The sequence below is a fragment of the Carya illinoinensis genome, chromosome 13 (assembly GCF_018687715.1).
Source record: "Carya illinoinensis cultivar Pawnee chromosome 13, C.illinoinensisPawnee_v1, whole genome shotgun sequence".
NCBI lineage: Eukaryota > Viridiplantae > Streptophyta > Magnoliopsida > Fagales > Juglandaceae > Carya > Carya illinoinensis.
In genome coordinates, this window is record NC_056764.1 from 17547002 (window position 1) to 17619090 (window position 72089).

Consider the following 72089-nt stretch of genomic DNA (forward strand, 5'->3'; position numbering starts at 1 on the left):
AACTCTTATGATCGGTGTATAGTTCACAAAATTCTCCATACAAAAAGTGACGCCAGATCTTAAGAGCAAACACAATCGCAACCAGTTCTAAATCGTGCATCGGATAATTCTTCTCATGATCCTTTAGCTAACGAGATGCATAAGCAACAGCCCGTCCCTCCTACATAAGGACACATCCCAATCCAAATTTAGACGCATCGCTGAAAACTACAAATGGCTTGTGCATTTTGGAAGTGCCAACATTGGTGCAGTTGTCAATCTGTTCTTCAATTCTTGGAAACTTCTCTCACACTTGTCTGACCAAATAAATTCTACATTCTTTCTAGTCAAAGTAGCGAGAGATCCGGATAAGCGAGAAAATCCCTCCACAAATCTTTGGTAATATCCGGCAAGTCCCAAGAAACTCCGAATCTCACGCACAATCGTCGAACGCTGCCATGACAAAATGGCTTCCACCTTACTAGGATCAACAGCCACCCCATCTCGGGAAATCACATGCCCAAGAAATCTGACTTCCTCCAACCAAAATTCACATTTGCTGAGCTTGGCATACAACTGGTGTTCTCTTAATTTTCCAAAAACTAGACGAAGATAATAAACATGCTCTTCAAAATCTCAGGAATAAATTAAAATATTATCAATGAAAACTACCACAAAGGAATCCAAATAAGGTCTAAATACTCGATTCATTAAATCCATAAAAGCGGCAGGGGCATTGGCTAACCCAAAAGGCATCACCTTAAATTCATAATGCCCACATCTCGATCTAAAAGCAGTTTTGGGTACATCCTTGTCTCTTATCCTCAACTGGTAGTATCCTAAGCTCAAATCAATCTTTGAGAACACAGCTGCTCCTAGAAGCTGATCAAACAAATCGTCGATCCGTGGAAGAGGATATTTATTCTTGATGGTCACCTTATTTAGTTTCCGATAATCAATGCACATTCTGAGAGTACCATCTTTCTTTTTAACAAACAGCACTAGCGCACCCCAGGGTGAAGTACTCGGCTGAATAAACCCCTTATCTACCAACTCTTGCAACTGAACCTTCAACTCTTTTAATTCAGCTGGTGCCATACGGTAAGAGGCTTCATGCACAGGAGCCGCTCCAGGTTCCAAGTCAATAACAAACTCCAATTCACGAACAGGGGGGTAGCCCAGGCAAGTCATCTACAAACACATCAGGAAATTCTTCCACAACTGGGATATCTACCAATGACTTCTTCTCAGACGGCATAGACACCATTTAGACTAAGAAAGCATCCGCTCCACAAGCAATCTCTCTTCTCGCTTGAATTGCCGATATAACTACCGGCTTTTCTTTTAGTTTACTCGCTGCAAATTCCAAATAATCATCATCTGGGAGCTGAAAGCGAATTACTCGACTTCTACAATTAATACTCGTAGAATATCGTTATAGCCAATCCATCCCAAGGATAATATCAAATCCCAGCAGCTTAAACACAACCAAATCTGCATCCAGAAACCTTCCACCAAAATTCAAAAGGCAACCCAATGCAACTTTGGAACACCACACCACTTCACCATTTCGTAGAGCCACTACCAATGACTTTGGCAAAGGTCTCGTAACCAGATTACATATCCGAGCGAAAGTGGAAGATACAAACTACTGAGATGCAGCCGAATCAAACAAAGTGCAAGCATAAAATTCATATAAACGGACTCTCCCTAAACCAATCACATTAACCAATGAAATCCAAATTCAAAGAAGAAACCAAAACACACCAGAAATTAAATCCAAAATTAAATTAGATCCATACCTGTAATCACTCCAGCATCATGGGTCACTGGTGCCTCATCATCAACATCTCCGGGTGTAATAGCATAAACCAGAGTTTGCACTGTTTGCCTCTGATTTATTCTTCCACCACGTCTACCTCTACGACTTCCTTGAACTGGCCTAGGACACTCACGAGCAAAGTGCCCCTGCTGGCCACAATTATAGCATCGAGCCCCACCCGAAGGGCACTCACCCACATGGGCTCTATTAGAACTTCTACAAACTGGCACCCGTCCTCCCATACGTACATCTAAGGCCGCTTGTGGTCGAGTCCTGGTCCGCTGAACAAATTTTTGAGGAGAACCAGAGCTACTTCCTTCGCTTGTAAAACTCTGCCTCTTTTGTCCTGGAGGGGAGCCTATACTCAAATTAATCTCTCGCTCTGCAAGAGTGGCTAAGTCCACTAAATCCTGAAAAGTGGAAATCCGGTGGCAGACTACCATTCTGCGTATATCAGGACGCAGACCCTCCTGGAAATGCTCGGCCTGCATCTCCTCCGTGGCGATGAGGTGTGGAGCAAATCGCCCAAACTCTATAAATCTTTGGGCGTACTGTTCCACGGTCATACTCTTTTGGACCAAGCTTGCGAACTCTCTTGTTTTTTGCCGCCTCACAGAAGCGGGAAAGAATCGATCATTAAATTCTTTCTTAAAGCGCTGCCAGGACATAGCGACAAAAGACTCCAATTCTGATTCCAACATTATTCTTTTTGTATCCCACCATTCAGAAACAGTGCCTTGCAACAGATAACTGGCATAAAGTACTTGTTGTGCCTTAGTGCAACCACATACTTAAAACGTTCTTTCTAAATCTCTAACCCACTTTTCCAGCCCGAAGTGGATCCTCTTCTCCCGTGAAGGATGGAGTTCTATGCGCTAGAAAGGGCTCATAGGTGCATCCAGCTTGCACCACTCCACTAGGCCATCCTTGTTGTGGTCAAGGCTCTCCTTGTTGTGCCCAAGGCCCTCCTTGTTGTGGCCTAAAATTTTGCTACATGAACTCAGTCATTTGCCTTAGCGCTTAGGCTATCGCATCATCTCTCGGCGTATCGTCCTGAGGCTCTTGAGTAGACTTTCTTGGCCTAACCATCTTCCTGCCACAACACAACCTTTGACCCCTTTAAGAAATGAATAAAACCAACAACATAAAACCAAAACCGAAACCGAAACCACATAACAAGAAAATAAAATATACTAGCATGCAATAACATAAATAAATAAATAAATACAAACAAATTAACTCAAATAAATTCAAATCAAATAAAACAAATCAAATGGAAAACTTTAATTAAAATAAATTTAAAATCACAACTTTAAAAACTTTCAAGTACTACACCTACGGGACATGTGGTTTTACCCAGAGTCAAACCGCTCTGATACGACCTATGACGCCCCCAAATCCCACGTACAAACACGGGGAAATCGAGACGTCAGGATGATGACAACACGGGTCACCACCCTATCGCCAAGTGCCAAGTGTGTGAACATGCAACAAAATAAAAAACACACGCAACCGAAAACAAAAGTCTTATAACTAAGTACTAGAATTTTTCTTTGTTTAATACAAACCCGATTAAAACATACATAATAAAATATTACAAGCCACAAATATTGTTTCAACACCAAACTACAAGGCATGACACTCCAAATCAATACTCCGGTGGAGCCAACTCCTCCTCCTCGACCTCTGCATCAAAATCTATGAGACCAAAATGGTGCCGCATGTAAGTAAAGATCCAAACGCCACAAGATAAAAACATATTAAACTCAACAAATATGCATGAAAGAATGCCAAATGCACATAATTTATAAAACCACATTTTTTATTCCCACACACGCCAAAAAAACCCATTTTGGCCCAAAACGTATCCTTTAAAACTAGTCCTAGCCATTATCCCAGATAATGGCCCAAAATCAAGAAAACCACCATTTTCCTGGAAAATGGATCACAAAGCTTCAAACATAACCTCGCCATTTTTCCCCGAAAATGGCCCGTATTCAATATCCAAAAACCTGATCCAATTATTGCATGCACCATGATCTCCCCTAGGGATCATCCGCACACTCTGGCTCATGTGCCACACCATAGGTAATGACTACGCGTGCGACACCTAAACGAGCGATGCCCAGTTCTCACGCCCAGCGCGTACCTAGACTAGGCAATCCTCTAGTCCTCGCCAGCCTAGGAACAACGGAGTCGACACGACAGCGTTACTGTATCGTGCGATCCGGTCGTCGCCCAGGGACAACCCAGGGTATGTCACTCAGTATTATCCACTCCCGAGTGACCAGAGGAGCTCCATCGAGATAATACCCCATCCCAACTTGGGGTCGTGATACACACGCACCCGAAAATCCATTTACACAAATAAAACCAGTTTTTGTCAATTTAAAACATGCACATGAATGCACCATGCAATGCACACCTCAAGGAAAAATTTAACCAACCAATCACAATATCATCAAAACTAAACAACTCCATCCTCAATCCAACCGACCCCCGACTCCTCGGACTCAGTTCGGAATTAACCAACCAGTCAAATAATTAATTGTAAGAGCAATAGTATATTTAAATCTAAAATTGAGTTTGGAAAAAATACTTATATCGCTATAAGATATTTTTTGAAGGATCACGACGTTGCAAACGGCAGAGAAAAAGCAGCGTAACAGTGTAAAATACACTGTGGTCGTGGGTTGTAAAATACCCACTTTCAAACGAGGACAAACCAAGACTTGAAATTGATAGGGAATGGCCTAGAGATGTTTATGAAGCTAATGGAAGTGAGTTTTCGTCGTGGGTGGCGATGGAAGCAGAAAAAGGGTAAATCAGAGTTGAGCTCATGGGAGTTGCTCCGGCAATGGATCGGGGCTGGAAATGGGTGGGTTAGGACGCCAAGAGGTAGGTGATGAAGTGGTAAAGAGATGTTGGCCGGAGGTGGAGAGACGGCGGCGGAAATGCACAAAAACCATGCAGCTTAGATGGGCTCTTGGCGGCAAATGGCGGCTCGGATGGAGGTGAGATTTGGTGGGGTGGTTCACCGGCCGGAGGGGGAAGTTTCTGGGTGGGTGATGCCAGCCACGTTGCCAGGGAGCGGCAGTTTTGGGCTGAGGAGCTGGACAGCGACAGAGGAGAGAGAGAGAGGTCGTGCGCGCAGGAGAGAAAGAAGAAAGAAGAAAGAAAAAGAAGAAAGAAAAAAAAAGGAAAGGAAAAGAAAAAGAAAAAGAGAAAAAGAAAAAGAAAAGATGACGAAAAGAAATGAGGTCCAATCCTCACCTCCGGAGTCCAAAAATTGATCTAACGAAAACAATTTTAAAAACTATAAAACGACTAAAATAAATTAAACACCACATCAAACTAAAATAAAACCAATTAAAATACACTAATTTAAAATTAAAGAACTAATATATTAATTAAATTAAAATACTCCTTCAGTGAAAATACACTTAAAAATGGGGTATCACAAGAAAGGTGAGGAATTTGTTGCACTCCTCAAGAGGGATATGGAATATTTGTATGAGGCATATGTAGAGTTTGGTGGTGGGTGCATAACTGGTACTAACAAAACTTAGAGCGGTGAAGCTAATGCATCAATGGGGAGTAGTAGTACTGTTACAGATTATGATCCCTTGAATTTTTTGATAGAGTTCCATAAAGAGCATACAGCATCCTTGATGGATTGTAAGTCGGACTTAGAGCGGTATTTGTTGGAGAACATTGAGATTCCTACTGGGAGTTTTGAAATTTTAATTTGGTGGAAAGTCAACTCCACCAAGTATCCGGTTCTTGCTCTAATGGCAAGAGATATCTTGGTCATTCCTATCACCACCACCGCATCTGAGTCAGCATTTAGCACAGGAAACCGTGTCCTGGATCCGTTTAGGAGTTCCAAGTAGTAATTATACGAGATCAAAGCTACCTCCGGAGGTGATCAGAGGAGATCAAATCCGACTCTGAAAAGTCGGTGCTCAGCCTTACGTATCATAGCTACCTCCATCTCCTTATGGTAATCCTCCACACTCCTAAAACCCTATGTAAGATTTTGTAATTTCTGATAGAGGTCCCTATAGTAGTGGCTAGGTACAAATCTCAGTTTTATAAGAGCTTTCAACTCTACATATGTCTCTATAGGCTCCTTCATAATTCCTCCGCCTATTGGTCACTAATTGATCCCACCAAATAATATCATGGTCGGTGAACTCAATTATCACCAACTTCACTTTTTTCTTCTCTGAATAATTATGACAATCAAAGATCAAGTCTATCTTCTTTTCCCACTCTAAATAAGCTTCAAGGTCAGTTCTACCTTGGAAAGATGGTATTTTAATTTTGATGCTCCCAAGGTTCCTATTCGCTCCATCCCGACCCCTTGGGTTTCCCCTAAGTCCTCTTTCACGCCTAACTCCTCAATGCCTACCCATCCCAACTTTAGATATTAAGTCTTCCTCATCCTCACCATCTCCTTCATCTTCATACTCATGTTCCCTTTTAGGCTCACGTCTCCTCCAATCTCTTTTGCCATACAAATTTCTAATTACTTCATCTTATTGATCCATCCTATCCCTCACTTCCCCCAACACCACGTTCAACTGTTTAAACTGTTGTTGCGTGGTCTACAACATAAAGAATGAGTTATCTGACAACCCCTTTGGTGAGACATCGTATGCACTACACAAAAAAGAATATTAGTGGAAAAAAAAACTCACACGCTCTCTTACGTATTTACACTCAAATAATGACACTCCATTCATGTTTAACTCTTAATTGGATTTTTTCCGATAATAGTCTCACACTCTCTTGCCTTTTACTTGAAGAGTTTTTTCACTCAAGTTCTTTAAGAACTAGTTAAACTAAATCAATACAATACAACCTTATTTTATTCCAAGTAGTAATTATACGAGAAACACGGAAGGAATTAAATGACACTAGAATCAAGGAAATTATATGAGGAAAAGAGTAATTACAAAACAAGATACCAACTATAATGATATCTTCAACCCCTTGATGATAAGGTTCAATCAACAACTTTTTTTCGATTTTTTTTCTTTTCTTTTCTTTTCCTTTTTCACTAATTCAATCACAAACAGAAATATTCAATTGTGTAAATCAAACAATTGAATTCAAACACACAATAATTAACAAAGAAGGAGAAGGAAACAATGAAATGACACTTCAAGCAGCTGTCAATTTAAGATGCAAGAAGCACTAGGATTTTGGAAATCCTAATGATCAATTTCAGCTAAACAAAAAACTAGGATTAGGGGTAATTCGGTCAGCCCTAGAAAGAACAATAGATTTTTGGTAGCCACACAAAACCATAAGAATTTTGGCCGCTCGCTTTCTTTCTGTTTTTTTTTTTTTTGGATAACTAATGCGAAAATTAAAATATTGAATCATAATTGATTGTAAACCTGGCTCTAATATCAAATGACATGAACCCGCAGGAATGGAATCCTTTTTTGATGCCCCCAAATCCCCACGCACGAACACGAGGAAATCGAGACGTCCGGATGATGACATCACGGGTCATCACCCTATCGACGTGTGCCAAGTGTGTGTATAAGCGACGAATGTGCATGAGAAATACGCAGCGAAAAGCAAGTCAATAACTAAGTATCAGAATTTTTCTTGTTTAATACAAAACTGTTCAAAACATACATAAATAAATATTACAAGACACAAATATTGTTTTAAACCAAATACGAAACATAACATCAGCATCCCGGCGGAGCCACATCGTCGGGCTCAACCTCCTCCTCCTCATCCTCGATCTCTGCACCAAAATCTACGGTACCAAAAATAGTGCCACAGGTAAGTAAACTCCGAACACCACTAGATAAAAACATATAAAACTCAAACAATATGCATGAAAGAAAAACCAAAGCACATGCGCCATAAAACCATAATTTTTCCACGCACGCCAAAAACCCATTTGGCCCACAAAAACATATCCTTAAAACCAAGCCTCGCTATTATCCCAGATAATGGCCCAAACCACCATTTTCCCAGAAAATGGATCAGAAACCTCAGTACATCCTCGCCATTATCCCAGATAATGGCTCAAACCACCATTTTCCCAGAAAATAGATCAGAAGTCTCGAAAACCAAACCTCGCCATTTTCCCAGAAAATGGTCCACATCCGAAAACTATAAAAACAATCCGGTTATGCATGCACCATGATCTCCCCTAGGGATCACCCGCACACCTTGGCTCTGTGCCACACCGCAGGTAACGACTACACATGTGACACCTAAACGAGTGATGCCCAGACTCGCACCCCGCGCGTACCTGGCCAGGCCATCCTCTAGTCCCCGCCACTCTAGGGACCACGGAGTCGACACGACAGCGTTACCGTATCGTGCGATCCGGTCGTCGCCCTACGACAACCCAGGGGATGTCACTCAGTATTATCCACTCCTGAGTGACCAGAGGAGCTCCACCGAGATAATAACCCATCCCGGCTTGGGCTCGTGAGACACACGCACCCAAAAACCATTTATGCCAATAAAACGGGATTTTCTCGATTAAAAACAAAATGCACATAAACACAATATGCAACTCATGCCTCATGGCTCAAATAATCAAGCAATCACAAACAACCAAAACAAAGCACTCTGTCCTCAATCCATTCGACCCCCGAACTCCTCTGACTCAATCCGGAATCAGCCAACTACCAACAATTAATTTATTGAATGAGTAAAATATATTTAAATCTAAAAGTAGGGTTTGAAAAATACTTACAGCGCTATATAGTATTTTTAGAAAATACGGGGCATTGCAAACGACGGAAGGAAAGCAACGTAACAGTGAAATTTCACTGTGGTCGTGGGTTGTAAAATACCCACTTTTGAATGGGGACAAACCAAGGCTCGGGATTGATAGGGAAGGGTCTAAGGAGGTTTATGAAGCTAGTGGAAGTGGAGTTTGGCCGTGGGTGGCGGCAGAAACAGCGGAGGAAGGGCCGAAATGCCCAAAACGGAAACTAGCTCGTGGGAACTGTTCCGGTGGCTGTTAGAGGCCGGAAATGGGTGGATTAGGACAGTAAGGAGTCGGTGATGAAGTGGTGAAGAGGTGGTGGCCGGAGGTGGAGCGACGGCGGCAGATCGGAGCAAAATCCGTGTAGCTTGATGGGCTTTTTCCGGCTAAATGGCGGCTCCGTTGGAAGTGAAAATTGGTGGGGTAGTTCACCGGAGGGAGGGGAAGATTTTGGTGGGGGTGGTGTGCCGCACGGTAGCCGGCAGCGGTGGGTCTGGGCTGATGAAGCTTCCAACCGTGAGGGAGAGAGGAGAGAGAGAGAGAGACGAACGGGGGGATATCGCGCGGGAGAGGGGAGGGAAAAGGAAGAAGAAAAAGAAAAAGAAAAAAGAAAAAAGAAAGAAAAGAGAAAAAGAGAAAAAGGAAAAAGGGAAAAGAAAAGATGGAGGGAAGAAATGAGGTCCAGTCCTCACTCCATAAACCAAAACAGATCTGCCGAAAATGACATTAAAAACCGTAAAACGACTAATTAAAATAAACACCGCATCAAATAAATAAAAAACCAATTAAAATACATTAATTTAAAATAAATACACCAATATATTAATTAAATTAAAAACAACCCTTCAGTGAAAATACACGTAAAAGCGGGTCATCACACCTTTAAATCCACAATCAATTTGAATACTCACCCAAGAAAGTCAAAATCAAGTCAATGGATGGAAAAATCTAGACCCATTGATAAACTCGTTTCAAGAACCTAAATTATATTAAAATCTAGACCCATTGAAGAACCTGTCTTAAAAACCCAGATTATAAGGAGGAATGTCACAATGGATGGAATCATGACTCGCTGAATACTCAACAATTCTTTTTATTTTTTTTTTGTTTTTTGTTTTTTTAATTTTATAAACTAACACAATTTCAATAGAAAACCCTCTCCCCAACTACATGTAACATTGTCCTTAATGTTTAGCAAATGAATGCTTGATGATGTATGCTATACAGGCATGAATTGAAACAAGATAAACATTGCAGAACATATATTAAAATGAAAATAATTAAACAGAGTGGAAAGAAGTCACCTAAGATACTCGAGTGCACACAAGGAGTAGATTTTTATCAAAGCTAGAAGACATAAAAGGTAAAAGAAAGAAAAACAAAATAAACAAATACGGTACATATAATGAGAAATCAGAAATTAATTCTGATAAGCAGGATCCTCTAGAATAGTGAACTCAACCTTTGGAGTAAAATCACCCAAAAATGGCTCCAAAATGATAAAAAAAAAAATTGTACAACAAAGGGACCTATCCATCAAGATCGAAACTTGCAAGGAAACAAATGGAGTCTTGAATTATACAATAAAACTTTTTGGAAAGGCTCAAAAGACTTTCGAAATGTATTTTTATCATGAAAAATCTTCATTCTCTCCTTGGAAACACGAGAATTTTCATAAGTTTCATTCCTGATTTCCTCTAACTCATTAACCTGAAACTTACGAAGAGAGTAAGCTTTATCCACATCAAAATTAAATTGCTTAATTACCCAATAAGCTTTGTGTTCCAATTCCATAGGCAAGTGACACGCCTTTCCAAAAATGAGTCTATATGGCGACATACCAATCAGGGTTTTAAAAGTAGTACGGTATGCCCAAAGTGCGTCGGTTAGTCATAAAGACCAATCTTTCTGACTCGGGTTAACTGTCTTTTCCAAAAAACAATTTGATCTCCTGATTGGATACGTCAACTTGGCCACTTGTTTGTAGGTGATAAGGGATAGTAACCTTATGAGTAATACCATATTTTTACATTAAGGCCTTGAAAGGCTTATTGCAAAAATGTTTACCCCCATCACTGATAGTGGCTCGAGGTGTTTCAAACCTTGATAAAATATTTTCTTTCAAAAATTCTAGTACAACTTTGTGATCATTTTTCTTGCATGGAACAACCTTGATCCATTTGGACACATAATCAACAGCTACCAAAATGTAGAGATTGCCAAAAGAAACTGGAAACGGTCCCATGAAATCAATGCCCCAATAATCAAATATTTCAACAACCAAAATTGCATTTAATGGCATCATATTTCAGCGGGTAATCCCTCCCAATCTTTGACAAAACTTACAAGTTTTACAAAATTCATGGGTGTCCTTGAAAATGGTAGGCCAATAAAAACCACATTACAAAATTTTAAAAGTTGTTTTCTTACCAGAAAAATGGCCACCACATGCCCCAGAGTGACAAAAAGACAATACACTTTGAAATTCACTTTTAGGCACACATTGTCTGATTATCTGATCCGGGAAATATTTAAACAAATATGGATTATCCTAAAAGAATTTTTTTTACCTCTATCTACAAAAAATTTCTTCTTGTCTTTTTGAGTCCAAATGTGAGGAATTTCACCTTTTAGCCTTATAAAAGCTAACTCACAATCCTCAATTTACACAAAAGAATTTTTCTTTGACAATAAATTACACAAAGGTCTAGTGTTGAACCAAAAGTTTCAAGTTTCGTGTAATTATATATCTACACATAGATTTTGATGATAACAAATGGGTTCAAAGAATACAGGAATCTTAAGCTCAAGTTGTCTACACAATGGAGTCAAGCACATCAAGGAACCAAACATGAGTAAGAAGAGAACAAGTTCTCATTAAAGTCATAGAGTAATATTGTAAATCTCTTAAAAATTTGAAATTAGTATTAAGGCTCAAAATTAATATTTTATTATAAAGCATTAAAATACATTTTCCATATGTACATGAATATTTTGAAAATTAAAATTGAAAATTTTGAAAGATAATTTATTGTCATCTTTCACATGTGCATGACATGATTAAAGGTTTGAATTTTGAAAATATTAAAGATGATTGATTATCATTTTTCACATGTACATGACATGATTAAAGTTTTGAATTTTAAAAATATTAAAGATGATTGATTGTCCTCTTTCACATGTACATTCTTTATTTGAACATTTTCAAAAGTGATTGATGCTCTTTTTGACTTATGCTAAAGGTAGATGATTTTGTTTGAAAATTTTGAAAATATTAAAGATGATTGATTGTTATCTTTCACATATGCATACTTTATTTGAATATTTTCAAAAGTGATCGGTACTCTTTTTGACTTATGCAAAAGGTAGATGATTTTGTTCAAAAAATTTGAAAACTAAAGTGTACTCCTTTTGTCATATTCGAAAAGTAAAAAGATTAGTTTTGAAATTTTTGAAAAGTGAATGATGTTGTCTTTGACAAATGAAAAAGAATAAACTTTTATTTGAATTTTTTAAAAGTTAATGATGTTTCTTTGACTTGAAAACATTCATTCAAAGTTTTCATTCTCTCTTCTCTAAGCATTGAGCTTTAAACCTTGTCCATTTTGAAATAGATATAGTTTGCGCTGTATTCTTCTTATTTCACTCATTGATGAGTGTTTTCTGATAACCTATCAACTATCAGCCTTGTATCAGTAAAAGGGTGTATATAACCCTTGTGCGTGTAGAAAGTGTTCTACATAGGGAAAAGTTGAATCATCGCGTGTAAGGTGATTGCAAGTGTAGAGGTGTTCTACATGGATTCTTTGCAGCGATGTTGTTCAAAGATGTAATAGGTTTCTATCTCCACCTGAAGGAGGTTGAATAGTGAATTTGGAGTTCTTCAAAGGATAGCTTGAGGCGAGGACGTTGGCAGTGGGGCTGAACCTCGTTAACATACTGAGTTTGTTTCTCTCATATCCTTTCTCTTTATATTTGTTATTTTTCGTATTTTATTTATATTTTATATTGTGTATTTGATTTATAATTGTTAATTTTTTAAATATAACCCAATTCACCCCCCTCTTGTGTTAGTCATCTGGGCAACATCTAGAAATTGTACTGAAGTCTTTAATGAACCTCCTGTAAAAACCTACATGACCTAGAAAAAGATTTGATATCCCTAATATTCTCTGGGATGGGAAAATTAGAAATTAATTCAATCTTGGCCTTGTCCACTTCAATACCTTGAGAAGAGACAATGTGACCAAGGACAATCCCTTGAGTGACCATAAAATGACATTTTTCCCAATTTAAAGTCAAATTCTTTTCTTTGCATCTAATCAGCATTTTTTCCAAATGAGTCAAACATTCATCAAATGAATCACCAAAAATAGAAAAATCATCCATGAATCAACAAAACGCTTTACCATATCATTGAATATGCTCATCATATATCTTTGAAATGTAGCAGGCACATTACAAAGTCTGAATGTCATCCTTCGATATACAAAGGTACCAAATGGACATGTAAAAGTGGTATTTTCTTGATCATTAGTAGCAATCTCAATTTGGTTATATCCAGAATAACCAATGAAGAAGTAATTAAATTTATGGTCTGCTACACGTTCAATGATTTAATCCATGAATGGTAGAGGAAAATGATCCTTCCTAGTGACAAAATTTAGTTTTCTATAGTTAATGCACATACGCCAACCAGTAGTAACTCTAGTTGGGATTAATTTATTATCAGCATTCTTAACTACAGTCATACCAGATTTCTTAGGTACCACCCGTGTAGGACTAACCCATTCGATGTTAGACATAGGGTAAATGATCCCTACATCCAGAAATTTTAACACCTCCACTCGAACAATCTCTTTCATTTTGGGATTTAATCTACGTTGCATCTCTCTAGAAGGCTTAGTATTATCCTCTAGATATATCATGTGAGTACAAATCAAATGACTAATACCTTTGGTATCAGTTATGGTCCACCTTATTGCCTTTTTTTGTTCAATGAGAACACCAATTAATTTTCTCTCCCGAATTTTATCCAGTTTTGATGAGATGACCACTGGTAATGTCTCTGCTTGGTTTAAAAAAACATATTTGAGATCAGCAGGTAAAGGTTTCAAGTCGAGTCTTGGTGTTTGCACACTTAAGAGGAGGGGCACGACATCACGAGGTAGCAATTCCTCAAAACATATCATCCATTTAAAAGTGTCCATTATAGGAGTAGATTCTAACAAAAAATTCATAGATGCAAGCATAGAATCATCATTAAAATTTTCATCTTGAACCAAACAAGTTTTAAGAGAGTAAAAAAAAATTGACAAATCAAATTTATATTGAACAAAAGTTTGGATCAAATTTACTTCATGAACATCATCATCATCACCAGGTTGTTTACAAATATTGAAAATATTCAACTCCAAATTCATGTTGCCAAAAGAAATTATCATCACAATACTCGTACAATTTATTAAAGCATTCGAGGCTGTAAGGAATGGCCTACCCAAAATTATAGGAATTTGAGTGCAAACATCGAAGATAGGTCTGTGTCCAAAACAATAAAATCCACTAGAAATAAAATTTGCCTACTTGTACTAACACATCCTCAACTATCCCTCTCAGTATTTTTATTGAGAGGTTAGCAAGTTGAGGTGTTACCTTGGTGGGTTTAAGTTCACCAACACCCAATTGCTCATATACCGAGTGAGGTTAACACTACCACCAAGGTGAAGTAGGGCTTTCTCAATTTTAAACTTTCCAATAACAAGAGAAATTGTTGGGCAACTTGGATATTTATACTTTGGAGGAGAATTATTTTGAAGGATGGTACTTACCTGTTCTGTGAGGAAAGCCTTCTTATGCACTTTCATCGTACGCTTCACTGTACACAAATCTTTAAAAAATTTAGCGTAACATGAAATCTATTTAATCGCATCCAACAAAGGACAATTGATTTTCACTTGTTTAAAAATCTCAAGAATATCAGCATTTTGAGCCAATTTATGATAAAGTTGCAACCTTTGGGGAAAAGGGACAGGTATTGGGGCTTTTACAAGTATATCCAACTCAACCTTGTCAAGTTCATCATCACTCTTGGAATTTGAAGAATTGTTGGTTTCATCAACTTTTATTGAAATAATCTTATCAATTGTTGTTCCATTACATAGAGTGGTGATGAACTTGGTATGTTCAAATTTTGAATCAGAAGAATTTGAATTTCTTACCTCAAGTTTTGCTTTGGGATTTCGCTAAGGTTGAGCACGAAACTTTCACTTTTCTTGAGCATGCAATGCAGAGGTCAAGTCGCTAATAGAAGTTCTAATCTCGTTAATGGCCAGCATTATCTGAGTGTTGGTTGATATTGGCTTGCCCTTGTATAAAAGTTTTTAATGTCTCCTCAAGGGTTTTCTTATGTGGAGGCATATAATGAGTAGAAGAAGAAGGCCCTTGAGGATTTTGATTTGAATTGGACTTGTTCCTCCAACTAAAGTTGGGGTGATTTCTCCATCCATGATTATATGTTTCTGAATAAGGGGAAAAAAATGATCTTCTATAAGAACTCATAGCATTTACTTGTTCATTCAACACCTCTTTAAAAGCAAGAATTGTGACGCCCCCAAATCCCACGTACGGACACGGGAAAATCGAAATGCCGGGATGATGACAACACAGGTCACCACCCTATCGTCAAGTGCCAAGTGTGTGTACATGCAACAAGTGTGCAAGAGAAAACACGCAGCGGATAAACAGAGTCATATAACTAAGTACCAGAATTTTTCTTTGTTTAATTCAAAGCCGTTCAAAATGTACATAATAAAATATTACAAACCACAAATATAGTTTCAAACCCAACAACAAGGTAAAAACTCCAACTCAATACTCCGGTGGAGCCTCCTCCTCCTCCTCGACCTCTGCATCAAAATCTAAGGTACCAAAAATGGTGCTGCAGGTAAGTAAAGATCCAAACGCCACAAGATAAAAATATATTAAACTCAACAATATGCATGAAAGAATGCAAATGCACAAGTCCCACAAAAACCACATTTTTCCACGCACGCCAAAATCTCATTTGGCCCAAAAACGTAACCTTTAAAACCAGTCCTTGTCATTATCCTAGATAATGGCCCAAAACAAGAAACCACTATTTTTCCAGAAAATGGATCACAAAGCCTCAACGTAACCTCGTCATTTTTCCTAGAAAATGGCCCGTATCTGAAATCTATAAAACCGATCCAATTATTGCATGCACCATGATCTCCCCTAGGGATCATCCGCACACTCTGGCTCCTGTGCCACACTGCAGGTAACGACTACACGTGTGACACCTAAACGAGCGATGCCCAATACTCGCGCCCAGCGCGTCCCTGGACCAAGCCATCCTCTAGTCCCTACCACTCTAGGGACCACAGAGTCGACACGACAGCGTTACCATATCGTGCGATCCAATCGTCGCCCAGCGACAACCCAGGGGATGTCACTCAGTATTATCCACTCCCGAGTGACCAGAAGAGCTCCACCGAGATAATACCTCATTCCAGCTTGGGGTCGTGATACACACGCACCCGAAAATCCATTTACACGATTAAAATTAGATTTTCTCAAATTAAATAAAATGCACAAGAATGCACCATGTAATGCACGCCTCAAGATGCAAAACATCCAACCAATCACAAAACAACAAACCAAGCAACTTCGTCCTCAATCCATCCGACCCCTGAACTCCTCAGATTCAGTCCGGAATCAACCAACCAGTCCAATAAATTATTGTAAGAGAAAAAAATATATTTAAATCTAAAATGAAGTTTGAAAAATACTTACAGCGCTATAAGGTAATTTTCAAAAGCTCACGATGTTGCAAACGGAGGAGAAAAAACAACGTAACAGTGTATTTCACACTGTGGCTGTGGGTAATAAATTACCCACTTTGGAACGGGGAAAAATCAAGACTCAACATTAATAGGGAATAGTCTAGAGATGTTTATGAAGTTAAAGGAAGTAAGTTTTGGCCGTAAGTGGCAGTGGAAATGGCGGTGGAAGTGCAAAAAGGGGTAGATCGGAGTTGAGCTAATGGGCGCTGCTCCGACAATGGATCGGGGCCGGAAATGGGTGGGCTAGGATGGGAAGAGGTAGGGGATGAAGTGGTAAAAGGATGGTGGCCGGAGGTGGAGCGACAGCGCCGGAAATGGCTCAAAACCGTGTGGAAAGGTGGGGCTCCAGGGGGTTAACAACGGCTCGGATGTGGCTGATTTTTGGTGGGGGAATTCACCGGCCGGAGGGGGGTTTTTCTGGGTGGGAGGTGTCGGCCACGCCGGCCGGCGGCGATGGTTCTGGGTGGAAGACAGATCGGCAACGGGAAGAAAGAAGAGAGAGTTGTAGCGTGCGGGAGGGGAGAAGGAAAAAGAAGAAGAAGAAAAGAAAGAAAAATAAAGAAAAAGGAAAAAGAGAAAAAGAAAAAGAGAAAAGAAAAGGAAAAGATGAGGGAAAATAAATGAGGTACAATTCTCACCTCTGGAGTCCAAAAACCGAACCGACGAAAATGATTTTAAAAACCATAAAACGACTAAAATAACTTAAACGCCACATCAAATAAAATAAAATCAATTTAAAATACAATAATTTAAAATAAAATAGCTAATATATTAATTAAATTAAAAAACTCCTTCAGTGAAAATACACATAAAAACGAGGTATCACAAGAATTATTGGACAATCCTGAGTTAGGTGTCCACTAATCTCACATTTACCACAATTCTTTTCTTCTTTTTCAATGGCCTTAGCTGAATTTATCTTCCTAAGTTCCATGGTCTCGACTTTTCTTGTCAAACTTGTTATTCTCGCATTCACATTATCATTTCCTTTAAGGACATACATATCCTCTTGAGACATGGTATTAGGCTTGGACTTATTTGACTGATCAGAACGATCTATGTTGTCCCAAGATTGAGCATTTTCAACCAATTGGTCAAAATAGTCCCTAGCATCATCAGGATATTTATTTAAAAATTCACCATTATACATTATTTTTACAGACCGATGCATTTGAGATGTTAATCTTTCATACAAAAAAAATTAATGGTATGCCAAGTCTCATAGCCATGATGTGGACAAGTTAGCAATAATTCTTTAAAATGCTCCCAACACGGAAAAAAATGTTTCATTTTCTTTTTGAGAAAAATTCATAATGTTTCTACGAAGAGTGTTGGTCTTGTGAGTAGGAAAAAACTTTTTCAAAAATTCTCTTTGCATTTTTTGCCATGTGCCAATAGATCTTGGTCTCAAGGAATTCAGCCAATTTTTAAATTTTTCTTTAAAAAATAATGGGAACAACTTTAATCTAACAACATAATCAGTGATAGTTTGGTTTTGTAAAGTTGTACAAACCTCTGCAAATTCTTTCAAATGCAAATAAGGACTATCTAAGTCTAAGCCATGAAACATGGGAAGTAATTGAATTACTCCCGGTTTTAAATCAAAACTTCCCATATTCGTAGGAAAAATCATGCAAGATGGAATACTTGTCCTTATTGGCTGCAAATACTCAGGCAAAGTTCTCATTGGTGGATTATTTTGTGTCTCCTCATTTTCGAGTTCATCTGATTGTTAGCCATGGCATTAGAATGAGAACTTTTTGAATCACCAGATAACCTATCAACCAATTCTTTTAAAACAATTTTAAATTTCCTCAATCTACCAGTTTGATCACGTTGCCACGAGATCATTCATCATATAGGCTCAAGTACATTCAAGAAGACTAAAAGATATGGACAAGTCTCAAAATTAGTTAATGCATGCACCACCTAAAGTCTTCTATTCTAAAAACTAAATGCAAAACAAGCAAGAAAATAAAAAGAATGGAACAAGATTACCAAATGATATGAATATGAAAGCAATGCTACTCGATCTCTTTCCCGACAAAATAACAAAAATCGTACTGCAAAAATAAAAAAATTAGCAAAAGATTACTATTAAATTTGTTTTTTCCTTTTCTTGAAAAAAATATCTTATCACACATTGTAATCTTTGACAACAGCGCCAAAAGCTTGTTGAGCCTAAACTTTGACTCAAACTAGTGAACTAAAAATTTAGTGCAGTTTTACCTGCAAGTATATAGGTGTTGTAGTATCTAGCAGGGTCGAATCCATGAGGATTAACTTATGTGATAAAGCAAATAAACTCAAACAATGAAAATAAATTACTAAAAGGAACGTGCAATCACATAGAAGAGAAAATTACCGAATTGAAGATTTTTAAAATAACAGAATAAAACTAAACTGATAAAATAAATTGATGTGGAAAATGATTAAGGTTTCTTGAATCCGTCTAATAATTTAGAATATTGTTTTCGATCAATTCATTTCAATTAAACTAGAATAATAATTTCATTTAATTAGAAGATTTAGCATCTAAGATTAAGAAAAATAGTCACTAATAATTAAGCATGAATGATTGATGATTAAAACATTCACAAACTCATTTGAATATAGGAACTTTTTTAAGCATGCATTCACTGTATTTGAAAATCACAATGAATCAAGATAAATATATAGATAATCAAAATATCCAATAATAAAATCATTCAATCGATCAAACTCACAAAATAGATTTCAATGTTGATCCGAAAACAATGTCTAAATCATTAAACTTTACCTCTAACCTCAGTACAAGAACTTAGCCAACCATGTTCATCACAAGAGCTATGAAAATTACAAGAATATTCTCCATCGAAAAAAAAAACTAAAATAAAAAAAAAACAAATAAACACTAGAAAAATAATCTAGACCATAGTTGAAAAGATAATATAGCTAAAAACTCCCTCTGTGAATGGTGTTCGTAAGTTCCCCCAACGTCCCTTACCAAACGAAAAATGAAAATCTTGCATCGGTCCAGTGTTATGCTTTTCTTCCCTTACGTGTAGCACCTTTTTTTTTTTTTTTCCTTTGGTTAAAGACCTTATTCTTTTCTTTCCTGTTGTTATAGCCAAAAAAAGTCCGCCTGAGAGCCTCTTTTTTTTTTTTTTTTTTCTCTTATGCTCTGCCCTAGACCGTACCTCTCCAGTATCCCTCCTGCGTTTTCATTTTGCTTTCAGCAAGGAAGAAAGCGTCCCTGTCTCCAAAAGCTCCGTTTCTCTCTCTCGTTTTCACCCCCCAACCGGTTGCCTGTGTCTCCCATCCCAGTGAGAATACTCTTCGTGCTTTGTTATTTTCTCTCACCAAAGCTGAGTTTCAGCCAACCCCTCTCTCTCTCAGGACCAGCTGCCATGATCCTGTAAGTCCTCACAAACCAAAAATCTCCTGAGTGATGCCCATTCCAGCTCTCCTGGTTTTCTCTCTAGATGTTCTCTCCTCAAGCCTCTTCCTCTAGTTCCAGTCCCCCAAAACGAAAATATGAAAACTCCCCTGGTGCTCTCTTCGTTCGGTCCCAACGTCTGAAAAAAACCCCTGGGATTTCGTCTAAGCTCCCCTTAAAAACCAGACTTCCAGTGTCTACTTTTCGTAAACCCCCCAAAAAACCAAAAAGAAAGCTCTCTCCCTTTTCCGTGAATCCCTCTTCTTTCTTTTCTTTTTTTATTTCTCTGCCCCGTAAACCCAAAAGAGCAAAACTACTCTTTACTTACGTGCCTTTGCCTCTCCATTTCTTCAATCAAAGCTTTCAGTCCCTTAATTGTCTAAGTGTAGTGTTCCTTTCTTTTCTCAAAACCCAAAGAGACCCAAAATAAGAAGTGGCGTGCGTATGTTTCATGGCTAAAAGGCTGAAAAGCCAACAAAAGGTACCATATGTTTCATGGCTTCATGCTTTCTTTTGTCTTTGTCTTGAATACCGATTCTTTAATATTTACAACATATCCATCCTTCTGCATGGATTTTGGGGAAAAAACATATCCAACAATCATTCTAAAAACACGAAAGTAAAGAACATACAAAACTAGAAATTAAAAAAAATAAAGAATAGAATATCACAATTGTACTGTGCGATGAGAAAATATTTGTGATGACCTATTTTTGTGTGTTTTTTTCACTGAGGAGTTGTTTCTAATTTAATTAATATAATAGTTCTTTTATTTTAAATTATTGTATTTTAAATTGATTTTTATTTTATTTGATGTAGTGTTTAATTTATTTTAATCGTTTTACAGTTTTTAAAATCGTTTTTGGCGAATCAGTTTTTAGATTCTGGAGTGAGGATTGGACCTCATTTCATTTCTTTTTTCTTTTCCCTTTTTCCTTTTTCCTTTTTCCTTTTTCCTTTTTCCTTCCTTCTTCTTTCTTTCTTTTTCTTCTTCTTTTCCTCCTCTCCCGTGCGCGCGCTGCTTCCTTTTCTCCCCTTCCCGTCGCTGCCTGTTGACCAGCCCAAACCGCCGCCATCCGGCCACCATGTAGTACACCACCCCCACCAAAATCTTCCCCTCCCACCAGTGATCACCCCCACCAATTTTCAGGGCCATCCGTCCAGCCGTTAGTCGCCACGCACGGCTGGAAGTCACGGCACCAGCTCTCCTTTCTCTCTTTGTCGCCGGTTGCCCAGCACCGCCACTCGCTGACAGTGTGGCCTACACCACCCACCTAGTTTTCTTCCCCTTCCACCGGTGAACATCTCCACCAAGTTTCACCTCCATCCGAGCCACCATTAGCCACCACGAGCTCCTCCAAGCCACACAATTTTTGAGCTTCTCTGGCGCAGTTGCTCCACCTCCAGCCACCACCTCTTCACAGCTTCTTCCCCTCCCTCTTGCCGACCTAACCCACCCATTTCCGGCCTCGATCCGTTGCCAGAGTAGCTCCCACGAGCTCAACTCCGATTTGACATTTTTCCGCTTCCACCGCCGTTTCCACCGCCACCCACGGCCAAAACTCACTTCCTTTAGATTCATAAACATCTCAAGACATTTCCTTATCAATTTCGTGTCTTGGTTTGTCCACATTCGAAAGTGGGTAATTTATTACCCATGACCACAGTGTAAAATACACTATTACGTTGCTTTTTCTCCGTCGTTTGTAACGCCGCAAGCTTTCAAAAAATACCGTATAGCACTGTAAGCATTTTCCAAACTCTAATTTTAGATTTAAATATATTTTGCTCTTACAATAAATATTTGCTGTTGGTTGGTTGATTCCGGACTGAGTCCGACGAGTTCGGGGGTCGGATGGATTGAGGACAGAGTTGCTTGATTTATTGATTTGTGACTGGTTGGTTGTTTTGTGCATTGAGGCATGCATTACATGTGCATTTTATTTTAATTGAGAAAAATCATGTTTTGTTGGCGTAAATGGAATTTCGAGTGCATGTGTCCCACGAGCCCAAGCCGGGATGGGTTATTATTTCGATGGAGCTCCTCAGGTCACTCAGGAGTGGATAATACTGAGTGACATCCCCTGGGTTGTTGCAGGGCGACGACCGGATCGCACGATACGGTAACACTGTCGTGTCGACTCCGTGATCCTAGAGTGGTAGGGACTAGAGGATGGCCTGGCCAGGAATGCACTGGGTGCGAGTACTGGGCATCGCTCGTTTAGGTGTCACACGCATAGACATTACCTGAGGTGTGGCACAGAGCCAGGGTGTGCGGATGATCCCTAGGGGACATTATGGTGCATGCATAATTGGATTGTTTTTATGGTTCTGGTTACGAGCCATTTTCTGGGAAAATTGCGAAGTTTGGTTTGAGGCTGTGTGATCTATTTTCTGGGAAAATGGTGGTTTGGGCCATTATCAGGGATAATGGCGAGGCATGATTTTAATGGTTTCTATTTTGGGCCATATGGGTTTTTGGCGTGCGTGGAAAAAAATATGGTTTTACGGGACATGTGCATTGGCTTTTCTTTCATGCATATTGTTTGAGTTTTATATATTTTTATCTAGTGGTGTTTGGATTTTACTTACTTGCGGCACCATTTTTTGTTCCGTAGATTTTGGTGTAGAGTTCGAGGAAGAGGAGAAGGCTAAGCCCGAGGATGCGGCTCCGCCGGAGTTTTGAATTGAAGTTTAAGCTTGTTGTTGGTTTGAACAATATTTGTAGTTTATAATATTTTAATATGTATGTTTTGAACAGCTTTGTATTAAACTAACAAAAATACTAGTACTTAGTTATATGACTTTTCTATCCGCTGCGTGTTTCTTCGTGCACATTTGTTGCTTATACACACATTTGGCACTCGTCGATAGGGTGGTGACCCGTGATGTCACCATCCGGACGACTCGATTTTTTCGTGTCCGTGCGTGGGGATTTGGGAGCGTCACAGGTGGTATCAGAGCGGTTTAGCTTTGGGTAAAACCACATGTCCCATAGGTAGTACCAGAATGTTTTTAAAGTTGTGTTTTAAAATTTATTTTAAGTAAAGTTACTATTTGACATGTTTGAGCTTGTTTGCTTGTTTTTATTTATTTAGTTATGTTATTGCATGCTGGTTTCTTTCATTTCTTGTTATGTGGGTTGGTTTTGGTTTTTGGTTGTATGTTGTTGGTTTTATTTGTTTTCTTAAAGGGGGTCAAAGGTTGTGTTGTGGCAGGAAGATGGTGAGACCAAGAAAATCTACTCAAGAGCCTCGGGACGATACGCCGAGGGATGATTCCATAGCCCAAGCGATAAGGCAGATGACTGAGTTCATGCAACAGAATTTTAGGCCACAACAAGGAGGGCCTTGGCCACAACAAGGAGGTCCTTGGCCACAACAAGGAGGGCCTTGGCAACAAGGAGGGCCTTGGCTACTACCTGGAGGGCCTAGTGGCATGGTGCAAGCTGGATGCACCTATGAGCGCTTTCTGGCGCATAGAACTCCACCCTTCACTGGAGAAGATGATCCACTTCAAGCTGGAAAGTGGGTCAGAGACTTGGAAAGAACTTTTGAGGTGTGTGGTTGCACTGAGGCGCAACAAGTACTCTATGCCAGCTATCTGTTGCAAGGCATCGCTTCTAAGTGGTGGGATACCAAGAGAGTAATGCTGGAATCAGAATTGGGGTCTTTTGCCACTGTGACCTGGCAGCTCTTCAAGAAAGAGTTTAATGATTGCTTCTTTCCCGCTTCCGTGAGGTGGTTAAAGTAAGAAAGTTCTCAAGCTTGGTCCAAGGGAGCATGACCGTGGAACAGTACGCCTGGAGACTTATAGAACTTGGGCGATTTGCTCCCCACCTCATCGCCTCGGAGGAGATGCAGGCTGAGCATTTTCAGGAGGGTCTACGTCCTGATATACACCTAACGGTGGTCAGCCACTGGATATCCACTTTTCAGGATTTAGTGGATATGGCCACTCTTGTGGAGCGAGAGAATAATTTGAGTATGGGCTCCCCTCCAGGACATAAGAGGCGCAGTTTTTCTGGTGAAGGAAGTAGTTCGGGTTCTCCTCAGAAATTTGTTCAGCGGACTGGAACTCGACCGCAAGCGGCCTCGAGTGTTCGTATGGGAGGATGAGTGCCAGTTTGTGGAGTTTGTAATAGAGCCCATGTGGGTGAGAGCCCATGTGGGTGGGTGCCCATCAGGTGGGGCTCGATGCTATAATTGTGGCCAGCATGGTCACTTTGCTTGTGAGTGTCCCAGGCTAGTTCAAGGAAGCCGTGGAGGTAGACGCGGTGGAAGAACAAATCCAAGCCAAACAGTGCAAGCTCGGGTTTATGCTATCACACCCAGAGACGTTGATGATGAGGCACCAGCGACCCATGATGCTGGAGTAATTACAAGTATGGATCTAATTTAATTTAATTTTAGATTTGATCTTTGGTGTGTTTTGGTTTCTTCTTTGGTTTTTGGATTTCATGGGTTAATGTGTTTGGTTCAGGGAGAATCCGTTTATATGAGTTTTATGCTTGCACTTTGTTTGATTCAGGTGCATCACAGTTGTTTGTATCTTCCACTTTCACTCGGATGTGTAATTTGGTTATGGAACCTTTGCCGAAGTCATTGTCAGTGGCTCTACCCAATGGTGAAATGGTATGGTGTTCCAAGGTTGCATTGGGTTGCCCATTAAATTTTGATGGAAGGTTCTTGGATGCTGATTTGGTGGTGTTTAAGCTGTTGGGTTTTGATATCATCCTCGGGATGGATTGGCTATACCGATATTCTGCGAGTATTAATTGCAGAAATCGGGTAATTAGCTTTCAGCTTCCAGATGGTGATTGTCTGGAATTTGCGGGGAGTAAGCTAAAAGAAAAGTCGATAATTATATCGGCAATTCAAGCAAGAAGAGAGATTGCATGGGGAGCGAATGCCTTCTTAGTCCAGATGGTGTCTACGCCGTCTAAGAAGAAGTCTTTGGTAGACATTCCCGTTGTGGAGGAATTTTCAGATGTGCTTGTGGAAGACTTGCCTGGGCTACCCCCTGTTCGTGAAATGGAGTTTGTTATAGACTTGGAACCTGGAGCAGCTCCTATACATAAAGCTCCTTTCCGTATGGCACCGGCTGAATTAAAAGAGTTGAAGACTCAGTTGCAAGAGCTGGTAGATCAGGGGTTCATTCAGCCTAGTACTTCGCCGTGGGGTGCGCCTGTGTTGTTCGTTAAAATGAAAGATGGAACCCTCTGTATGTGCATTGATTATTGGGAATTAAATAAGATGACCATCAAAAATAAATATCCTCTCCCACGAATCGATAATTTATTTGATCAGTTTCAAGGAGCAGCTGTGTTCTTGAAGATTGATTTGAGGTCAGGATACTACCAGTTGAGGATAAGAGACATGGATGTGCCCAAAACTGCTTTCAGGTTGAGATATGGGTATTATGAATTTAAGGTGATGTTGTTTGGCTTAGCCAATGCCCCTGCTACTTTCATGGATTTAATGAATCGGGTATTTCGACCTTATTTAGATTCCTTTGTGGTAGTATTCATTGATGATATTCTGATTTATTCTCGAGATGTTGAATAGCATGTTTATCATCTTCGTCTAGTTCTTGGGAAATTGAGAGAACACCAGTTGTAGGCCAAGCTCAGCAAGTGTGAATTCTGGTTGGAGGAAGTTAGATTTCTTGGGCATGTGATTTCCCGAGACGAAGTGGCTGTTGATCCTAGTAAGGTGTAAGCCATTTTGTCATGGCAGCGTCCGACTACTGTGCGCGAGATCCAGAGTTTCTTGGGACTTGCCAAATATTACCGAAAATTTGTAGAGGGATTTGCTCGCCTATCCGGGCCTCTCACAGCGTTGACTAGAAAGAATGCAGAATTTGTTTGGTCAAACAAGTGTGAGAGAAGCTTCCAAGAATTGAAGAACAGGTTGACGACTGTACCAGTGTTGGCACTTCCAGAGCCGCATAAGCCATTTGTAGTCTTCAGTGATGCGTCTAAATTTGGATTGAGTTGTGTCCTTATGCAAGAGGGAAGGGTTGTTGCTTATGCATCCCATCAACTAAAGGATCATGAGAAGAATTATTCGACGCACGATTTGGAATTGGCTGCGATTGTTTTTGCTCTTAAGATCTGGCGGCACTTTTTGTATGGGGAAGCTTGCGAAGTATACACCAATCACAAGAGCTTGAAGCACTTGTTTTCCCAAAAGAATCTGAACATGAGGCAAAGGCGATGACTAGAGCTAATCAGTGACTACCAGTGTGAGATCAAGTACCATCCGGGGAAGGCAAATATAGTTGCGGATGCTTTGAGCCGAAAATCAAACTTGGAAGATGAGGCTGACTCGTCAGGATTGGATTCCTTGCTTTGCGGGATGAGAAGACTCCTTATTGAAAGTTCACAGCAAGTGGAGGTATTATCTTCAATTCTTAATATTCAAGTGGCTGATTTTGAGGAATTGAAGACTCTTCAAAGGAAGGATCCGAAGCTGTTGGATATCAGAAAAAGAGTCAGAAAATCTCAAGGGTCGTTGCATTACAGTATGGATAAAGATGGGATTCTTCGGTTCCGAGATCGTAGAGTGATCCCTAAAGATTCAGAATTCAAGGAGCGGATCATGGCAGAAGCTCATGCGGCCCCTTATTCAGTTCATCCTAGTAGTACGAAGATGTACCGGGACTTGAAGAAAAATTATTGGTGGGATGGAATAAAGAAGGATATTGCCCTGTATATTGAGAGATGCCACACATGCCGTCAAGTCAAGACCGAGCATCAAAGACCCGCCGGTATGCTCCAACCTCTCCCTATTCCGGAGTGGAAGTGGGACAACATCACAATGGACTTTGTAGTGGGCTTGCCGAGGACTCCTAGTGGGAAAAATTCGGTTTGGATGATTGTTGACTGGTTAACGAAGAGTGCTCATTTCTTCCCTGTCAATAACACCGATTCCTTAGATAAGTTGACCCGCTTGTACGTAAAGGAGATAGTGCGATTGCACAGTATACCGAAGAGTATTGTGTCGGATCGGGACCCAAGATTCACGTCTCAGTTTTGGAAAAGTTTGCAGGCAGCATTGGGTACTAAGTTGAAGTTCAGTACTACATATCACTCGCAGACGGACGGCCAATCAGAGTGCACCATTCAAACCCTTGAAGATATGTTGCGGGCATGTGTCATGGAATTTCAAGGGAGTTGGAAAAACCACTTGCTGCTCATAGAATTTGCGTATAATAACAGCTTCCATGTGACCATTCAGATGGCTCCTTATGAAGCTCTCTATCGGAGGAAGTGCAGATTGCCTTTGTGTTGGGATGAAGTCGGGGAGAGTAAGATTATTGGGCCCGAAATAATTCAAGAGATGCAAAGTGAAGTTCGGATCATCAGAGATAAAATGGCGGCAGCTCAGAGTCATCAGAAAAGCTACGCTGATACCAGAAGGAGAGAGATATCTTTTGAAGAAGGTGATTGGGTTTATCTCAAAGTCTCTCCCATGAAAGGAGTTAAGTGTTTTGGTAAGAAGAGGAAACTGGATCCGAGGTATGTCGGCCCTTTTCAGATTTTGGAGAAGGTAGGGTCTGTCGCTTATAGAGTTGCTTTGCCAGAATATTTTGGGGATATTCATGATGTCTTCCATATGTCAACCTTGAAGAAGAGCTTTGGATAACAAGATCATGGATTGGAAAGAGCAACAGTTGAGATCCAAGACGATACCTCTGGTAAAGGTGGCATGGGGTGATCCGTTAGCTCAAGATTTCTCTTGGGAAAGAGTAGCTGACATGAGGGATCAGTACCCCTACTTGTTTGAGTAATGACGGTACGTTTCTTAAACTTCATCTCAGTGGAATTATGTGGCTTGCTTTAAGTTGGTGTGTGATCTTACAAATTTCGAGGACGAAATTTGTTTTTAAGGGCGGGAGGATGTGATGACCCGCTTTTGCATGTTTTTTTCACTCAAGGAGTTGTTTTTAATTTAATTAATATAATAGTTCTTTTATTTTAAATTATTTTATTTTAAATTGGTTTTTATTTTATTTGATGTGATGTTTAATTTATTTTAGTCGTTTTACGATTTTTCAAATCGTTTTCGGCGGATCAGTTTTTGGATTCCGGAGTGAGGATTGGACCTCATTTCTTTTCTTTTCTCTTTTTTCTTTTTCCCTTTTTCCTTTTTCCTTTTCCCTTTTTCTTTCCTTCTTCTTTCTTTCTTTTTCTTCTTCTTTTTCTCTTCTCCTGTGAGCGCACTACTTCCTTTTCTCCCCTTCCCGTCGCCGCCTGTTGACCAGCCCAGACTGCCGCCGTCCGGCCGTCGTGTAGTACACCACCCCCACCAAAATCTTCCCCTCCCACTGATGATCACCCCCACCAATTTTCAGGGCCATCCGTCCAGCCGTTAGCTGCCACGCACGGCTGGAAGTCACAGCACCAGCTCTCCTTTCTCTCTCTATCGCCGGTTGCTTTCTCAGCCCAGAACTGCTGCTCGCCGATGGCGTGGCCTACACCACCCACCCAGTTTTCTTTCCCTTCCACCGGTGAACATCCCCACCAAGTTTCACCTCCATCCGAGCCACCGTTAGCCGCCACGAGCTCCTCCAAGCCACACAGTTTTTGAGCTTCTCCAGCGCCGTCACTCCACCTCTAGCCACCACCTCTTCACAGCTTCTTCCCCTACCTCTTGCCGACCTAACCCACCCATTTTCGGCCTCAATCCGTTCCTAGAGCAGCTCCCACGAGCTCAACTCCGATTTGGCCTTTTTCCATTTCCACCGCCACCCATGGCCAAAACTCACTTCCTTTAGATTCATAAACATCTCAAGACATTTCCCTATCAATTCCGTGTCTTGGTTTGTCTCCATTTGAAAGTGGGTAATTTCTTACCCACGACAACAGTGTAAAATACACTGTTACGTTGCTTTTTCTCCACCGTTTGCAATGCCGCGAGCTTTCAAAAAATACCGTATAGCGCTGTAAGTATTTTCCAAACTCTACTTTTATATTTAAATATATTTTGCTCTTACAATAAATATTTGCTGTTGGGTTGTTTGATTCCGGACTGAGTCCGAGGAGTTCGGTGGTCGGATGGATTGAGGACGGAGTTGCTTGATTTGTGGATTTGTGATTGGTTGGTTGTTTTGTGCATTGAGGCGTGCATTGCATGTGTATTTTATTTTAATTGAGAAAAATCATGTTTTGTTGGCGTAAATGGAATTTCGAGTGCGTGTGTCCCAGGAGCCCAAGTCGGAATGGGTTATTATCTCGGTGGAGCTCCTCTGGTCACTCGGGAGTGGATAATACTGAGTGACGTTCCCTGGGTTGTTGCAGGGCAATGATCGGATCGCACGATACGGTAATGCCGTCGTGTCGACTCCGTGGTCCCTGGAGTGGCGGGGACTAGAGGATGGCCTGGCCAGGGACGCGCTGGGCGCGAGTACTGGGCATCGCTCGTTTAGGTGTCACACGCGTAGATGTTACCTGCAGTGTGGCACAGAGCCAGGGTGTGCGGATGATCCCTAGGGGAAATCATGGTGCATGCATAATTGGATCGTTTTTATGGTTTTAGTTACGAGCCATTTTCTAGGAAAATGGCAAGGTTTGGTTTGAGGCTGTGTGATCTATTTTCTGGGAAAATGTTGGTTTGGGCCATTATCAGGGATAATGGCGAGGCATGGTTTTAGTGGTTTCTGTTTTGGGCCATATGGGTTTTTGGCATGTGTGGAAAAAAATATGGTTTTACGGGACATGTGCATTGGCTTTTCTTTCATGCATATTGTTTGAGTTTTATATGTTTTTATCTAGTGGTGTTTGGATTTTACTTACCTGCGGTACCATTTTTTGTTCCGTAGATTTTGGTGCAGAGTTTGAGGAAAAGGAGGAGGCTGAGCCCGAGGATGCGGCTCCGCCGGAGTTTTGAGTTGATGTTTAAGCTTGTTGTTGGTTTGAACAATATTTGTAGTTTGTAATATTTTAGTATGTATGTTTTGAACAGCTTTGTATTAAATTAAGAAAAATACTGGTACTTACTTATATGACTTTGCTATCCGCTGCGTGTTTTTTCGTGCACACTTGTTGCTTATACACATACGTGGCACTCGTCGATAGAGTGGTGACCCGTGATGTCACCATCCGGACGTCTCGATTTTCCCGTGTCCGTGCGTGGGGATTTGGGGGCGTCACAATATTGCCCAATTAAATTATAGGTTATAAAGTTAAGCATAAATCATGATATTAATTAATTTAAACTACAACTCAGATTTATGCCTATTGACCATTTTTCTATCTAAAATCAATAATAATGTCATGAAGTAATTAAAATATATTAGTTCTAAGCATATGAAATATGTAATATTTCGACTCAATCACTCATTTCAAAAACCTAAATTATATTAAAATCTAGACCCGTTGAAAAACCTATCTCAAGAACCCAGATTATAAGGAGGAATGTCATAAAGTTTGTGATTTACTTATGATAAGTTCAAAAGTTCTTTCAAGAATAAGAAGAGGTAAAACTCAACTCACAATGAAATAATCACCAAATTGCCTAAACTGAAGTGGGTGGCTACAAGGTGTTTAAATACTCCCTGACAAAATAACCCTAGGCTAAAATAAGGCCATTTCCAAAAAATACCCTCATGTCATCGAAAACCCTAAATAAAAAATAAAAGAATCCCAAGCTCTCTTATGTGGCCGGTGCCCCCCTTAGGTTTTACATTAAAAAGTTTCCCTTAAAATCGTAGTTAATAAAAACATAAGACATATGTGGGCCAAGCATCCTCAAACCCAATTATTATAGACTAATTCCTATGACTAATAAAATAAGCCCTTTAAAAGAATTAAATAAGTTCAAAACCTTCAAGTGCCAAAACCCTTTAAGTCATGTTGTTGTCCTCTTCCATAGCTTATATCAAATGAATCAAGACTGGTTCTTCCTACTTCAAGCTCATCTTGAATGTTGGAGGCTTGTAAGTTTCAACCCAAGTGGATTGCACAAATCCTTATATAGTTTCCTTAATCTTATAATTGGTCCATCTAGAACTTGCAATGGATCTTTAAGATTAGGTCCATCTTGGTGCCCTTCAAGAAGGTGAGGCATGTCACGGCTAGACTGCCACCACCTTACTCATCTTCTTTTCCTGTAAGTGAATGATCACTTGACAGCCAACCAAGTAACATTCACTCCCCTGAAAAGCCACCACAAGACTCCAGACCTTTGAAACAAAACAAGAAGAAGAGACAAGGCAAATGAAGAAAATTTCCCAGCTTGGGAAACCCCTCACCTGACGGCATCATGGCATGGCATCATGCTTAATTTTTATTTTTTTCTCTTTTTCCTTTTGCACCACAACCTGCCCTGCACTCTTAGGGTCATTGTAGCACCTGATGAAATCATGGTGGTTTTAGGGTACTATTCACTCTGCACAAGTGACACAAGGCTGGACCTTTACACTCATCACCATTATTGCCCACTCCACCAATCACAAGCCACCTTTCGAAGCCATAACTGGCCCCCCTCCCCCATTGCTTCCTATAAAAGGCCCCTCCACTCCCTCATTTCCGCCACACCTCATATCCAAACTCCTCTTGAGTATTGAGAGCCTTTTTACTCCTAAGAATTTTGACTAAATCTGAAAGGTGTGTGTGCATGAGTATTCTTGAAAGATCTTGAGAGTTCTTGAGCTAGAAGCATAAGAGGGCCACAAAAATTGTAAGTTTTCTTGTCCTAGATCTTAAGTCGCATGTCAAGTCTTGCTTGTAAGTTGAAGTAAATTTTGGTTGAGTTTAAATAAGGTTACCATGTTTAATTGAAAATTGGGTTCATTAAGTATTTAAATTGTTTTAAATGGAAATTTAGCTATGACATGTCTTAGCATATTTTGACATGATTTATTAATGTCTTAGAATGATCATTGAATGTTTGATTTTGTGATTACAAGCATGCCATGATAGGTTTTATTTTTACCTTGTGTTGATCATCAAGCATGCATGGTTTTTAATTAAGTTGTGCTTAAGGTTTGAAGTTTTGGTTTATTTCAGCTAAGCTTGATAAATGAGCATTTAGAAAACCTTTTGATTGGGATAGGAATGAAAATACATGTTTTGGGTGAATTTTGAAGCATGCCTTTGTGACTTAGACTTAGAATATTAATATTTTTAACCATGACTAAGTGTTGGGATGAATTTGCTCACCTAAAAATTAGCTTTTATCATGTCATTAAGAACTATAGTGATTATTTGTGATTAAAGAAAATTGCATAAGCATGCATTCATAGGGATCAATAGTTAAAAATCACACTTAGGCATCAACTAGAGTGCATTCCACACATTATGTATGTTTGAGCTAGTTCCACTTTGAATTTTATAATTCTAAGGATATAGATGGTTTTAGAATATGAAAAATATAAGGTCCATAAAGTTTGGTTAAATTTTAGATTTGTTTGCAAATAGTGAAAATTAAGGCCTTAGATCCATAGTGGCAATGTTTGAGACTTTACGGGTATTTTTTGTAAATATCTATTTTTAAAATCTTTTGATTATAAACATCTTTTATAGTTGTATAAATCATAAATTAGTACGAATTTGATTTCAACCGCTATAATTTTTTAGACTCAAGAAGTTTGTAAATTGACCTCTAACTCACATTGATTAGTTATTGAGAAATGCCATATTTATATTATAATTGTCATTTTTAGCATAAAAAAAAATCATGTTATATGATATACTGAGTACATACCTACATGGCATGTGATATTTTCATCACTTTTAGTATGTTGTATATAAATGTCATTTTTATATGAAAACTTGCTATACATACACATGCCATGAACTACATTTTAAACACACCGAACGTTGGGGATGTTACATAACTTTAGTCCCAAATATTACTCAAACAAAAAGAAAAATTTCTAATTTTCATCTTATCATTACTCAAAGTTTCAAACACAAAAATTAATACAATTTTTATAAACTGAAAAGCAGAAAATAATCCTAAAAATTATATTTTAAGAAAGTTTTCTCCCTTATTTTAATACAATACTTATTTCAAGAAAGATTTTTACCCAAAATTTTCTCCCTTTTCTATGATTTTAAATATCTCAAACAAAATTTTTAAATATTCAAATATGATAATCGAATTTATACAAATCACAAATAAATCACTCTTATAAATCTATATCAAAAAATAGATTTCACCTAAAAAAGTTTAAAAAAACTAATCTTTATTAGAGATTCATTTTTAAAAAATAATTTATATGAGATTTATACATTTGAGACTTGTACTAAATATTATTTTTGAAATATATGGCTTAAATAAAGTGTGTTTGTGTAGTAGGTTGATGTTTATTATTTATTATTTTAATTTTACAATCTATTATTATTATTAAATATTTTTTATTATTTTTTTAATGATTATTTGTAAAGATACCTTAATACCTAAACATACTGTACCTAAGGGTAGACCACAGGTGGCTGTCAGTCTGTCAGTCTACACGTCGGTGTCAGTCTGTCATAGGTGGACACACCGAATACCACGTGCTTTGGGGCCCACCCATCACATGGCTCAGGACCAGCTGGTTCGTGGCCAGAAAACAGGTACCAAGTACTCTGGACTTTTTTACTTAGAAAGAGCGATATTATTCGTCAAATCCTTATCCGCTAATAATTCCGTTACTAATAATGCACCTTTAAGTGGTTTTCTGTCGTGATCATTTCTTTCTTTTGATGTTGTTAATTAGTACTATTCCTTTCGTCGTATAAGCATCTGCGCGGTCCACACGCACAGATGATCCCAACTTTTGCTTGGCCTGTCGTCTCTTTAGTAGTCTCACTCTTACACTTCAGTTTCTATGTATAAATCCTAGCGCTTGTTACTTGCATGGGTAAGTTGTCCAATGCCAGTTTCTGAGACTTGGGGGTTGTGAAAGCATCAGGTTTGCCAATATGTTGCCTTTATCTGCATTTGCACCTGCACCTTTACTTGTCTCTCTCTCTCTCTCTTTCTCGTTCGCTGTGTATATTAACTTCTAAAACCAAACCAGCTTTAAAGGTTGCCAAAAGTTATATATGGGGAGAGGAACAAAGCAACAGGTGCAGGTTCAGGTGCTGGTGCAGGTGAATGCCATCTTGGCTCTTTTAAGACGCTCCCGTTGGCCGTACGTGCTTTTAACATAATTTGTTAGAAAAGACATGTCAGTTTCTTGCCTCTTACGATGTGATTCCAAAAGCGTTCTTTTGACCAAAGATCGATCCATATGCAAGGAACTGTTATTAGAAAGATGTAGTCGTCTTCCCACAAGAAGGCTTTTGAAGGTGATGATCTCTTGTAGTTATCTTTCTCTTTGTATTATTTGTATTATATATAACAACAGCTGAGGTGATCAGGAAGATTCTAAGGAATAGGCTTCTAGGATCAGGTATAGAATCTCTCTCTCTCTAAAGCTATAGGACAGTATACTTCTGCACAGTAAAACTTAGAATATATGATAATCTCTTAGCCTGGTAGAGTTAAGATGCATGGTAAGACTTAGATATGGTTTGGTTATCTATCTCATCTTATATGGTTATTATAACTTTTTAATTTTTTTATACAAAATATAAAATATAATTTAACTATTTCAAATCTTAATATAAAAATTATATAAAAAAAAATTATTCAAACAAAATTTTATTCAATTTTTAACTTTTATCTCATCCCATCTCATATGTAATAGCCCACTAGAAATTTGATGGTGGAATTTCTATAGGGTTTAGGAACCTTGTGAAACCATGTAAGTTTTCATAAGTTCACTAATCGCATAGGTTTTAGTTTGTCAACATAATCAATGTTATCACTTCTTATGGTTTCAGAAACGCAATTTTATTTATTTGAAATAGTTAGAAGTATCATAATATAATATGGTCTATTGCCTTAGATTCAGTCGATTATTTAAGATTTTATGTTGTAATAATCTCATTTTCTATTTTCGGATGATACGCTTGTTCGAAAACACATTTTATTTTTTCTAAGGCATTTCGGAGTTGAATTTTGATAAATGAATTGTATAGTTAGGTTTGTATGAATATTTAGAATTTTACAGTATAAAGTTTATTTTTCACTTTTCCGAAGTGAATAGTAACCTCAATAGTAGCACCTACCACAGTATTTTCAAAATTATAGTTTAGAATGTCCAAATTAAATTAGAAAAGTTTTATTTGGACACTTGACAAGATCATAGCTACACTTGGTTAATAGTTTTGAATACTTGGCACAATGAGGAACCATAAGATGTATTATAAAGAAATCAAAGTGTGAAATTATGCAACTTAAGTGAAACCCTATTCTTTAATTTGATCAACCAAATTGTGTCAGAGTATTTCAAACCTATTTAAACCTTAAATGGTTGGAATAAAATTGAAAATCTAAAAACTTGGTTGAAACTGAAACCCTAAACAGTTTCCTCAAACCCTAAAGTTGGCATTCAAACCCTTTTTGATCCGATTTTTAGCATTATATTTAATCACTTGATTAAATCACTTTTATATGCTATTAACTTATAAAATTCTTTTTATGACATCATTATCTAACCTTTTAAATCTTGAAAATTTGCTTGAATAAAAAAAAAAATTGGATTTTAGACTTGATAGCATTCCAAACCCTTTTTAAACCCCAACTTGAAATCCACTCGGTTGAGGCCCACGAATTTGGCCATCTTGGCAAGCTTCTTGAAGAAGTTTCCTCCCACATGGCAGGCCATCCCCTACCCATGGCTGCACCCAAAAGTACCATGATGTGAAGAAGAAATTTACGTCATCACCCTTCATACCTCACAGCTGCAGTAGACAATCCATGCCCCTCAGTATTCTTCATTTTATGTGATATAAGCACCTCCAATCAAGGGTCATTCAAATCCATGCCTTCTTCTCCCAAGGTCTAAAGTCGTGCAAGACACATTTCACTTAATTTCATCACTTCTTCACCTCATTTTTAGAAAGAAACCCAAAAAAGCTCTCTTGGGTAGATTTATGGGTTTTCTTGCGTGGCAACTTTTGACCCTTTTAAGCATTTTCTAATGATGAGTCCGTCATGAAAGCTTTTTTTATTTGAGTGTAGTTCTCGTAGATACCTTATTCGTCTAAGTTCATGATCATTGATGAATTAAAAGTATTTTTAACCACAAAAAGGTCATTATGGGCATTAAACTGGAGAATATGTTATGTTTTGAAATTTTTTACCAAGCTAATGGATATATCTTGGTCCGGAAATTTTCTGGACTGTTTTTAGCATATATTTATGAATTTTCATTAAGGTTTTTTGCACAACTAAAACTTTTGATGATAGATTTTTTTAGATCTAGAAACTTGAAAACTAGAAGGGGGAAAATAGTTTTGTTTTGAGAAATTTCTAATATTTTGTGATTTAATCTTACTTCAAAGGCTTTGATATTTTTATAAGATGATCCTAAGCCTCCTATATGCATGTTAGGATTTTAGTTTGAAGATATTTAATATTAGTTTCAAAGATATGATTTTTCTATTCAAAAGGATTTTCGTTACGCCTAAGATTTGATATTTGTGTATTAGATCCATGTTTTATTAATTTTTAGCCATGTGATTTTAAGTTTGATGGCTGGATATTCTTTAGGATGCATTTTTATACCATGTGATATTTTAGTTTGATCTAAGTTAGTTAAGAAAAAAAAGTTTTTGTTTTTTGACTAAGTGTAAAACTAAAAAATCCAAGTGTTGTTTTGTGATTTTTGGTGACTTTTTTTTTTTTTTAAAGCATAATTTTTTTTTTTTTTGAAATGGAGTTAATACTTTCATTACTTGAAACAAAGTTACATAGCTTCAGTAGCAATAAGTTGTTTAATACAAATTGGAATTTCCTCTAGATCATATTGATCACAATCACTTAAAAGGGCATCCTTGGCTAGCTTGTGTGCTACCATATTAGCATCCCTCTTAGTGTGGCACACAGACCATGATACAAAGGACTTTAGAACCCATCTTGTGTCTTCCACTATAAGGCCTCCCGTACTCCAGTCCTCTACTGGTTTTGCCAGCTTCTCAACAACCTGTAGAGAGTCACCCTCTAGCATTAGATCGAGAAAACCTGCCTCTTTACTGAATAGAACTGCCAACATCAAGGCATGAGCTTCTGCATCAAACGGGGAGAGTGTCAGTCTCCTTCTTACTCTTAGAGTTGCTAGTACCTCTCCACCACAATCTCTGATTATGGCTCCCATGCCCACCAGACCTCTCGATACATCCATGGCAGCATCCCAATTGAGTTTATACTTTCCAACTGGTGGTTTCATCCATTTCACCCGAGGTCTACTTCCTCTGAAAATTTCAGCTGAGTTCTTATTCTGAATTTCCCTGAAGCACATCAAGTCACCTGCTGCTTTCTGAATAACTGTATTTGGATGTCTGAGTTCTTTCCCATGCACAAAGTCATTCCTTCTAGTCCAGAGGAGTCTTGCTATCATTCCTGCTTCTTCCATCTCAACTTGGGATAATCTCTTCCTCATCTGGGGCCATACTTCCTTGAAACATGGCTCACTGATGGTCAGTTTTTGGATGTGTCTACTGGATTGTCCCCATGCATCTCGAGCAGATTCACAGTCCCATAGAGCATGGCTCGAGGTTTCCTCCTGCACATGGCATATTGGACACATCTTGTCCTCTCTAATCTTTCTTCTGTACAGGTTACTATAGGTGGGCAAGGCCTCACTACAGGCCCTCCAAAGGAACATCCTCACTCCACTTGGTAGCTTCATCTTCCACATATCTTTCCAAAATCCCTCTTGGTTTGAGTTATTTGAAGTGCCACTCTCGATATTGGCTTGTAATTCCTTGTGTAGATGGTAGGCACTTCTCACTGAGAAGATGCCATTTGTGGTTCCACCCCATCCCAAGCGATCCTCTCTACCACCCAAGCTAATTGGGATGGTTCTAATGATATCCACACTATCCTGTGAGAATAGGTTGTGTAGAATATTTTCATCCCACTTCCTTAGCACTAGGTCTATTAGCTCATCCACTCGAGTTTCTGCTGAATTCTCTTTCCTGTCAAGATTAGAATAGAGGAGATGAGGTCTGGGCAACCACCTGTCTTCCCATATCTTAATCTTTGCCTCATTGCCAACTTTCCACAATAGTCCCTCCTTCAGTATACCCATTCCTGCTTTCAGGCTTCTCCAAACCAGTGAAGGTCTATGCCCCATTTTAGCTACCAAAAAGGACCCTTGGCCATAATACTTCTGTTTCATAATTTGGGCAGGTAGGCTCTCAGGTTTAGTTAGGATATTCCATCCCTGTTTAGCTAGTAGAGCCAGATTAAAACTCTTGAAGCTCCTAAACCCCAATCCTCCCTGGTCCTTAGACTTGGCCAGGTTTGTCCACTTGATCCATTGAATTCTGGTTTGATTTTCATCAAAGCCCCACCAGAACTTCCTCAAAAGTCTGTCCAGTCTATGGATAATGGACTGAGGTAGGAGGAAGATGCCCATAGTGTAGGTGGGGATTGTCTGTAGAACTGATTTGAGTAGGATCTCTTTGCCTGCTATGGAGAGGCAGTTGGTTTTCCAGTTGGTGACTCGAGCCCAAACCTTGTTAATAAGGCCATGGAATGAGGCAGGTTTTGCTCTCCCCACCATGGTTGGGAGACCAAGGTATTTCTCAAAGGAACCAGTAGCTTGGACACCAGCTATCCTCAGAATGGTTTGCCTGTTTTCTGTTGGAGTATTCTTGCTGAAATATATGGATGACTTTTCCTTGTTGAGCAGCTGACCAGATGCACTCTCGTATTGACCCAAGATTCTCATGAGTCTGCTCCACTCCAGGGAATTAGATTTGCAGAAAATCATGCTGTCATCAGCAAAGAATAGGTGGCTGACTTTGGTAGAGCCTCTTCCCATCGGTACACTGGAGATACTGCCTTTTCTATCTACCTTGTGGAGTAGATTAGATAAGGCTTCTGCACAAAGAATGAAAATGTAGGGAGAGAGATGGTCCCCTTGTCTTAGACCTCGGGTTGGCTTGAATTTAAAGCATAATTGATCTTAAGATTATGTTACGAATATATTAGAAGTAAGATTTTATTTTTTTGGAATTTTTTGGAGATGTTTTGTTTATAGCCAAAACTTGTGATTTAAGGGTTTCTTTTTGTTTAAAAGTTTGGGTCTTTTTACAAAAAGTTTGGTGTTGATGATTAGCTTTTTCTTAATGAAATTTTTAAGTGTATTTTTTTATATTAGAATAGGAAGATCTTTGTTGCAAATTTTTGATTTAATCATGAGTTTTGAAGTTAGAAGAAATTACAATAAAAATAAGAGAAATGACCTACGAATGTTTTGGGCATAGTTAGTTTTCCATAGTTTTGAATTGTTTTGAGTTGATATTTGAGTTTAGAACAAAATTTACATGAAGAATATAAATTTTAGTAATTTTTAGAGTTAAGATGTGAAATCCTTAAGTTAGGGGTAAAATGATCAGTTTACTCTAACTTGTATCTTTTTCACGTTTAAAATTATTAGTAATTAAATTTATAACTTTTAAAACATCCTCGTTCAGTTTCTCATGTTTCGCGCTATGTTCTCATAAAACGATTAGGTAAGTTAGTTTTTAACTTACTATCAGTTTACTATATATATGTGATGGGCAAGAGAACTACAGTTTTAATTTTTTTGTTGATATATATGCCATGACATAACATGTCATTACATGTTTATCTATTATATAAATTATTCTGTCATGAAATACATATCTGTTACATAATATATTCTGTCACATATTACTATTTATTGCAAGTATATCACATTATGTATGCCATATGTTACATTCATTGTCACATGTGTACCATCTTATGAAATATTGTCTGTCACATGTTATGAATTGTTATTTGTTACATGTATGTTATATTTTGAATTGTTGTTAGTTACATGTATGCCATGTTATGGAATATTATCTGTTATATGTATGCCATGTTATGAAATGTTGTCTTTTATGTTTATGTTTCAAAGTATGTCATATCTGTCCTCTTACACGGGGGCGGCAATATGTTATACGACCCGTTAACCCAACACGAACACGACACGATAATAGCGGGTTAGGGTTTAGTCTTAACGGGTTCAGGTCAAAATGGGTTGACCCGTTAAGACATGATTGCTTAACGGATTGATAACGGGTCAACCCGTTTTGACCCGTTATAACCCGTTATGACACGTTAAGAAAGTTAAAGTTACAATTATACCCTTCTACCCAAAAGTAAAATTGTTAGAATTTTAATTTCGATATTTTTATTATTTAGATTGTAATTTTAAACTTGTAGTTAGTTTTATAATTTTTATAGATATTGTGATTTTAACATTTATAAAAAATTATATTAAATTTAATCAAGTCAAACTGGTTAATTTTAGGCATATTCAACCCATTTACATAAACAGTTTGAAATGGGTCATATTGTTTCATGTAAACTTATTTAGTAATATTCACTAATGGGTCAAAACGGGTTGACACGACACGACACGTTATGTTAACGGGTTGGGTTAGGGTTTGAAATTTTGACACGATAAGTTTAACGGGTCGGGTTAGGGTTTACCTATATAGTATAATATACATGCTTTAACACGACACAAACACGACCCGTTAACACGATTTGACACCCCTACAGTCTTATGTTCATGTCACGTTATGTTACGTCTGGACTTCTACCCTTTCATATTTATGTTAGGTTTCATCTGAAATGCAATTTGTGTATCTCAAGATTAGTCATGTCAAATTATTCATGTCAATCACGACCCTAAGTGTTAGGCTGGGGTGATATCCTAGTATAACTCCCTTGTTCACATTGGAGTGTCTACATAAGTGTGAAATTTTATGGGTTGCAATCAACAGGTTGCGAATAGGGCCTAATTAACTGGTCATCGAAGTATGTTAAGCACTAATGCCAATGGAGCTATGTTTTATTTTACGTGTGTCCACAACAATTGTGGGACAAACAATTTACGAGGCCATAACAATTGTGGAGCATGAAGTATAGGGCCACAACAACTGTGTAGCAGATACTACATGAGACACATCAATTGTGACACATAGAATACATGTGGCCACAACAACTTTGGAGTATGTATTAATGTACTCACAACTAATGTAGATACCTTTATTGTAATGGGTAATCGACAAGGACACACAGCTAAAGGGGACTGTGTAGCACCTGTATAGTCACTTTATTAGTTAAGTATATTGAACAAGATTCCAAGTTCATGTATTTCACATTCAGGATGTCGTGTAATAATTATAAATAAAATTCCTAAATCGTCTCCTTGGGGTAAGTTGTTTAAATCTAAACTCTTATAAAATGGTGAAAAGTTTCACAAATAAAAGTGGTGGTAAGTACAATAAATGGAAGGGTGTAACGGAAATAAAAATGGCACTAGTCATAGATTAGATTCATATTTTTAAATTTTTTTTAGTGTTGAAATGAAATGTAAAAGACTAACAAATTGAAATTAACAATTAAATATTCAACTACGCTAAACAATTTTAATTAATCTGAAAATTAAATAATAAACTACAATTAATCTAAAATATAATTATAATGCATCTTTAATAGAAGCTTAACTAAACAAAAAAAAAAATTTACATAGAATAAAATAAACAACAAATAAAACACCCAACTTTTAATCCAAAAATATCAAGAATACACCATAAAATTCAAGTTGAAATTAAATAAAAAGTAGGCAATAAAAAGAGCAAGCCAAATAGCTGTGGAGGAGGCTAGACTGTAGTAGCAATTGGACCTCTCAATAAGTTCTTCAAAGGCGCTATAGTTTCTCAGTGAAAATAATGTGCGGCGTGAGTGAATTAATGTCCCAAAAGAGAGAAACTTCTGTACAAATAGCTGTGCGGCACTCCGTGAGTTTTTAATGGAAAGCCGCCTCCAAGAAAAAAAGTAAAGTTTTTTTTTGTAGGTCAAAGTGTCCTTCTCATCCAGTAGTGTGCAACTCCAACAAGAATTATATCTTATAGCGTGAATTCAATTCATTGGCTCAAAAGAAGCCTCTGGTCAAAGTCCCAATCCGAATACAAATAAATCCCTTCCGTGAATTGAATCTCCCAAAAAGCAATATATATGTTGTTGTGCCCTTTTTAAGTCCCTTTTCATTTCTTAGCATATATATAAAAAAATAAAAATAAAAATTAGAAATAAGATAAAATAAAAATAAAAAATAGAATACCAAAAATATGTTATGCATGTAAAGGAACATTATCCAATTAAATCACAAGTTATAATATTAAGCAAAAACCACGCTATTTATCAATTTAAATCACAACTTAGATTTATGTATTTTAATTGTTTTTCATCTAAAAACAATAATAATGTAATGAAAAAATTAAAATACATTGATTCTAAATGTATAAAAATATGCAATATTTAAGCCAACTAGCGTTTTCCTAATCTTGAGTAAAATAGTACAAATTAGTTGAGATGAACATTGCATAAAAATCGAAATTCAAACAAAAGCAATCAAACACAATTCTGAATTCTCACAAAAGTTGATCCATGACTACTCAACCACAGGAACTATACCCACCAAGACTGGCTCAACAATCATTTACATAGAATTGGAGAAAATGTTTCAGAACTCAGATGTGTATGTGTAGCTATACGGTTGTGTGTTCTTCATTACTAGCCAGGATTTGTCATAAGATTTTTCAACATTAAGATTAATCATTGTTGATTCTAACTACCTCAAAATCCAAAGGATTAGCAGTTTTTATGCCAACTCTGTTTAAAGATTGAACACTCAACCCCCAAAGTTAGGGTAACTGTTTCTAGCCCTTTACTTAGGAAAGTTCACTAAGCTGTCTTTTTCTTCTTCTTCCCTTTTTTTTTTTATCAATTCTTTTAATTTCAAATCCCTTTTTTTTCTTTTTCTTTCATTCATTTTTTCTTTTCTTCTTTCTCTTTTTTCTTTTTAGCATGGCTCGATAGTCCTGCAGTTTATTTCTCCTGTATTAAATTAGAGGACAGTAAATAATGAACACTACAAGTGTAATCATGTGCAAAATATCTTTCAAACTTGTCCCTTCGTTTTATATAAATCTTACCAAGTTTTATCTCAATAAGTATAGTAGCCTGGTGTTTCAAATCATATATTAACAAAATATGATGCATAAGAAATCATGCTCTATACTCAAGATTGAAAATAAATTTTCACAAAATAATTCTGCTCAACCACTAAACCAAGGTGCTCAAATTTCACAAAATGCTAGAAATAAAATATGTCAATCATATATGTATCAATGCACATCATATTAATGCAAATTTTGTTTTTTTGTTTTTTTAGATCTGTGCACACACGCTACCCCGTAACTAGTGAGAGACAAGGTCCTCAATGAATCGAACGAAAGAAAACAAAGTGCACAAGAATAAGTAAGCAACATGGACAACCAATCATGTGATATAAAAGGAAAGAAAAACAACAAATATAAATAACAGATAAATGCAATGAAAGAAAGCCATAAATGGAAGAAATAAATCAATCAATCAAAATCAGAATACTTCCCTGTGGTCTTACACAAGCAAGATCTCTTTGTTTGTATCAAAGGCAGTCATAAATGCCTTTAGATGTTGTCCATTGTGTTGGGCCTAAACTTTGACTCAAATTAATGAACCAAACATTTAGTGCAGTTTTACCTGCAAGTATACAGGTGTTGTAGTATCTTATAGGATCGAATCCACAGGGATTGACTTTTGTGATAAAGGAAACAAATTCAGACAATGAAACGAAATTACTAAAAGAAACGTACAATCGAATATAAAGATATGGAGAAAGACTAAGGTTTCGAGGATCCGTTTAATAATTTATGATATTTTTTCCGATCGATTTACTTCAATTAAACTAGAATAATGATTCCGTTTAATTGGAAGATTTAGCATTTAAAATCAAGAAAAATAGTCGCTTATGATTGAGTGTGAACGATTGATAATTAAAACATTTACAAATCTATTTGAATACCACAGGGATTCCTTAAGCATTCACTGTATTCGGAAATCACAATGAATCAAGACGAGTATATAGATAATCAAAATATCCAATAATAAAATCTTTCAATCGATCAAGCTCGTAGAATAAATTTTACGTGGATCCGGAAACAATATTTAAATCATTAAATTTCACCTCTAACCTTAGTATGAAAATTTAGCCAACCATTTTCATCACAAGCGCTATAGAAATTAAATAAACATACTCCATGATAAAACTAAAATAAAATACAAACTAACAATGAAAACAACTTAGATCATAAAATAAAAGAGAAAATTGTGCGAAAAGAACTTCCCTCACGGAAAATGTAGAAATCCAAACAAAAAGAAAATCATTCCATGTTGCGTTTTCCTTGCATCTCGCTCCGACGGAAAAATATAACTTTCCGTCATTCTCGGCATGAAAAATGCCCCTTTGGTGCCCTTTCTTTCCCTCTCGATACCAGTCCGTCCAGCAGCTCCCCAAACGTCAAGTTTCCCTCTTTCACGTGAACCCAGTCTATTTTTTTTCACATAAACCTACTGTCCAGCTGCTCTCACAAAAGCTCCAGTTCACCTCAGCTGCAGTCCGAAGCTCCTACGTGATCCCTTCCACGTCTCTGTTGCGTCCAAAAGCTAGCCGAAAACCCCAGACGAAAAGAACCTCAGCCCAGCGTCAAAACGTGAAGTTCTCTCTGCCGTCCAGTCCGTAACTCTCCTCACGGAAAACCTTTTCACCAAAAACCTCTCTTTCCCTTCTCGTTCAACGTCAAAAACACCCACAAGCCTCTATTTTTTTTTTGGCTCTACGTCTCACTCTCTCTTTGTTTCACCTGGTTCATTTTCGCTCCCAAAACCACAGTATCTCTCTCCGTCTCCTCTCTGCTGGCTTGCTCTCCAAACCGAACTCAAAGTTCAACCTGCAAAAAGGAAACAAACAAACTGCAGAATATATCCAAAAACAGTTCTATGTTAGCCCCTTCTTCCGAGCTCCTCCTCCTTTTCTTTCGGCTTTCTTTTTTTTTCTTTGTTTGATTTCTGTCCGAAGCTCCCCTTGCTCCCCGCAGTTCTCTATATTTTTTCTCTTCTTCTTTTTTTTTTTTTTTTTTTTTTTTTTTTTTTTTCCGTAAGCTTCCTCCAACGTAAACTCCTTCCGCAAACCTCCTTATCAGCAAGGAAAATAATCTTTAAAAAGCTGAACTCCAAACGTCTACGTCTCTCTCATAAGAGCTTTTCAACCTTTTCAACCCACCAACCCACCGAAAATTCAAACTGGAAAAGCTCCCATCTAAACCTTACGTTCACACTCCACTTTTTACAGCTAGCCGCCTCCTGAAGCCCGCAAGACGCCACACCACTCAAATGTAGAGCCCCTGGAAAATAAAGAAATAATCCACCGACTTCTCTCTTCAATTCAATCAAGCGCCGATTTCCTCTCCTCTATCAACGTAAAAAGCCAAACAATCAATTAGCTGCACCAACCATCAAAACCAACCAAATAACCGCCTCAAGAAGTCGCCAAACGTGAAGACTTTTTCTTTCCGTATACGTCCAGCTCCATTTCCTTCTGTCCTTCACTTCTTTTTATAGTAAAAATAAATAGCCGAACAACCCCATTCACATTTAATCGATTTCTTGCATTCACATTTTCTCTTTCTAATCTTGCACCCACCGGTTGCCTTTCTTCACTTCCCTTCAATCACGGCACCTCTCTTTCTTTACACACCAACCAACTAATTTTCAACTCATGCACCGATTCTTCAATTTAATCAAGCACCTCTTTTCTCTCATCACTCCTACACATCTCCCTTGATTGAAAAATTAAACACGGCACTTCTCTACTCACCCACTCTCCTATCTCTTCTCTCCGTCCACTTTAGCTACACCAACCTTCTTTCTTTTTTTATTTTTTTATTTTTTTAGCCCACACGCCTTCACGTTTCAGCTCCCTTTTTAGATTTTAATGTTGCACCTCCAAAAATTCTCAAGCCTCCGCGATTTTCATTCAACCATGAAGATCACATGCATCTTGAATAATCAAAAGAAGAAAATAACCACTGATTCTTTATTTTGTGTCTTCTTTTTCAGCTGCCAAGTCCTTCCTTCCTCTCAACTAGTATGCATTTTTGATCAAAAGTTCCAACCGGATCTCATTTGAATTTTATTTAAACTAAAAATAAGAAGAAAGAAATAACACTCAAAAAATAAATTATCAAAAACAGACTATATATGTGAGGAAATATTGTCCCGTTAAATCATAGTTATAAAATTAAGCATAAACATGATATCAATCAATTAAAAATCACAACTCGTATTTATGCTTATTAACTATTTTTCCATCTAAAACCAATAATAGTGTCATGAAGAATTTAAAATACATTGGTTTTAAATAGCTAAAACATACAATATTTCAGCTCAATCACAGCCCCCAATTAGCTTTTTGCTAATCCTTGAGCAAAATAGTGAAAATTAATTGAGATGAATATTACATAAAGCTCAAAATTCAAACAAAAACAATCAAACATAATTCTGAATTCTCACAAAAAAATTGATTCGTGACTACTCAACACCATGAGTTGTATCCACAAGGAAAGTCTCAGTAATTGTTCACATAGAATTGGGGCAAATGTCTTAGAATTCAGATATGTGTGTGTGGCTAAACCTCTGTATGTTCCTCACTAATAAACATGATTTATCATAGGATTTTTCAACCTTAAGATTAATCATTATTGATTCTAACTACCTCAAAGTCTAAGGGACTAGGAGTTTTCACGCCAACTCTGTTTAAAGGTTGAACATTGAACCCCCAAAGTTTTGGGTAACTGTTTCTAGCCCTTTATTTAGGAAAAATTACATGATTTTTTTTTTTGTCAATTTCTTTCTTTCTTTCATTCTTTTTTTTTATTTTTTTATTTTTTTATTTATAAGGCTCGGTAGTCTTGCAGTTTACTTCTCTTGTTTTAAATCAATGAACATTAATGAGGAACACTACAAGTGTAAGCATGTGCAAAATATTCTTTCAAAACTTGCCATTCATTCTATACAAATCAAACTAATTCTCATTTTTGTAAATATCACATCCCGGTGTTTCAAGTCACTCCTCAACAAAATATGATGCATCATAAGTCATGTTCTATGCTTAAGGTTGAAAATAAATCTTTACAAAATAATTCCACTCAACTACTCCACCAAGATACTTAAATTTCACAAAAATGCCAGAAGTGTGTGTTAATCATTTATGTTTCAATGCACCTAACAATTTTTTTTTTTTTTTGGTACTAATAAATTTTTCAACAGAAAACCCTCCCCCCAACTAAATGTGACATTGTCCTCAATGTTTAGTAATTGAAGGTTTGATTATGTATGCTATACAGGTATGAATTGGAGCAAGATAAACACTGTAGAATATATATTGAGACGAAAATGATTAAACAGAGAGGAAAGAATTCACCTGAGATATTCGAACGCACATAAGGAGTGGATTTCTGTCAAAAAACACAAAAAGCAAAAGAAAGAAAAACAAAACAAACAAATACGGTATATACAATGAGAAATCAGAAATTAATTTCGATAAGTAGGATCCTCCAGAGTAGTGGACTCAACCTCTGGAGTAAAATCATCCAAAAATGGTTTCAACCTTTGTCCATTAACTTTAAAAACATTACCATTCTCTGGATTTTCTATTTCAATAGCCCCAAAAGGATAAACAGTTTTTACAACAAAGGGACCAATCCATCGGGATCGAAACTTGCCAGGAAATAAATGGAGCCTTGAATTATACAACAAAACTTTTTGGGAAGGCTCAAAAGATTTTCGAAATATATTTTTGTCATGAAAAATTTTCATTTTCTCCTTGGCAATGCGAGAGTTTTCGTAAGCTTCATTCCTGATTTCTTCCAACTCATTAAGCTGAAACTTAAGAAGAGAGCAAGCTTTATCCAAATCAATTAAATTTCTTGATTGCCCAATAAGCTTTGTGTTCCAATTCCACAGGTAAGTGGCATGCCTTTCCAAAAATGAGTCGATATGGGGACATACCAATCGGGGTTTTAAAAGCAGTACGGTATGCCCAAAGTGCATCGGTTAGTCGTAAAGACCAATCTTTGCGACTTGGGTTAACCGTCTTTTCTAAAATTTTTTTGATCTCCCGATTAAATACCTCAACTTGGCCACTTGTTTGTGGATGATAAGGGGTAGCAACCTTATGAGTAATACCATATTTTCACATTAAGGCCTTGAATGGCTTATTACAAAAATGTTTACCCCCATCACTGATAATGGCTCGAGGTGTTCCAAATCTTGATCAAATATTTTCTTTCAAAAATTTTAGTACCACTTTGTGATCATTGTTTTTGCATGGAACAGCTTCAATCCATTTGGACACATAATCCATAGCTACCAAAATATAGAGATTGCCAAAAGAAACTGGGAAGGGTCCCATGAAGTCGATGCCCCAACAATCAAATATTTCAACAACCAAAATTGGATTTAATGGCATCATACTCCGGCGGGTAATACCTCCCAACTTTTGACAACGCTCACAAGTTTTACAAAATTCATGGGTGTCCTTGAAAATGGTAGGCCAATAGAAACCACATTGCAAAATTTTAAAAGCAGTTTTCTTTCCAGAAAAATGGCGACCACATGCCCCAGAGTGACAAAAAGATATCACACTTTGAAATTCGTTATTGGGAACACATCGTCTAATTATCTGATCTGGGCAATACTTGAACAGATATGGATCATCCCAAAAGAATTTTCTTACCTCCACAAAAAATTTCCTCTTATCTTGTTGAGTCCAAATGTGAGGAATTTCACCTGAAGTAAGAAAATTAGCAATGTCAGCATACCATGGCACTTGAGATATACCAAAAAGTTGTTCATCTGAAAATGTGTCTTTAATAGGAATTGTCTCTATGGAATCTGAAAGAACAAGTCTAGACAGATGATCAGCAACAACATTCTCAACTCCTTTTTTATCTTTGATTATCAGATCAAATTCTTGCAGCAAAAGGATCCATCTAAGCAACCTGGGCTTTGCATCTTTTTTCGCTAAAAGGTACTTTAACGCAGCATGATCAGTAAAGATGACAATTTGAGATCCAATCAAATAAGAGCGAAATTTGTCAAGTGCAAAAATTACTGCAAGTAGCTCTTTTTCAGTTGTTGAATAATTCATTTGAGCACTGTTTAAAGTTCTACTTGCATAATAAATAACACAAGGCTTTTTGTCCTTACGTTGACCCAACACAGCTCCAACAGCATAATCACTAGCATCACACATAATCTCAAATGGTAAATTCCAATCAGGTGATCGCATAATTGGGGCTGAGATCAACATACCTTTTAGCTTTGTAAAAGCTAACTCACAATCATCAGTCCACACAAAAGAATTTTCCTTTGACAATAAATTGCACAAAGGTCTAGAAATTGTGCTGAAGCCTTTGAGGAACCTCCTGTAAAAACCTGCATGACCTAGAAAAGATCTGATATCTCTGATGTTCTTTGAGATGGACAATTTAGAAATTAATTCAATTTTGGCCTTGTCCACTTCAAAACCTTGAGAAGAAACAATGTGACCAAGAACAATCCCTTGAGTGACCATAAAATGACACTTCTCCCAGTTTAAAATCAAATTCTTTTCTTTGCATCTAATCAGCACTTTTTCCAAACGAGTTAAACATTCATCAAATGAGTCACCAAAAATAGAAAAATCATCCATGAATATTTCAACGAAACGCTCTACCATGTCACTGAATATACTCATCATGCATCGTTGAAATGTAGCAGGAGCATTACAAAGTCCGAATGGCATCCTTCGATATGCAAAGGTACCAAATGGACATGTAAAAGTGGTCTTTTCTTGATCTTCAGGAGCAATCTCAATTTGGTTATATCCAGAATAACCATCTAGGAAGCAATAGAATTTATGGCCCGCTACACGTTCAATGATTTGATCCATGAATGGTAGGGGAAAATGATCCTTTCTGGTGACAGAATTCAGTTTTCTGTAGTCAATGCACACACGCCAACTAGTAGTAACTCTAGTTGGGATCAATTCATTATCAACATTCTTAACCACAGTCACACCAGATTTCTTGGGTACCACCTGCGTGGGACTAACCCATTTGCTGTCAGAAATATGGTAAATGATCCCTACATCTAGAAGTTTTAACACCTCTGTTTTGACAACCTCTTTCATGTTGGGGTTCAGTCTACGCTGCATTTCTCTAGAGGGTTTAGAATTGTCCTCTAGATAAATCCTATGGGTACAAATCAAAGGACTGATACCTTTGATATCAGCTATGATCCATCCTATTGTTTCTTTGTGTTCAATGAGAACACCAATCAATTTGCTCTCCTGAATTTCATCCAGTTTTGATGAAATGACCACTAGTAATGTCTCTGCTTGGCCTAAAAATGCATATTTGAGATCAGCAGGTAGAGGTTTCAAGTCGAGTTTTGGTGTTTGCACACTTGAGGGGAGAGACACGACATCATGAGGCGGTAATTCCTCAAAACGTGTTCTTCACTTATCAGTGTCCATTATAGGAGTATATTCTAGCAAAAAATTCATAGATGCAAGTACAGAATCATCATCAAAATTTTCACCATGAACCAAACAAGCCTCAAGTGGGTCAGAAAAACTTGACAAATCAAATTTATTTTGAACAAGAGTTTGGATCAGATTTAGTTCATGCACATCATCATCATCACCAGGTTGTTTACAAATATTGAAAATATTCAACTCCAAAGTCATGTTGCCAAAAGATATTATCATCACACCACTCCTACAATTTATTAAAGCATTTGAGGTCGCAAGGAACGGCCTACCCAAAATTATAGGAATTTGAGTGCAAACATCAAAGACAGGTTCTGTGTCCGAAACAATGAAATCCACTAGGAAATAAAATTTGCCTACTTGAACTAGCACATCCTCAACTATCCCTCTTGGTATTTTAATTGAACGGTCAGCAAGTTGGAGTGTTACCTTGGTGGGTTTAAGTTCACCAAGACCCAACTGCTCATATACTAAGTAGGGTAGGAGGTTAACACTAGCTCCGAGGTCAAGTAAAGCTTTTTCAATTTTAAAATTTCCAATCACGCAGGAAATTGTTGGACAACCCAGGTCAAGAGAATTGTTCTGGAGGATGGCGCTTACCTGCTCAGTGAGAAAAGCCTTCTTCTGCACCTTCATCGTATGCTTCACTGTGCATAAATCTTTCAAAAACTTAGCATACGATGGAATTTGTTTGATTGCATCCAACAAAGGAATGTTGATTTTTACCTGTTTGAAAATTTCAAGAATATCAGCATTTTGAACCAACTTGTGAGAATGTTGCAATCTTTGGGGAAATGGAGCAGGTATTGGAGTTTTCACAGGCACATCCAATTCAACCTTCTCAAGTTCACCATCACTTTTGGAATTTAAAGAGTTGTTGGTCTCATCAACTTTCGTTGTTGAAGTACTCTTATCAATTATTTTTCCACTACGTAGAGTGGTGATGGACTTGGCATGTTCAAATTTTGAATCAGAGGGATTTGAATTTCTTACCTCAAATTTACCTTTGGGATTCGGCTGAGGTTGAGCAGGAAACTTACCCTTCTCTTGAGCATGCAATGCAGAGGTTAGGTCGCTAATAGAACTTCTCGTCTCAGTAATGGCCTGCATTGTCTGAGTGTTGATATTTGCTTGTCCCTGCATAAAAGCCTGTAATGTTTCCTCAAGGGTTTTCTTATGTGGAGGCACATAAGGACCAGAAGAAGATGGCCCTTGAGGATTTTGATTTTGATTGGACTCATTCCTCCGACTAAAATTGGGGTGATTTCTCCATCCAGGATTATATGTTTCTGAATAAGGAGAAGAAAATGGTCTCCTATAGGAATTCATGACATTTGCTTGTTCGTGCAACACCTCTTTAAAAGCAGGGATTGTTGGACAATCCTAAGTTAGGTGTCCACTAATCTCACAAATGCCACAATTTTCTTCTTCTTTTTCACTGGCCTTAACCGGATTTACCTTTCTAACCTCCATGGCTTCGACTTTTCTTGTCAGACTTGCTATCCTAGCATTCACATCATCATTTCCTTTAAGAACATACATACCTTCTTGAGACATGGCACCGAATTTGGGCTTATTTGACCGATCAGAATGATCTGTTATCCCAAGATTGGGCATTTTCAGCTAACTGGTCAAAATAGTCTCAAGCGTCATCAGGATCTTTATTTAGAAAATCACCGTTACACATCATTTCTACAAACTAACGCATTTGAGATGTTAAACCTTCATAGAAGAAACTAATGGTGCGCCAAGTCTCATAACCATGATGTGGGCAAGTTAGCAACAATTCTTTAAAACGTTCCCAACACTGAAAAAATGTTTCATTTTCCTTTTGAGAAAAATTTATAATATTTCTACGAAGAGTGTTGGTCCTATGAGTAGGAAAAAACTTTTTTAGAAATTCCCTTTGCATTTCTTGCCATGTGCCAATAGATCTTGGTCTCAAGGAGTTCAACCAATTCTTAGCTTTTTCTTTCAAAGAGAATGGAAACAACTTTAATCTAACAACATCATCATTGATAGTTTGGTTTTGTAAAGTTGCACAAACTTCTTCAAATTTTTTTAGATGCAAATAAGGACTTTCTGAATCCAAGCCATGAAACTTGGGAAGTAATTGGATTACTCCTGGTTTTAAATCAAAATTTCCCATATTCGTAGGAAAAATCATGCAAGATGGAGTACTTGTCCTTGTAGGCTGCAAATATTCACGCAAAGTTCTCATTAGCGGATTATTTTGTGCCTCTTCATTTTCTTGTTCGTCATGAACACTACGATTGTCAGCCATGGTATTAGAATGAGAATTTTTAGAATCACCTGACAAAGTATCAACCAATTCTTTTAAAACAATTTCCTCTCTTCTCAATCTACCTGTTTGATCACGTTGCCACGAGATCATTCATCATAGAAGATCGAGTACATTCAAAAAGTAAAAACAAAATGCAAAACAAGCAAGAAAGTAAAAGAAAAAATTTTTGGAACGAGATTACCAAATGGTATGAATATGGAAGCAATGTTACATGCTCTATTTTCTGTAAAAAAATCGTACCTGCAAAAAGAATATGAAAAACAATTAGCAAAAGATTACTAAAAATTTTTTTCTTCTTTTCTAAAAAAAACAATTATCACACGTTGCAATTAAAAATTTAGTACAGTTTTACCTGCAAGTATACAGGTGTTGTAGTATCTTACAGGATCGAATCCACAGGGATTGACTTTTGTGATAAAGGAAACAAATTCAGACAATGAAACGAAATTACTAAAAGAAACGTACAATCGAATATAAAGATATGGAGAAAGACTAAGGTTTCGAGGATCCGTTTAATAATTTATGATATTGTTTCCGATCGATTTACTTCAATTAAACTAGAATAATGATTCCGTTTAATTGGAAGATTTAGCATTTAAGATCAAGAAAAATAGTCGCTTATGATTGAGTGTGAACGATTGATGATTAAAACATTTATAAATCTATTTGAATACCACAGGGATTCCTCAAGCATTCACTGTATTCGGAAATCACAATGAATCAAGACGAGTATATAGATAATCAAAATATCCAATAATAAAATCTTTCAATCGATCAAGCTCGTAGAATAAATTTTACGTGGATCCGGAAACAATATTTAAATCATTAAATTTCACCTCTAACCTTAGTATGAAAATTTAGCCAACCATTTTCATCACAAGCGCTATAGAAATTAAATAAACATACTCCATGATAAAACTAAAATACAATACAAACTAACAATGAAAACAACTTAGATCATAAAATAAAAGAGAAAATTGTGCGAAAAGAACTTCCCTCACGGAAAATGTAGAAATCCAAACGAAAAGAAAATCATTCCATGTTGTGTTTTCCTTGCATCTCGCTCCAACGGAAAAATATAACTTTCAGTCATTCTCGGCATGAAAAATGCCCCTTCGGTGCCCTTTCTTTCCCTCTCGATACCAGTCCATCCAGCAGCTCCCCAAACGTCAAGTTTCCCTCTTTCACGTGAACCCAGTCTATTTTTTTTTACATAAACCTGCTGTCCAGCTGCTCTCACAAAAGCTCCAGTTCACCTCAGCTGCAGTCCGAAGCTCCTACGTGATCCCTTCCATGTCTCTGTTGCGTCCAAAAGCTAGCCAAAAACCCCAGACGAAAAGAACCTCAGCCCAGCGTCAAAACGTGAAGTTCTCTTTGCCGTCCAATCCGTAACTCTCCTCACGGAAAACCTTTTCGCCAAAAACCTCCCTTTCCCTTCTCGTTCAGCGTCAAAAACACCCACAAGCCTCTATTTTTTTTTTGGCTCTACGTCTCACTCTCTCTTTGTTTCACCTGGTTCATTTTCGCTCACAAAACCACAGTATCTCTCTCCGTCTCCTCTCTGCTGGCTTGCTCTCCAAACCGAACTCAAAGTTCAACCTGCAAAAAGGAAACAAACAAACTGCAGAATACATCCAAAAACAGTTCTATGTTAGCCCCTTCTTCCGAGCTCCTCCTCCTTTTCTTTCGGCCTTCTTTTTTCTCTTTGTTTGATTTCTGTCTGAAGCTCCCCCTGCTCTCCGCAGTTCTCTATATTTTTTCTCTTCTTTTTTTTTTTTTTTTTTTTTTTTTTTTTTCCGTAAGCTTCCTCCAACGTAAACTCCTTCCGCAAACCTCCTTATCAGCAAGGAAAATAATCTTTAAAAAGCTAAACTCCAAATGTCTACGTCTCTCTCATAAGAGCTTTTCAACCTTTTCAACCCACCAACCCACCGAAAATTCAAACTGGAAAAGCTCCCATCTAAACCTTACGTTCACACTCCACTTTTTACAGCTAGCCGCTTCCTGAAGCCCACAAGACGCCACACCACTCAAATGTAGAGCCCCTGGAAAATAAAGAAATAATCCACCGACTTCTCTCTTCAATTCAATCAAGCACCGATTTCCTCTCCTCTATCAACGTAAAAAGCCAAACAATCAATTAGCTGCACCAACCATCAAAACCAACCAAATAACCGCCTCAAGAAGACGCCAAACGTGAAGACTTTTTCTTTCCGTATACCTCCAGCTCCATTTCCTTCTGTCCTTCACTTCTTTTTATAGCAAAAATAAATAGCCGAACAACCCCATTCACATTCAATCGGTTTCTTGCATTCACATTTTCTCTTTCTAGTCTTGCACCCACCGGTTGCCTTTCTTCACTTCCCTTCAATCACGGCACCTCTCTTTCTTTACACACCAACCAACTAATATTCAACTCATGCACCGATTCTTCAATTTAATCAAGCACCTCTTTTCTCTCATCACTCCTACACATCTCCCTTGATTGAAAAATTAAACACGGCACTTCTCTACTCACCCACTCTCCTATCTCTTCTCTCCGTCCACTTTAGCTGCACCAACCTTCATTCTTTTTTTATTTTTTTATTTTTTTAGCCCACATGCCTTCACGTTTCAGCTCCCTTTTTAGACTTTAATGTTGCACCTCCAAAAATTCTCAAGCCTCCGCGAGTTTCGTTCAACCATGAAGATCACATGCATCTTGAATAATCAAAGGAAGAAAATAACCACTGATTCTTTATTTTGTGTTTTCTTTTTCAGCTGCCAAGTCCTTCCTTCCTCTCAACTAGTATGCATTTTTGATCAAAAGTTCCAACCGGATCTTATTTGAATTTTATTTAAACTGAAAATAAGAAGAAAGAAATAACACTCAAAAAATAAATTATCAAAAACAGACTATATATGTGAGGAAATATTGTCCCATTAAATCATAGTTATAAAATTAAGTATAAACATGATATCAATCAATTAAAAATCACAACTCGTATTTATGCTTATTTACTATTTTTTCATCTAAAACCAATAATAGTGTCATGAAGAATTTAAAATACATTGGTTTTAAATAGCTAAAACATACAATATTTCAGCTCAATCTCATTGAAAGTAAAGCTATTTCCATTCTTTGGATTGATAATATCTATTGCCCCGTGAGGATGAACCTCATTTACAGTGTATGGCTCACTCCATCAGGATTTCAGCTTTCCGGGAAAAAAATGTAATTTTGAATTATAGAGAAGAACTTTTTGATCAAGGACAAGATATTTGTCATGGATCTTCTTGTCATGTAATACCTTCGTTCACTCCTTTGCCAAGTGAGAATTGTCGTAAGCCTCACTCCTTACTTCATCAAACTCCAAAATCTGTAATTTTCTTAAATCTCTTGGCAGCATCAAGTAAAAAGTTAATTTGCTTAATAGCCCATAAAGCACGATGTTGAATCTCAATAGGTAAATGACAAGCTGGACCATAAACCAATCTATAAGGTGACATCCCTAAGTTAGTTTTGAATGCAGTCCTATAAGTCCAGAAAGCATCAACCAGTTTTTCAGACCAGTCATTCTGAGTGGGACTAACAGTTTTTTCAAGAATAAGTTTGATCTCTCTATTGGCCAACTCAACTTGACCATTAGTCTGGGGGTGATATGGAGTAGAGATTTTGTGGGTCACTCCATATTTATGCATAAGTTTTTGAAAATGTTTATTGCAAAAATGTGAACCCCCATCACTAATAATTGCCTTGGGCATGCGTAAACATGCAAACAATTCTTTCAAGGTATGGCCTCTACCCATTTTGAAACATAATTCACAACAACTAAAATATAAGAATTTCCAAATGAATTTGGGAATGGTCACATAAAGTCAATCCCCAACAATCAAATATCTCAAGTATAAGAATAGGGGAAAGGGGCATCATGTTACGTGCTGTAATTTTTCCAAGTTTCTGACAAGGCTCACATGCTTCGCAAAAAGACTCCACATCTCTAAAAATAGTAAGCCAGTAGAGTCCACTTTGCAAAATTTTGGCAACATTTTTCTTAGCTGCAAAATGGCCTCCACAAGCCCCAGTATGACAAAAGTGAAAAACAGAGGTAAACTCATCATTAGGAATACATCAATGCACCAACTGATCAACACAATACTTAAAAAGATAAGGAGTGTCGAAGTAATAAAATCGTACCTATGCAAGGAACTTACGTTTGTCCTAAGCTATCCAATGCTCTGGCATCGGGTATGTGACAAGGTAATTCACAACGTTTGCGAACCATGGAGCGCGCGACATTGCAAAAAGATGCTTATCAGGAAAATCTTCATTCAAGGGAGGAATAGATATAGATACATCAGGTAGCTGCAGTCGTGACAAGTGATCAGCTACCACATTCTCAACTCCCTTCTTATCCCAAATAGTGATGTCAAATTCTTGGAGCAAAAGAATCCAACGAATCAACAAATTCTTGCCTTAGCATCCTTCTTTGCCAACAAATAGTTAAGAGCAGAATGGTCAGTAAAAATGATAACATGAGACCCAATAATGTAAGAACAAAATTTATCTAAGACAAACATAACAGCTAATAACTCTTTCTTGCTGGTGGTGTAATTTTTCTGTGCATCATTCAAAGTTCGACTTGCATAATAAATTATCAAAGGCTTATTGTCCACTCTTTGGCAAAGAACATCACCAAGAGTGAAATCACTAGCGTTGATCATAATCTCAAAAGGCCAGTCCCATTGAGGAGTTTGCATAGTAGGTGCAACTATTAAGTGTTCCTTCAAGGTCTCAAAAGCATGCTGACACTCATCAGTCCAAACAAAAGTAGTATCATTTTGCAACAAAGTACATAGTAGTTTTGCAATACTACTAAAGCCTTGAATGAAACGCCAATAGAAGCTAGCATGACTAAGAAAAGAAAGAATATCCTTCCCCGTCTTAGGGATAGGTAGTTGAGATATTAATTCTATCTTGGCCCTGTCAACCTCTATACCACGTTCAGAAACTAAATGGTACCAAACCACCAGTGACCATAAACTGACATTTCTCCCAACTCAACAATAAATTCTTTTCCTCACATCTTTTCAACACAGTAGCAAGGTTTTTTAAACAGACATCAAAATATTTGCCAAACATAGAAAAATCATCCATAAAAACCTCACACATATCATTAAGCATATCAGAAAAAATGCTCATCATACAATGCTGAAAAGTAGCAGGTGCATTATATAAACCAAATGACATCCTTCTAAAGGCAAAAGTACTGAAGGGACAAGTGAAGGTGGTCTTCTCTGAATCCTCTAGTGCTATAGCAATTTGATAATAACCAGAAAAGCCATACAAAACACAATAAAAAGCATTACCCGCTATTTTTTCTAAAATCTGATCTAGGAAAAGTAATGGGAAGTGATCTTTTCAACTGACCGAATTCAACTTTTGGTAGTCAATACACATTCTTTAGCCCGTTACCTTCCTAGTCTGGATCAACTCACCATTAGCATTTTCAATAACAGTTAAACTAGATTTTTTTTGTAGTACCTGTGTCGGACTTACCCACTTGTTGTTGTAGATAGGATAGATGATGCCTACAGCTAACAATTTTAGCACTTCATTCTTCACCACCTCCTTCATGGTAGGATTCAACTTTCGCTATACATTACGAACTGGTCTCGCATCTCCTTCTAGAAAAATGTTGTGGGTACAAATTGAAGGGTCAATACCTTTGATGTTTGCAATAGTCCAGCCTATCACTCATCAATGATATCTCAGCACTGTTAATGTGATGACCCGCTTTTACGTGTATTTTCACTGAAGGGTTGTTTTTAATTTAATTAATATAGTGGTTTATTTATTTTAAATTATTGTGTTTTAAATTGGTTTTTAATTTGTTTGATGTTGTGTCTAATTTATTTAGTCGTTTTACGATTTTTAATCTCATTTTCGGCGGATCTGTTTTGGTTTCCGGAGTGAGGACTGGACCTCATTTCTTTTCTCTTTTTCCCTTTTATCTTTTTTCTCTTTTCTTTCTTTTTCTTTTTCTTTTCTCTTTTTCCCTTTTCTCTTTTTTCCCTTTTCTTTCTTTTTCTTTTTCTTTTTCTTTCTTTTTCCCTCCCCTTTCCAGTGCGTTTTCCCCCTCCCCCATGCGTTTCTCTCTCTCTCCTCTCCTTCATGCTGAACACTCCAACCACCCAGACCCACTGCCGCCGGCCACCATACGGAACACCACCACCACCAATCTCTTCCCCTTCCTCCGGTGAACCACCCCACAAATTTCCACCGCCAACAGAGCTGCCGTTTAGCCGAAAAACCATCATCAAGCCGCATGGTTTTAGCCCCGATTTGCCGCCGTCGCTCCACCTCCAGCCACCACCTCTTCACCACTTCATCACCGACTCCTTGCCGTCCTAACCCACCCATTTCCGGCCTCAATACGTCACCGGAACAGTTCCCACGAGATAGCTTTCCAATTTGGGTATTTTGGCCTTCCTCCGCCGTTTTCGCCGCCACCCACGGCCAAACTCCACTTCCCTTAACTTCATAAACATCCCTAGACCATTCCCTATCAATCTCGAGCTTTGGTTTGTCCCTGTTCAAAAGTGGATATTTTACAACCCACGGCCACAGTGAAATTTCACTGTTACGTTGCTTTTCTTCCGCCGTTTGCAACGCCGCAAGCTTTCAAAAAATACCATATAGCACTGTAAGTATTTTCTAAACTATACTTTTAGACTTAAATATATTTTGCTCATACAATAAATATTTGTTGTTGGTTGGCTGATTCCGGACTGAGTTCGAGGGTCGGATGGTTTGAGGATGGAGTGCTTGGTTTTGGTTGTTTGTGATTGCTTGGTTATTTGAGCCATGAGGCGTGCGTTTCATATTGCATACATGTGCATTTTAATTAAATTGAGAAAATTCCGTTTTATTGGCGTAAATGGATTTTGGGAGCGTGTGTCTCACGAGCCCAAGCCGGGATGGGTTATTATCTCGGTGGAACTCCTCTGGTCACTGGGGAGTGGATAATACTGAGTGACGTTCCTGAGTTGTCGCAGGGCGACGATCGAATCGCACGATACGGTAACGCTGTCGTGTCGACTCCGTGGTCCCTAGAGTGGCGGGGACTAGAGGATGGCCTGGCCAGGTATGCGCTGGGCGCGAGTCTGGGTATCGCTCTTTTAGGTGTCACATGCGTAGTCGTTACCTGCGGTGTGGCACAGAGCCAGGGTGTGCGGATGATCCCTAAGGGAGATCATGATGCATGCATAATTGGATTGTTTTTATGGTTTTCGGATGCGGGCCATTTTCTGGGAAAATGGCGAGGTTTGGCTTGAGGCTTTTGATCTATTTTCTGGGAAAATGGTGGTTTGGACCATTATCTGGGATAATGGCGAGGCTTGGTTTTAAGCATTATGTTTTTGTGGGCCAAATGGGTTTTTGGTGTGCGTGGAAAAAATGGTTTTACGGGACATGTGCATTGGTTTTTCTTTCATACATATTGTTTGAGTCTTATATATTTTTATCTAGTGGTGTTTGGATTTTACTTACCTGTGGCGCCATTTTTGGTTCCGTAGATTTTGGTGCAGGGTTCGAGGAAGAGGAGGAGGCTGAGCCCGAGGATGCGGCTCCGCCAGAGTTCTAAGTTAAAGTTTAAGCTTTGTTGTTTGGTTTAAAAATATATTTGTGTTTTGTAATATTTCTTTACGTATGTTTTAAACAGCTTTGTATTAAATTAAAAAAAATTTTGATACTTAGTTATTGACTTTGCTATTCGCTGCGTGTTTCTCGTGCACATTTGTTGCTTATGCACACACTTGGCACTCGTCGATAGGGTGGTGACCCGTGATGTCATCATCCGGATGTCTCAATTTTTTCGTGCCAGGCGTGGGGATTTGGGGGCGGCACAGGTGGTATCAGAGTGGTTTGGCTCTGGGTAAAACCACATGTCGTACCAGAATGTTTTTAAAGTTGTGTTTTAAAAATTATGTTAAGTAAAGTTGCTATTTGATTTGTTTTATTTTTTTGAACTTGTTTGCTTGTTTTTATTTATTTAGTTATGTTATTGCATGCTGGTTTCTTTTGTTTCTTGCTATGAGGTGTTGGTTTTGGTTTTTTTGGTTTTATGTTGGTTTTATCTGTTTTTCTTAAAGGGGGTCAAAGGTTGTGTTGTGGCAGGAAAAAAATGGTGAGACCAAGGAAATCTACTCAGGAGCCACGGGACGATACATTGAGAGATGACTCCATAGCCCAAGCAATACGACAGATGACGGAGTTCATGCAGCAGAATTTTAGGCCACAGCAGGTAGGGCCTTGGCCACAAACAAGGAGGATCTTGGCCACAACAAGGGGGTCCTTGGCCACAACAAGGGGGTCCCTGGCCACAACAAGGAGGGCCTGGTCCACAACAAGGAGGGCTTTGGCCACAACCAGGAGGTCCTTGGCCACATCAGAGAGGGCCTTGGCTATACCCAGGAGGGCCTAGTGGTATGGTGCAAGCTGGATGCACTTATGAGCACTTTCTGGCGCATAGAACTCCACACTTCACTGGAGAAGAGGATCCACTTCAAGTTGGAAAGTGGATCAAAGACTTGGAAAGAACTTTTGAGGTGTGTGGTTGCACCGAGGCGCAACAAGTACTCTACGCCAGCTATCTGTTGCAACACAATGCTTTTGATTGGTGGGATACCAAGAGGGTAATGCTAGAATCAGAATTGGGATCTTTCGCTGCTGTGACCTGGCAGCGCTTCAAGAAAGAGTTTAATGATCGCTTCTTTCCCGCTTCTGTAAGGAAGCAAAAGGCAAGAGAGTTCTCAAGTTTGGTCCAAGGGAGCATGACAGTGGAACAGTATGCCCAAAGATTTATAGAACTTGGGCGATTTGCTCCCCACCTTATCACCACAGAGGAAATGCGAGCTGAGCATTTCCAGGAGGGACTACGCCCTGATATACGCCGTATGGTGGTCAGTCACTGGATATCCACTTTTCAGGACTTAGTGGATGTGGCCACCCTTGTGGAGCGAGAGAATAATCTGAGTATGGGCTCCCCTCCAGGACATAAGAGGCGGAGTTTTTCTGGTGAAGGAAGCAGCTCGGGTTCACCTCAGAAATTTGTTCAGCGGACCGGAACTTGACCGCAAGCATCCTCAGGTGTTTGTATGGGAGGACGTGTGCCATTTTGCGGAGTTTGTAATAGAGCCCACGTGGGTGAGTGCCCTTTTGGTGGGGCTCAATGCTATAATCGTGGCCAGCAGGGTCACTTTGCCCGTGAGTGTCCGAGGCCAATTCAAGGAAGCCGTAGAGGTAGACGCGGTGGAAGAACAAATTCAAGACAAGCAGTGCAAGCCCAAGTTTATGCTGTCACACCCGGAGATGTGGATGATCAGGCACCAACGACCCATGATGCTAGAGTAATTACAGGTATGGATTTAATTTAATTTTATGTTGGATTTGATTTTTGGTGTGCTTTGATTTCTTTGTGTATTTGGATTTCATGGGTTTATGTGTTTGGTTCAGGGAGAGTCCGTTTATATGAGTTTTATGCTTGCACTTTGTTTGATTCGGGTGCTTCACAGTCATTTGTATCTTCCACATTTGCGCGGATGTGTAATTTGGTCACGGAACCTTTGCTGAAGTCAATGGTAGTGGCTCTACCCAATGGTGAAATGGTGTGGTGTTCCAAAGTTGCTTTGGGATGCCCATTAAATTTTGAATGAAGGTTCTTGGATGCTGATTTGGTGGTGTTTAAGCTGTTGGATTTTGATATCATCCTCGAGATGGATTGGCTATACTGATATTCTGCAAGTATTAATTGTAGAAGTCGGATAATTAGCTTTCAGCTTCCAGCTGGTGATTGTCTGGAATTTACGGGAAGTAAGCTAAAAGAAAAGCCGGTGATTATATCAGCAATTCAAGCAAGAAGAGAGATTGCATGGGGAGCGGAAGCATTCTTAGTCCAGATGGTGTCCATGCCATCTGAGAAGAGGTCTTTGGTAGACATTCCAGTTGTGGAAGAATTCCCCGATGTATTTGTGGATGACTTGCCTGGACTACCCCCTATTTGAGAAATGGAGTTTGTTATAGACTTGGAACCTGGAGCGGCTCCTGTACATAAAGCTCCTTACCGCATGGCACCGGCTGAATTAAAAGAGTTGAAGATTCAGTTGCAAGAGCTGGTAGATAAGGGGACGTTCATTCAGCCTAGTACTTCGCCGTGGGGTGCGCCAGTGCTGTTTGTTAAAAAGAAAGATGGAACCCTCTGTATGTGCATTGATTATCGGGAATTAAATAAGGTGACCATCAAAAATAAATATCCTCTCCCACGGATCGATGATTTGTTTGATCAGCTTCAAGGAGCAGCTGTGTTCTCGAAGATAGATTTGAGGTCGGGATACTACCAGTTGAAGATAAGGAACAAGGATGTGCCCAAAACTGCTTTCAAGTCGAGATATGGGCATTATGAATTTAAGGTGATGCCGTTTGGATTAGCCAATGCCCCTGTTGCTTTCATGGATTTAATGAATCGAGTATTTTGACCTTATCTGGATTCCTTTGTGGTAGTATTCATTGACGACATTCTGATTTATTCCCGAGATGTTGAAGAGCATGTGTATCATCTTTGTGAAATTGAGAGAACACCAGTTGTATGCCAAGCTTAGCAAGTGTGAATTCTGGTTGGAGGAAGTCAGATTTCTTGAGCATGTGATTTCCCGAGACGGAGTGGCTGTTGATCCTAATAAGGTGGAAGCCATTTTGTCATGGCAGCGTTCGACTACAGTGTGCGAGATCCGGAGTTTCTTGGGACTTGCCAGATATTATCGAAGATTTGTGGAGGGATTTGCTCGCCTATCCGGACCTCTCACAGCTTTGACTCAGAAGAATGCATAATTTGTTTGGTCAGATAAGTGTGAGAGAAGCTTCCAAGAATTGAAAAACAAGTTGACAACTGCACCAGTGTTAGCGTTCCCAGAACCGCATAAGCCATTCGTAGTCTCTTGGGAGCAACAGTTGAGGTCCAAGACGATACCTTTGGTTAAGGTAGCATGGGGAGATCCGTTAGCTCAATATTTCTCTTGGGAGCGAGTGGCCGATATGAGGGAGCAGTACCCATACTTGTTTGAGTAAAAGACGGTACATCTCTTAATCTTGGTCACATGTGGTTTTATGTGGAATCATGTGGTTTGTTTCAAGTTGGTGTTTGATCTTGCAAATTTCGAGGATGAAATTTGTTTTTAAGGGGGGAGGATGTGATGACCCGCTTTTACGTGTATTTTCACTGAAGGGTTGTTTTTAATTTAATTAATATAGTGGTTTATTTATTTTAAATTATTGTGTTTTAAATTGGTTTTTAATTTATTTGATGTTGTATTTAATTTATTTAGTCGTTTTACGATTTTTAATCTCGTTTTCGGCAGATCTGTTTTGGTTTCCGGAGTGAGGATTGTACCTCATTTCTTTCCTCCATCTTTTCTTTTCTCTTTTCCCCTTTTCTCTTTTTTCTCTTTTCTTTCTTTTTCTTTTTCTTTCTTTTTCCCTCCCCTTTCCCGTGCGTTTTCCCCCTCCCCGTGCGTTTCTCTCTCTCTCCTCTCCTTCACGCCAAACGTTCCAACCACCCAGACCCACCGCCGCCGGCCACCGTGTGCAACACTACCACCACCAATCTCTTCCCCTCCCTCCGGTGAACCACCCCACAAATTTCCACCGCCAACGGAGTCGCCGTTTAGCCGAAAAACCATCATCAAGCCGCACAGTTTTAGCCCCGATTTGCCGCCGTTGCTCCACCTCCAGCCACCACCTCTTCACCACTTCATCACTGACTCATTGCTGTCCTAACCCACCCGTTTCCGGCCTCAATAAGTCACCGGAACAGTTCCCACAAGCTAGCTTTCCAATTTGGGTATTTTGGCCTTCCTCCGCCGTTTTCGCCGCCACCCACGGCCAAACTTCACTTCCCTTAGCTTCATAAACATCCCTAGACCATTCCCTATCAATCTCGAGCTTTGGTTTGCCCCCGTTCAAAAGTGAGTATTTTACAACCCACGGCCACAATGAAATTTCACTGTTACGTTGCTTTTCTTCCGTCGTTTGCAACGTCGCAAGCTTTCAAAAAATACCATATAGCGCTGTAAGTATTTTCTAAACCCTACTTTTAGATTTAAATATATTTTGCTCATACAATAAATATTTTCTGTTGGTTGGCTGATTCTGGATTGAGTCCGATGACTTTAGGGGTTGGATGGTTTGAGGACGGAGTGCTTGGTTTTTGTTGTTTGTGATTGCTTGGTTATTTGAGCCATGAGGCGTGCGTTACATAATACATACATGTGCATTTTAATTAAATTGAGAAAATTCCATTTTATTGGCATAAATGGATTTTGGGAGTGTGTGTCTCACGAGCCCAAGCCGGGATGGGTTATTATCTCGGTGGAACTCCTCTGGTCACTCGGGAGTGGATAATACTGAGTGACGTCTCCTGGGTTGTCGCAGGGCAACGACCAGATCGCACGATACGGTAACGCTGTCGTGTCGACTCCGTGGTCCCTAGAGTGGCGGGGACTAGAGGATGGCCTGACCAGGTACGCGCTGGGCGCGAGTCTGGGCATCGCTCGTTTAGGTGTCACATGCGTAGTCGTTACTTGCAGTGTGGCACAGAGCCAGGGTGTGTGGATGATCCCTAGGGGAGATCATGGTGCATGCATAATTGGATCGTTTTTATGGTTTTCGGATGCGGGCCATTTTCTGGAAAAATGGCGAGGTTTGGCATGAGGCTTTTGATCCATTTTCTGGGAAAATGGTGGTTTGGGCCATTATTTGGGATAATGGCAAGACTTGGTTTTAAGCGTTATGTTTTTGTGGGCCAAATGGGTTTTTGGCGTGCGTGGAAAAAATAGTTTTACGGGACATGTGCATTGTTTTTTCTTTCATGCATATTGTTTGAGTTTTATATATTTTTCTAGTGGTGTTTGGATTTTACTTACCTGCGTTACCATTTTTGGTTCCGTAGATTTTGATGCAGGGTTCGAGGAAGAGGAGGAGGCTGAGCCCGAGGATGCGGCTCCGCTGGAGTTCTGAGTTAAAGTTTAAGCTTTGTTGTTTGGTTTAAAAATATATTTGTGTTTTGTAATATTTCTTTACGTATGTTTTAAACAGCTTTGTATTAAATTAAAAAAAAATTCTGGTACTTATTTATTGACTTTGCTATTTGCTGCGTGTTTCTCGTGCACATTCATTGCTTATGTACAGACTTGGCACTCGTTGATAGGGTGGTGACCCATGATATCATCATCTGGACGTCTCGATTTCCCTGTGCCAGGCGTGGGGATTTGGGGGCTTCACAGTTAATAATTATGCTTCCTACTTCGAATGAGAACAAATGACCACTGGAAATGTATCCTCAATTAGGTCTAGAAAAACATACTTCAAGTTCTCGGGTAGTGGCTTCAACTCTAGTATTGGGATTTCTTCTTCTGATGATTTCATGACTCCTGGTAAATCAAGAAGTTCAAAGACTAGCCTTTGCCAATTACTCGTGTAACTCACATATGATAACTGAAGATGTCTATGTCAACTACCCATTTGATTCTATCAACTCTAATAACATAGGAATTGTCTCAAAAGGAGCTTCAGACTACTCAAGAAAACCATCCTCAGATGCACTCTCAGAATCAAAAACTGATAACAGCTCTGAAATGTCAAAATCATACATCATATCAACAACATGCACATCAGAATCGTCGCATCCACTAGGCATCTTGCAAGCACTGAACACATTCATCTCCAATGTCATATTCCCGAAAGTGAGTTTTAGTACTCCATTTCGACAATTGATAAGTGCATTCGAAGTAGCAAGGAATGGACGTCCAAAGATGATAGGCACATGGTGAATAGTGGATACTGACTACTGCATGTCAAGAACTACAAAATCCATTGGGTAATAAAATTTGTCCACCTGGACCAGCACATCTTCAACTATACCCCTCGACACTTTAACTGATCTGTCAGCCAACTGTAACATGATGGAAGTCCTTTTTAACTCACCCAATCCCAATTGCTCATACACTGAGAATGGTAACAAGTTCACACTACTTCCCAGATCAAGTTGAGCTCTCACAATGCGTGACTCACCAATCATAATGGAAATGTGGGGAGAGCCGGGATCTCAAAACTTCTGAGGAGTCTGACTCAATATTAGTGCACTAACTTACTCTGTTAGGAAGGCTCTCTTCTTCACATTCAACTTCCTCTTCACTGTGCACATGTCCTTCAAAACTTTTGCATATGAAGGCACTTGTTGTATGGCATCCAAGAGTGGAATATTGATCTTTACTTGCTTGAAAATCTCCTGAATCTCAGTATGGGATAGGGAACCACAGGTTGGTACCCCTAACTAGTTTTAGCCTTTCCACTCATAGGCTTCTTTGACTCTAGCCTCACTTCCTTTGGTTCTTTCTCAGCGTCATCAATCTATGTTACATCTTCAAGTTTAGAACCAACTACCTGTCTATCCATGATCATCTCAGGTTGGGGAACTTCCTTCCCACTTCTTAAAGTAAGAACGGTCTTCGTTGTCTGAATAACGTCTCTCAAGACACTATGCACTTTCTGTTATTGTTGCCTTTATACTTGAGGATTAGGCTAAGGTTGTGCTGAAAATTTTTGATTTTCTGGAGTGCTCATCTTATTAATAGTGCCACACAACTCATTTATGGCCTGAGTGTTCTGATTGTTTGTGGTGGCCTGAATCTGCATGAATTGCTAAAGTGTATTGTCTATCTGTGCCATACTGTCGTCTAGAGACTTCTTTGTAGATGATTGAGTTTGAGAACTCTGTGCAACTACATGAGGTTGAAATCCAGGAGGTGCTACAAAAGGATAGCTCTAAGAACTCTGATATGGCTAGTACTGGTGCTGAGGAGCACTCTGATGAAATGGTTGCTGAGAAGAAGGTGGAGATCGGCCACACTGATCATTTTTCCATGAGAAATTTGGGTGATTCCTCTACCTCGGATTATATGTGTTGAAAAAGGCTGATTATGTGCTCTGTTAACCCAGTTAGCTTATTGCATCTACTCAAACCCACTTTCTTGAAATACTGGCATAATTGAGCAGTCTTGGGTCTTATGGTTTGAATCAGCGCATATAGAGCATGCCTCTACTACTTTCACAGACATCACTTTTTCCATTTCCATGACCTCCAGTCTTCTAGTTAATGCAGCTACTCGGGCTTGAACATCAGTGTCCTCCTTAAGTTCATATTTTCCCTCTGCAGAAATAGCCCTTAGTGGCTGTGCTGTTAACAGCACTCGATCAGTCCCAGTGTTCCATTATTGTGCGCTCTCAGCAAGATAGTAAAAAAATGATAGTGATTCATCTGGTTCCTTGCTAAAGAATTCTCCATTACACATCATTTGAACAAATTGCTTGCATTCTGGAGTGAAACCAGTGTAAAAATAGCTCACCAACCTCTAAGATTTGAAACCATAATGTAGACCAATGTTTACCAAATTTTTAAATTTTTCCCAACTAGCCTAAAAAGTCTCATTAGGTTTCTGATTGAATTGGCTGATTTGCTCTTGAAAAAACTGAGTTCTCTGAAAAGGAAAAAAATTTGTAAGAATTCACGTTGCATATCAGACCAACTAGAGATAGAATTAGGCCTCAAATAATTAAACCAAATTTTTGCTTTATCCTTTAAAGAAAAAGGAAATAAATGAAGTCAAATAAATTCATTAGTGATGGCCCTAGTAATAAAAGTAGTGCAAGCCAACTCAAAATCTGTCAGATGCTGGTAGGGTCTCTCAAAATCCATCACGTGGAACTGAGGTATCACTGACATCATACCATGCTTAATAGAAAAATTAGGTGAATCATTGGGTAAAACAATACATAAAGGTACAGTGGTACGAGTTGGTTGTAAATAATCCTTAAGAGTACGTGGTGCAGGTGCAACCATATTTTGTTCAATTTCAATATCCTCGCTCATAGAAGAGACAGAAGAGCTATCTATCTCTGAATTGTGTATACTACTCTCAATGCTCGATATAACTCTAAGCAACCTATTTGAACTGTCTCTCACCCATGACATGAAACATCAGTCTAAATAGCATATATATGGTTCAAGCGACTATGTGGTAGATGGCAAATGAAATTTGTAATCAGAGATAAGATAGTGAAAAATAAAAAATAACGAGTTTAAATTTAAATTAGACAACTATCCCTAGCAATGGCGCCAAAAACTTGACTCACTCAAAAATGAGTAGCACAGAGGTTATCCCAAGTGCAGGAGGATGTTGTGTAATAATTAGAAATAAAATTCCTAGATCGTCTCCTCGGGGAAAGTTGTTTAAATCTAAACTCATATAAAATGGTGAAAAATTTCACAAATAAAAGTAGTGGTATGTACAATGAATGGAAGGGTGCAACGGAAATAAAAAAGGCACTAGTCATAGACTAGATTCATACTTTTAGATTTTTTTTAGTGTCTAAATGGAACGTAAAAGACTAATGTAAAACATCATAAACTTCAAATTCAAATTAAATAAAAAATAGAGAATAAAAAGAGCAAGCTAAATTAACGAAGATAGAGATTGAAAGTAGTGGAGGAGGCTAGACTGTAGCTGCCTCAGGAGTTCTTCAAAGGCGCTGTAGTTCCTCGATGACAATAGTGTGTGGCATGAGTGAATTAATGCCCCGAAAGAGAGAAACTTTCATCCAAATAGTTGTGCGGCACTCCATGAGTTTTTAATGAAAAGCCGCCTCCAAGAGAAAAAGTAAAGTTTTTTTGTAGGTCAAAGTCTCCTTCTCATCCAGTAGTGAGCGGCTCCAGCAAGAATTATATCTTATGGCGTGAATTCAATTCATTGGCTCAAAAGTAGCCTTCGGTCAAAGTCCCAATCTGAATAAAAATAAATCCCTTCTGTGAATTGAATCTCCCAAAAAGTAATATATATGTTGCCGTGCCCTTTTTAATTACCTTTTCATTTCTTAGCATATATAAAAAAAAATAAAAATAAAAATTAGAAATAAGATAAAATAAAATAAAAATAAAGAATAGAATATCAAAAGTATGTTATGCATGTAAAGGAACATTATCAATTTAAATCACAAGTTATAATATTAAGCAAAAATCATGTTATTTATCAATTTAAATCACAACTCAGATTTATGTATCTTAATCATTTTTCCATCTAAAACTAATAATAATGTAATGAACGAATTAAAATATATAAAAATATGTAATATTTCAGCTCAATCACAAGAGAACTACAGTTTATATAGTTTTGTTGTTATATATGCCATGGCATGTTATGTCATTATATGTTTATCTATTATACAAATTATTCTGTCGTGAAATACATATCTTTTACATAATATATTCTGTCACATGTTACTATCTATTGCAAGTGTATCATATTACGTATGCCATATGTTACATGTATGTCATGTCATGTAATATTCCTTGTCACATGTATACCATGTTATGAAATATTGTCTGTCACATGTTATGAATTGTTATCTATTACATGTATGTCATATTTTGAGTTGTTGTCTATTACATATATGTCATGTTATGGAATATTATCTGTTATATGTATGCCATGTTATGAAATGTTTTCTGTTATGTTTATGTTTCAAAGTATGTCATATATGTTGTCTTACATTTCATGTCATGTTACGCTACGTCTGGACTTCTATCATTTATTTATGTCAGGTTTCGTCTCAAATACAGTTTGTGTATCTTGAGATCAGTCATGTCAAATTATTCATGTCAATCTCGACCTTAAGTGCTAGGATGGGGTAATATCCTAGTATAACTCCCTTGTTCACATTGGAGTGTCTACATAAGTGTGAAATTTCCTGGGTTGCAATCAACACGTTGCGAATGGGGCCTAACTAATTGGTCATCGCAGCATGCTAGGCACTAATGCCAATAGAGCTATGTTTTATTTTACGTGTGTCCACAACAATTGTGGCACAAACAATTTACGAGGCCATAACAATTGTGGAGCATGAAGTATGGGGCCACAACAACTGTGGAATAGATACTACATGAGACACGGCAATTGATACACATAGACTACATGGGGCCACAACAACTTTGGAGTATGTATTAAGGTACTCACAACTGATGTAGATACCTTTATTGTGATGCGGTAATCGACAGGGACACGCAGCTAAAGGGGACCGTGTAGCACTTGTGTAGTCACTTTATTAGTTAAGTATATTGAACAAGATTCTAAGTTCATGTATTTCACATTCAATTTATGTTATGAGTTATGTCATGTTCAAGTTCACGTTCATGTCAAGCTTCAAGTTCATGTTCATGCTATGTTTCAAGTCCAAGTCACGTCAAGTCAAGTCTCAATTTTAGTTCAAGTTACATCAGCTCATGGCATGATGTGTCAAGTTACGTTATACTTATTACTTTATACCATGTTATGTCAAGTTATGTTATGATTACTATTGAATTTGATTTTGCATTCATGCTTTTACTGCCATGCATGCATCATTAACTTGTGTGGGAGTTTCTTGTTAACTTGTTGAGATTTGTAATCAAATTTTATTGTGGTAGTCCCAACTAAGATTCCCCTTGAATGGTAGGCAATGTGTCAGGGTCAGACTAGAGAGCGGACACAGGCAAACTGGAGGAGGTTGAGTAGACGCCACAGATGTGACATGGAGCCTACAGCCTCTATAGTTAGGTTTTTGGATAGTATTTTGGTCTTGTTGGTCAAGTTACACAAGTTACTCAAGGAACTGGCCCAATAGTGTATTTTGGTAATGTAGATATGGAGCCCTGTCTCCCATGTTTTTTAGATTACTGTCTTTTAAGACTTGTACTGATGTGAAGCCCAATCGACTTGCTTTGAGACCCAACAAAAATATTGGAAAAACAAACCCAAGAAAGCCAAACTCAAGTCTATGGATGGAGAATCTAGACCCGCTGAGAACTCATTTCAAGAACCTAGATTATATTAAAATCTAGACCCATACAAGGCCTTGGCCAAAATACAAGGCCTTCCCAAAAATCCTAGTTCATTAGAAATAAGATGTGTGGGCTGGACATCCCCAAGCCCAATTATTCTAAATTAATTCATATGACTAATAAAATAAGCCATTTTAATGAAATAAATAAGTCCATGGCCTTCAATAACAATAGGCGCAAGTCGTGTCTTCCATAGCGTATCACATAGATGAAAACTGGATCTTCTTCTCTCAAGCCTATCTTGAATATTGGGCTATTACTAGATTCGACCCAAGTGGATTGCACCAATCCTTGCATTGCTTCCTTACTCTTCGTAGCTCTTAATTTTTTAATTGATCCTTAAGACTTGGTCCACCTTGGGGCCCATCACGTATTGTAATCATGATGTTTATTTTGTTAAGTATGCATGGATTACGTTTTAACTATTTGGGATATTAT

General features: G+C 38.2%; 1 long non-coding RNA gene and 1 other non-coding gene across 2 annotated transcripts; both read left to right on the forward strand.

Moving 5' to 3' along the window:
- Positions 1-33598: 33598 nt before the first annotated feature.
- On the forward strand, positions 33599-34324 carry LOC122292984. The gene is made up of 2 exons (XR_006237082.1): positions 33599-33740; positions 33849-34324. It is a non-coding gene; the product is annotated as an uncharacterized LOC122292984 (long non-coding RNA).
- A 17814-nt stretch (positions 34325-52138) lies between these two features.
- Positions 52139-52242, forward strand: LOC122293064. The gene has a single exon (XR_006237121.1). It is a non-coding gene; the product is annotated as a small nucleolar RNA R71 (small nucleolar RNA).
- Positions 52243-72089: the final 19847 nt, after the last annotated feature.